Below are 70,822 nucleotides of genomic sequence, written 5' to 3'. Positions count from 1 at the left end.
CTCCTCTACCTTTATCTTCATCTCCTACATCACCTATACCATCACTGGTTCTCTACTTCCACACCACTTTCATGCTTCCACCACCAATGCGTTATCACCTTCACTATCACTTCCTCCAGCACAGTTATCATCACCCCCAATTTTACTTCCATGGAGTCCACTTCCTTCATCACCTCCAGGCTGCTCCATGATCTTTGCTACCACTTCCACCGTCGCTGCCTTCATCATCGTCACTCCCACTTCCGTGGCTTATTCTCACTCATCAACTCCGCCGTTATGACCACTGCTGTTATCTCTTTGACTTCTATCCTTAGCACCTCCTCCCCATTATTATCAGATTTTTCTTAATTGTCTCCATGTCCCTACCTTTGACACTGAACATAGAAATCTCCAATCTGACCCTTGCCCATAAATGATATCTGTGTAAAAATAAGCCTCATTCTGTTGAGATTAAGGAGAACTGTATAAAGAAAGTCAAGTCAGATTTTGCTCAGTCCCATGGACAAGGACATTCCCAGCTCTTCTTGGGCACTAGAGCTTGGCACATATGTGAGTAGTGGGGGGAAAGAACATATGTTCAGTTCAGAGGGTGGCGCCACATGCTCAGTAGCTCCCGCTCTGAGTCCCGTGCCCTGTCATTATCAGAACCAGGGTTCCCTGGGCTTGAGGTCAGGGATGCAGGGAGCAGGAGCGGCGCCAAGCCTGCTGGGATGAGTGGTCAGTCCAGCCCAACCCTCGGTCTGCCCTGTCTGCAGGCTTGCTGGGAAAGCATGCTGGTGCTCCAAGACTCCAACCTCAGGTGGTTAGGCATTAGTGCCAAACATCCCTAGCTTCCCTTAATAATCACTGTGACTCTCCCACCCCTGAAATTATCAAAACCCTCCTTGAACCAATTCTTGTTTGCCTCCCTGCCATCTCTAGGGTGGATTAATTCCAGATGTTTGCAGCTTCCTGGGCAAAGTACTGCTTCCTGTTTTTTTTTTTTTTCTTTCCCCCAGAGCATCCCTTCCCAAGCTTCTTGGGGATACGCACTGCTTCTACCATTTTGAAATGCTGAACCTTCTCCATATTTTTCACGACATGAACACTTTCTCTCTTCTTCTCGATGCTCCTGAGAATGAACCAGACAAATAAGTAAATCTATTTGCAGTCTAGGTTCCTGGATGCTCTGATAGGCTTAATCAATCTTTCCCCTTGTGTAATCATGCCTTTATTACTGCGAAATGGGAGTGCGTCGACCCTGGCTCCGTACCACGAAACTCATACTGTCAGGTACCCATCCAGTACCTGTGTATGTGCCTTCAGGGTAAATTCAGAAGAGGAGCAGGTTATAAAATTCTCTTTCAGATTTGTCCTCTGTCACCATCCTGCTTCCCTCTCTTAGCCCCCTGCCATCTGTTGAAAAATCACAGCTCTGTGCCTTTGCACTTGAAGCTTCTCCTCTTGGAAAGTCCTTCCTTCTCTTCCTCCTCTGGCTCAAGACCCAGCTCAGGCTCTGGGTCCCTAGAAGGCTTCCTTGATACTCTAGGGAGAGCCAGATGCCTTCCACTGGGCTCTCCAAGCCCCCTGCTCTCCCTCAATTAAAGCGTTCATCACACTCCACTGTAACTGTCAGGTTAGGTACCCCCATCAGGCTGCATTATCTTCCCCCTAAACTGAGATCTTCACAAGGGGGTGGGGCATGGCTCCATCTCTGACTTGAAATAGCTCATACTATTGGTTTGAGATCTCTCCTGTAAGAATTTCCTTGAATTCTGTTTGTGACCTATGAACCTTATTAAGTCAGCTCATAAAAGAGGCTTGAGGATGAGAGAATTCATCCTTCTACAGAAGAGAGGTTACCATTTAGAACAAACAGAGGAGGAATGCAGTTGGGGCTTGGATGGATCAGGACACAGTGCAGACATCGGGATACAGTGAGGTTCAGGACCGGCTGCCTCTCTCGGGTAGGGGGCTTCTGGGTTCCCGTGCTTCCTCAGACTCACTTCCTGTTTTTGAAAGCATGCTTTTTTGCTCTGCGATGATCTAAGTTTCACTAGCCCAGTCAGCATGCATGTGTGCTAAGTTGCTCAGTCACGTCCGACTCTCTGTGACCCTATGGACTATAGCCCTCCAGGCTCCTCTGTCCATGGGATTTTCCTGGCAAGAATCTTGGAGTGGGTTGCCATTTCCTCCTCCAGGGGATCTTCCCAACCCAGGGATCGAATCTGCGTCTCTTGCGTCTCCTGGATTGGCAGGCAGGTTCTTTACCATCAGCGCCACCTGGGAAGCCCCAGCCCAGCCAGACAGGTTCATTATTTAACAGCTGTTTTGAAGCCCTAGCTCACATCTTTCCTGGACTTTCAATATGACATTTTAAATAGTCTGTGGCTTCCTGTGGCCTATTTACTTTTAAAGTGAAAAATGTTCTATTTATTTCTATTTGTCGCTAACAATATTTTCCAATAGTTCCTCTTACTAAAAATGACAGATTTTTTTTTTTTTTGTTCTTCCCCTATCACCAAGAGGTAGAGTTTAATGAAGTGTGTGTGTTGAGGTGAGAGGTTTACCCAAATATTTCCTGTGTAAGAGCCGGGTGACTTAGGACCAAGCTCCGTGTGTGTCCTTTTCCTGCGGTCCTAAAGCTATAGTGTCTACCCCAGGAAATGCTTGCGAATCTCCTTGTCAAACATCTCTTCCATTCTGTGTTTGGATGAGATTATTTCTGCTTTCAGATAAGATGTCAGGTTGGGCGTGCACCATCACTGTGGGTCGATGGGTGTTCCTGGCCCAGGGGTTTCCAGGGTTCCCACCCTGGCAGGGTGTGTGGGAGGAGAGTAGCTGACCGGTGTAGATGGGCTTTGAGGTGGCTGAAGGTCCAGCTCTTGAGAAGCAAAATCAGCTTCACTGTGGGCTTGGGACAAGTGAACTTTATCTCAGTGTTCAAGAGTCTCACTGGGTGGTGGGTGCCTACTCATGACACATAAAAGGGAGACATTTCCCCTCAAAAGATTTCACTCGCCCTGGTCCTATCCTTTCCCACAGGGTACTAAAATTCTGTCTAAGCAAGGGCCAAGGTCAGGGATTCCCTGGTGACACAGTGGTAAAGAATCCACCAATGCAAGAGACAAGGGTTCAATCTCTGGGTTAGGGAGATCCCCTGGAGAAGGAAATGGCAACCCACTCCAGTGTTCTTGCCTGGAGAATCCCATGGACAGAGGAGCCTGGCCAGCTACAGTCCTTGGGGTCTCAAAGAGTCGAACACAACTTAACAACTAAGCAACAATGTCAGGGCACAGGTTGAGAGACTGTTGCTCTCAAACTCGTATACAGCTTGACAGGGCTCCCTTAGCTAGCTCAGATCAGGCCTGCCACCAGCCCCCCACCCCCCACCCCGCTTCCAGGTTTATCATCTAAGCAGAGTTCTTTTGGTACCGCGTGCTTTTATTCCCTTTTGTCATCGGTCTCTTCTCTGAACAAAGCAGTGCAGTGCAGTCTTCCACGTATTCCTTTCTGGTGCTCTGTGTCCTTTCAAACCTAAGGCTACGGACTTCCTTGCTGATCCAGTGCAGTGGTTAAAAATCGTCTCCCAATGCAGGAGACGTGGGTTCCATCCCTGATTGGGGAACTAAGATCCCACATGCAGCGGGGCAACTAGAAAGCCTTTGAGCTGCAACTACTGAGCCTGTGGGCTCTTGAGCCCATGTCCTGCAACTTGAGAAGCATGCATGCTTCAGCTAGAAGCCACAACAAAGACCCAGCACAACCAAAACAAAAAACAGAAATGCAAAACAAAACAAAAAACCCTAAGACTAAAGTCACTTAGAAGACATTTCTATTTTATACTTTAAAGTATGTTGGGTATTGTGAATAAATCTGCTGTAGACATTTTTTTTTTCATGTCTTTTTGGTGAACATTTGTACTGCTCTCTGTTGGTGGGATCACTGAGTCATAGAGTGCTATTCACCTTTAGTAGATTCTACCAAATGATTTTCGAAAGCAGCTGAGCCGACTTACTCTCCCACTAGCACTGCCTGAGTGTTATGCTTCTCCATGTGCTCCCCAACACTTGGAATTATCCATTTTTTAAATTTTAGTCTTCCTGGTGGGTATGTAGCAATGTCTCATTGGGTTATTGTTTACATTTCCCTGACAAGTAATGATGTTGGTTTGTTTTTTTCAAAGTAACCATTTTGGACATCTTTTTTCATAGTTTCTGTTCAAATATTTTCCCTATTTTTTAACTGAGTTGTTTCTCTCCTTATCACTGACTTGTGGAGTTTCAAAAGTAGACATTCTAAATAAGACTACTTTGTCAGTATATGTATTGCAAACGTCTCTCTGTTTTTGGCTTATCTATTTGCTTTCTTTTTTAAAAGATTTTTTTTTTTTTTTTTGATGTGGACCATTTTTTAACGTCTTTACTGAATTTGTTACAATATTGCTTCTGTTTTAGTTTTTTGGCCATGAGGCATGTGGGATGATAGTTCCCGGACCAAGGATCAAACCCACACCCCCTGCACTGGAAGGTGAAGTCTTAACCACTGGGCCACCAGGGAAGTTCCCTCTATTTGTTTTCTTAATAGTGTCTTTTGATGAACAGGTTATTAATTTTAATGAGTCCCAGAATGTGGGAACTCCTAGAGACCTAAATCATGTAGCTCTAGAAACAATCTTAGAACTCATTTGGCTGAGCCATCTCGTTTTATAGAAGAACCAATTAGAGCTGACAAGAAAGAGGACTGTAAAAATGAAAACTTGGATTAAACTCTCTATTCCTAAAAGCTAAAGGAGTTCTGGGCTTCCCAGGTGGTGCAGTGGTAAAGCCTCTGCCTGCCAGTGCAGGAGATGCTAGAGACGTAGGTTGGATCCTTGGGTTGGGACGATCCCCTCGAGTAGAAAGTGGCACCCGTCTCCAGTATTCTTGCCTGGAAAATTCCATGGGCAGAAGAGCCTGGCTGGCTACAGTCCATGGGGCTGCAAAGAGTCAGATATGACTAAGCATACACACACACACACACATACATACACACAAAGGAATTTTATAATCATCATTATTATCTTTGTCAACAAGGCTGCTAAGATTTCACAGACTTACTACATGGCAGGAACCATCTAATTACTCACCACGTAGGTGTATTTTCAGGGTCCCTGGTTAATTCATCCACTCAGCTGATCTTTCACCTGGTCTCTCATGCATATCATGCCTTCAGCAAGAAGCAAGCACATGCTGAAGTTGACGGTTGACAGAACATGCTCTCCTGCTCTAAGGCACAACCTCTGGGCTGGAGTAGAGAGAACTCTGGTGGGAAAGTTTTGCTGCTAATGAATGTATTTAATTCAAATCTGTATTCCTCTTTGTTGTTGTTTAGTTGCTAAGTTGTGTCCATCTCTTTGTGACCCCATGGACTCTAGGCCACCAGGCTCCTCTGTCCATGGGACTTCCCAGGCAAGAATACTGGAGTGGGTTACCATGTCCTTCTTCAGGGGATCTTCCTGATTCAGGGATGGAACCCGTGTCTCCTGTATTGGCAGCCAGATTCTTTACTGCTGAGCCACAAAGGAAGGCCTGTATTCCTCTAGGAAGGATGAAAATACAAACTCAAAAAAAAAAAAAAAAAAAAGCTAAGCCTGACCTAATTAATCCTCCCAACAAGCCTGTGAGGAGGTGGCTAGTGTTAGTGTGTGGGACAGATGAAGAGTGCAGAGCTGGAATGGGCCGAGGTCGCACAGCTGTATGTGCCTGACTCAGGGCTGCCCGAGGCTTCATAACCAGCCACTCTGTGCCCCTCCAGTGCTTCCATTTCTCAAACGTGATTTCTGTAGGCTTCAGTGCTCACATGGTCTTTCAGTGGACCTGGCCCTCTGTTCCAGGAGGGCATGGGTCCACACAGCATCTTGAGGGTCCACCCCAGTCTGCTGTGGTCCTGAGGCTACGACCATATAGGAGCTACCTCCACATGTGCAGATGTGAAGGGTCATCCCCAGAGTCTGTTCCCTTGTGTTCTCTCCAACTTTCTTTATCTCTGTCTGGGTCTCTGTCCTCTGTGTGGTGTTGGGCCAGTCCCTTTATGGATCCCAGCCATGAAGGGTGATGTGAGGCTGTGTTTTGTATGGACCCATGGAAGTCTTATGAGCAAGTGTGAAAACTGACTCACCTTCACATCAACCCACAGTTCTCTGCAACCCAGGGCCCCAGGAATCATGCCCCATATTTTCTCAATCTTTCCCTATGGAGTGGAGACTTTATAGTAGAAGTGACATACTGAGAAGAAACCCTAAAATGACTCGAGATTCTTTTTCCGCCCTGCAGACCATGAGACGACATTTGTAAGAGGCGTATGAGCCCACACACATAAGTCGATGGAGCCAGAGCCATGGGGCTCCAGGATTGGGGCTGCCTTTGACCATAGAGGATGATCTGTGTGGTGGGATTTAATGGGGGAGGGGGGCTGGGAACTCACTTTCTTCTTGACTCCCTTGGCCCATCCCCTGGTGTCTCCTTCCCTGGTGGGGAGAGGTCATTGCTCTGTGTTGGGGACAGACATCTGTTGGGAGTCCTTCCTCCTGCCTGCAACTGGGCTGTGTCTCCATGAGGTATAATCCCAGGGGGTCCCAAGCCAAGTGCAAGGGACTGTTATTCCCACAGAATGAGGAAGAGCTGGCAGGACAGCCCAGAAACAGGGACTTTGACCACCTTGCTCCCTGAAACCCTAGGCCAGAGGCAACCTTCAGCAGCCTCCTAACTACCTGGCTTTCCTAGGGGAGGGGAAGAGGAAAAAAAAAGGAGAGAAAAAAGAATGAGGAGGAAAAAGAGGAAAAAAATAAAGAGAAGGCTCCCTCTTTCTCTGTCTCAATGGTGTGCCCATGTTGTTTTCAGGGCCCTCCCTTGAGGAAAACATAGGGCTGGAGACCAGCAGATACCTCATCCCTAAAGAAGCGCTTGTGATTTTTCAGGGGCTGCTTCCAGACAGGGCCCCAGAAGGGGTCTGTTTTTAAATATAATCGTGGAGCTGACTTGAAATATTTGTTAAGTGCATTGGTGTCAAGAGTGAGGTCCTGTGCAGTCATAAATATAGGACACTGATTTATGTACTTGTTTGTTTCTCCAGCAAAGAAATGTCCCCTGCTGTGCTGGTCCCTGACACAACAGACAGCAGAGGAGTCATGAACCCTACTCTCAGGTCCAAGGCACTGGGGAGGATTTCCAGCAGAGGTAGGCAAAAATGGGTGACATTCAGGGAGTGGAAACTGATGAGCTGGAAGCGGGGGGCAGAGCCAGGAGACAGGTAAGGAGACAAGACTCTTGTAGACCCAGTGGAGGGACCCCTGTTCTGTGTAACAGTTCTTCATTTGCATATGGTCTGTGGCAGCAGTTAGGTAGTTGGCTTGGCTTCCTAAGAGCAAGAATGCTGTGATGCGCCTTATGGAGAAAATACACATACTAGATAAGCTTAGTTCAGGCATGAGTCATTGTACTGTTGACTGTGAATTCGACGCTGATGAACCAACTATATTATTAAATAAGATGCCCTTAAATAGAAACACACATAAAACAGAGCTATGAATTCATGGTTGATGAAAATGTGACCAGAGGCTGGCAGGAGCCTAACCCTATATTCCCCCAGAGGAGCAATGTTTCAGTGTTTGCTAATTCAGTGTTTGCAGTGACTTATAGAACATTACCGCGACTAAGGAGAATTTTCTGCAGATCAAATGGCAAGAAATAGACAATGTCTATTAGAATTGACCAAGAGAAGAGAGGGGAGCGTGGGATGGAGCAGAGGCAGGACGGACAGCGGGAAGTATCAAGGGGATGAGATTCTTGGGGCTGAATGAGGGGCCAGCAGCTGTGAGGCTGTGAGGAGGACAGCTGGGCCATCAGCACTTTCAGTCAGAGGTCACAGCAAGGAGGAGGGACCCATGTAGAGAAATGCCTGAGCCCTGCAGGGATGCAGTGGGAGATGGGTCTTAGCTGGGATGGGGGTGGGGCAGGGTGCAGGTACACCTGGAAGGGAATTCTTTGACCAGGAGAACACAACAAGGTGCAGTGGGGGGTTGGGCCTTGAAGATGAGGAGTCATCCCTCCCTCCATGGCTTGGGAGATGGAGTGGGCAGGACTTTCTGATCAGCACCGGGCTTCCTGAACTTCAGGCACAGGCTACATACCTCCAGAACAAGCCCAGAACTGTCCTTGGAGCAGGGGAGTCTGTCCTGGGCACCAAGCCCACCCTGTGGGCCAGCTGGCCAGAGATAAAGTCCGGAGCAGCAGGGCCTTAGCAGCCCAGGAAGAGGAGGTGGAATGTCAGGCTAAGACTAGGGACTTCAGGAGAGTGTCTGCCCTCTGCCCTGTGCTCCTAGGAGGGGCTGTGGACTGGAAGCCATAAAGATCCTTCCATTCAGAAGCCATCCGCCCCAGGAAGACAGGCTGTGGTCAGAACTGACTTAGTCCTTACAATTGATCTGAAAGTCACCCACTCACACCTCATTATGTCACCCAGGCACACCTCATTATGTCAATGTTCGTTTGCACACAAATAACCTTTTATTGACACTAAAACAAAACAAAACAAAACTATTAAGTCATAGGTTTTCAAACTGGAAAGTGCCTCCAGAAGTCCAGTTTCTTACTGGGAGCAAGTAAAATATTATTGTGCCCATGTGACCGTTTAGGAAGAGGGCACAGAGGCCCTTATAGACAATACAGAGCAGATGGAGACTAGAATGGGGCTTCCCAGGTGGCACCAGTGGTAAAGAACCCGCCTGCCAATGCACGAGAGTCAAGAGATGCGGGTTCGATCCCTGGGTCAGGAAATCCCCTGGAGGAGGGCATGGCAACCCACTCCAGTATTCTTGCCTGCAGAATCCCATGGACAGGGGAGCCCGGCAGGTTACAGTCCATAGGGCTGCACAGAGTTGGACATGACTGAAGCGACTTAGCATGCACGCATGGGGACTTGAATGCAGGTCCTGTCTCCCTAGCTTGACTCCCCGTCATGTGGTTTTGGGACTTGCCTTTCTCCATTAGATCCCTGTTTTCCTCCAACACATCTCAGTGTAAGGGAGCCATGTGCCTGCTGTGATGTGCACTCGCCTTTCTCTTCCTGTTCCTGATAACTTCGGCGCATCTGTCCCCCTTCCTGGCTCTCTGGTCCCAGGCCCTGACTCTCCCAGTCCTCTGCTCATCGGTTCACTCTGTGGCCCCAGAGAAAAGTGTCTGTGAGGGTGAAGACACGGGTGGGCTGCCTTGCACAGCAGGGTTCTGTGGCTCCTTAAAAAACAAGGTTTGCTCTGTGTGCTGTGCTGTGGAGGCCAGCTGCTGGGGGAGAGCAAAGGAAAGAAAATCTGTTTCAGAAAGCCCAGGTGAAGGGAGCCAAGACAAATACGCCCAGCCAAGGGAGTGGGAGGCTGGAAGATTCCAGATGCAGAGGCTTCACTACACCACCAGGACTTGACCAAGGAGCTGAAGAGGAGGGAGGGAGAAGAAGATGTCAGGCAGGCTGTCTACCTGCTGCCCCCGGAGCCCAAGCAGGAGACGTTTTCCTGGGGACCGGCCCTTCGTGGGTGGAGGAACTGAGCAGGGTTCAACCAACAGCGCAAGCGTCACTCGGAACCCCAAGGCCCCACAATGGGAAGCAGGGGAAGGGGTGTGTGGACCACGCCCGGCGTCATCCCAGGTGCTGACCAGCTAGGCCTTCTGCTTCCTGTCTCACTCATCCCGCCCCCCGCCTGCCTCCCTCTATGTCACATGGCTCTTCTGTCAACAATGGCTGGGCAAGAGGGGCTGAGGGGCCAAGAGGATGTATGGGTCCTTCCTTTAAGGCTGTTCTGGGAACCAAAGCTGGGCCTCATGGAAATGTACGCTCTGAAAGGACGGCCTCTGGTCTCCCAGCACGAGACGTTTACCCAGGGCGGGCCCCGGTGAGTCAGGGGGCCACGCGTCCCCAGAGAGAGTCACGCTGGCGGGTTGCAGGCCTGAACAGTGGGGCATTCTGCTGCCACCTGGCTCCTCACCCTCTCTTACTAGCACAGGGAAAGGCGAGCTGAACCAGCAGCAGACAACGTGGGCCCAAGGGGGAGGACCATGCTGGCTGGAGCCACTCCAAGGACCTGGCTGGGCAAATGGCCCTGGGGCTGGGCCACCAGGCAGAGGCGCTGGGATCTGCAAACGGTGCCCTGTCCCTGGAACCTGACACGTTCCAAGACACGTGTTGGCCTGATGTCAGACACATGGCTCAGAGGGGGCAGGGAGTGGGACAGAGGCCTCTATGACCAGCCTCACCATATGTCTGAGGCCTCCTGGCTAAGACCCAAGGGTCTTTTCTGAAATTTTGAAGAGCTGGTCTCTAGAAGAGAGTGATGCTGCTCTCTAGGGTCCCCTAAGGAAACTGGAGGGATGGATCAAAGAACCTGGTTGTTATTCGGTTGTTCAGTCCCTAAGTCAGGTCCGACTCTTTGCTTCTCCATGGACTGTAGCCTGCCAGGCTCCTCTGTCCATGGGATTCTCCAGACAGGAATACTGGAGTGGGTTGCCATTTCCTTCTCCAGCGGATCTTCCTGACCTGCGTCTCCTGCATTGGCAGGAGGGTTCTTTACTGCTGAACAACCAGAGAGGCCCCAAACCTGGACACATCCTCAAAATCAGGAAGAGCTTATCAGTAACTGTAAAGTCTCTCTCAGGACAGATGAGGTTTGGGATTAGCAGATGAAAACTAGTATATATAGGATGGATAAACAACAAGGTCCTCTTGTATAGCACAGGGAACTACATTCAGTGTCCTGTGATAAACCATAATGGAAAAGAATATGAAAAGGCATGTTTATATATATGCATAACTGAATCACTTTGCTGTACAGCAGCAGAAATTAACACACTGTCAATCAACTATACTTCAATAAAATAAATTAAGCAACAACAAAAAAAGAGATAATGAATTGTCTTTCATTGAATGTGTTCAAATAAAGGTACGGCAACCACTTTGGCTGGATGTCTGGAGGGGAAAGGTCCATCTAGTCAAGGCTATGGTTTTTCCAGTGGTCATGTATGGATGTGAGAGTTGGACTGTGAAGAAAGCTGAGCACCAAAGAATTGATGCTTTTGAAGTGTGGTTTTAGAGAAGACTCTTGAGAGTCCCTTGGACTGCAAGGAGATCCAACCAGTCCATTCTAAAGGAGATCAGCCCTGGATGTTCATTGGAAGGACTGATGCTGAAGCCAAAACTCCAATACTTTGGCCACCTGATGCGAAGAGTTGACTCATTGGAAAAGACCCTGCCACCTGATGCGAAGAGTTGACTCATTGGAAAAGACCCTGATGCTGGGAGGGGTTAGGGACAGGAGGAGAAGGGGATGACCGAGGATGAGATGGCTGGATGGCATCACCGACTCGATGGACATGAGTTTGAGTGAACTCCAGGAGTTGGTGATGGACAGGGAGGTCTGGCGTGCTGCTATTCATGGGGTGGCGAAGAGTCGGACACGACTGAGCGACTGAACTGAACTGAACTGGAGGGGAATCATGAACTGATGAGTGGTTGCAGGAGATTCTCTCAAGGATGTGTCCTATCCCAAAAACCTTTAGGTCCTAGGAATTGAGTCAGTGACATGCATGTTGGCAAGTGTTTTAATCTAACCAAACCTCAGTTTCCCCATCTGAAAAACAGTGTGTCTGGGTTGCATCATGATGAGGATCAAATGAGCTTTGACAGCCCAAGGCTATAGTGACATGTAAGATGTCACTAACATAGTTTCTCAGTAAATATGGGTGGCTATTAAATGATCAAAGTCAGTAGCTGACACCAGTGGCATTACCCCTATATCTACTGAAGTCTCGAGTGCCCAATCTTGCTTCACTGTTCCCTAAATCAACAGTCAGACTGGAACACACACACAAGCACTCACCTCCTCCCATTCTGAGGAAACTTTCAGTTTAGACAGCAGACCTGCTTCCTCCATCCGGCTAACTTTTACCTTTTTTAAGTGTGAACTCGAAGATCATCTCTTTTAAGTTCTTATGACCTACTTGCCCTGCTTGGGCTAGACTTTGCCTGAGCTAGCATCCCTATAGGTCTCTAATGGTCTGTTTTTTTGCTTGTCTTTCCCATCAGGCTGAGCTCCTAGGGGCCAGGGATGGTGTTTAGTGTATCCTCAGGGTAGAAGAGTTTAATGGTAAAGAAAAGACTGCGTGCTTTGATATTGAACACATCTGGGTGAGAGTCCTGGTCTGGTCTTAACTAAGGGCAGGAACTTGGTCTCCTTGCCAGTAATTTGAATCTCGGTTTTCTTATCTGTAAATGGGAATAAAGTGAGGGTAAAACACTCAGAGCTCTTGAGAGGATTAAATAAAGAAGGGATGTGGGAGTTTGGAAGAGAACCAGGTACACAGGAGGGCTTCCCTGATGTCTCTGCAGTGAAGAATTCACCTGGCAATGCAGGAGACTCGGGTTCTGTCTGTGAGTCGAAGATCCCATGGGGAAGGAAATGGCAACCCACTCCAGTATTCTTGCCTGGAGAATCCCGTGGGAAAGGGGCCTGGCAGGCTACAGTTCATGGGGTGGCAAAGCGTCAGACATGACTTAGCAACTGAGCATAGGTACACAGTAAACATCCAATAGATTTAGCTATTGTGGTTGTGATTATGGCTCATGTGTGCCCAACACAGCAGTAGCTTAGAGTGTGGGTGACTGAACGGACGGAGAAGAGACTGAACAAATAGACATTCGCCTGTCCCCTGGCTGGCTGGGCTGAACTCATCATGACCTTCTGTGGTGGGCCCCAGGTACTCTGTCTCCCTGCAGTGGAAAGTATACTGTATTAGGGGTCAAGGAGCAAGGCAAGCCCCTTAAGGGCAGGGAAGTGGGGTACCAAGGGGCCAAGACTTTATTGGGGTCCCACCAGCACTGCTCTGGAACACCGCACAGGAGGCCCAGGAGGGCGGTCCTTGTTGGGGAGCCCTGGCAGGTCTCGGGCACAGCCTGGGTCCCATCCGCTCTTGTGCAATCCTCACTCCCAGGGTGACTGTTGCTTCTGGAGTTTGTTTAAGGAAAGTGGCGGAGGGAGCATGAGCTTTGGAGCCGCTCGGCGGCCGCTGTGGCTGCGCAAGCAGATACACAACAAAGCAGCCCATTGAAGGCCAGAACCACCGAGTCCCATAAACAGCCTTCAGCAGGGACACCTTGTCCCACATTTACAGAAATGCACCCCGGGCTCTATTTAAAGACCTACACACTGGAATAAGCACGAGTCGGTTTATTTCTGATTGTCCACACGGCCCCCTGGGATTCTCCCTGAAGAATCACTGCACATCCCTATTGACCCTACCCATCCCCAGCCATTTCAGCTTCTCTGATTCTTTTCACTAAAATGAACAAACAATCTAGCCTATTCATTAAAAATTTTTTTTCTTTCTGAAACATAGTTTAGCCAGATCCCTCTTAGAGGGCTGAGCTTGGACCGAAGATAGATGTTTAATAATTTAGTTATTTTGATGTTACTGAGTAGCAGAAACCAGGCATTTTTTTTGGGGGGGGGTGGTGGTGGGGAGGGGCCTGGAGGAGGCACAGGGTATAAAATATAGGTCAACTGCAAACTCGGATCCCATGATGATTGTTCTCTGGGCAGAAAGAACTTTAAAAATGCAAACAGAAGACAAATGAGACCAAGGGCCCAGACTACCCCGCTTCTATCCAGCCACTCACAGGGAAGGTGCTGAGGATGGGAAGGGCACTGCCGGGTGTCAAGCTCTGAGCTTGGAGTGTGTGTGTTTCACACTCACCCTAGGTGTTACTACAGGGAGGGACGGGAGAGCTCTGGGGTCAGGCAGATGGAGGTTGAAATCCTGGCTCCACCAGGGAAGCTTCTTGCCTATCTGTGCCTCAGTTTCCTCACCTGTAAAAGAGGATAAGAAAAGAACCAACTCACAAGGTTGTGGCAAAGATGACATGAAGTGATATTTACAGAGCAGTTAGAATAGTAGTGCCTGGTCCATGTTAAATACCATTGACTTAAAAAATCGTCACAACCTAAAAGTTGAGAGTTATGTTTTATTCAGTGGGAGAAAACATCTCAAATGACCCTGGGAAAACTGCTCCAAGCAGGCAAGAGAAGGAGCCAGGTTGTATAAGACCTTACAACAAAGGGCAGGTGGTCTGAACATCAAAAGATTATTGTTAATTAAACAAAAGCTGGTATCCCAAGTTAAGGAATTCAGTGCCTTTTTATGCATGCAGAGATATAAGAATCTGGGCTCGTTGAAATCATTAGTTTCATATGCATCTCAGCTGTGGGGCCAGCTATCATATGCATCTCAGTTCCTCAGGGTTCACTGTAGGTAGAGGCTGTAGTCAGACGGCTGTCAGATCATACTTATTCTCCTTCCTGAGTGCCCTTACGGCTCAGGAAATCACATTTGGAGGGCTGGAGTTGCTGATGACTGTGACACCCTTTTTTACTGACATGGCAAGAAATACTCCATTTCTCAATACTCAATCATTATTATTCTCATATTAGAGACGAGGAGGGCTTCCCAGGTGGCACTAGTAGTAAAGAACCCCCCTGCCAATGCAGGAAATGCAAGAGATGCAGGTTCAATCCCTGGGTTGGGAAGATCCCCTGGAGATCAGGGCAACCCACTTCAGAGTTCTTGCCTGGAGAATCCCATGGACAGAGGAGCTTGGTGGGCTACAGTCCATAGCGTCGCAAAGAGTCGGACATGACTGAGTGACTTAGCATGCACAGAGACAAGGAATTAAGTCTTGCAGAGACCATACGAGTTGCTCAAGGTCATACAGCTAGCTGGTGGTGGAAACGGGTCTCAGGCCCTAATCAGCTTGATCCAGAGCTGGTGGACTTGCCCTCACCCTTCACTGCCAAGCAAAGGAAGGGGATTCCAGCTAAGTCTTGAGCTGAAGAGGCTGAGGGGCCCCTTGCCTACCCTTTCCCGTGCCCACAACCTATGGGGGCCCAGAGAAAGAAGGTTGAGTCCAGGATTCTAGGACATTTAAATACTGACATTTAGCCAGTGCTTCCTACTGCTTCTATTCAACACAAATACAGCTTTTGCCATGTGCCAGCTCTTTTCCAAGCACTTTACAGGTATTTTACTCTTTTAGTTCTTATAATTCTCCCCTATGAGGTGGCTGCTGTTAATAGCAGTAGTAGTATTTTTCAAAGAAAATAATTTATGATAAAACCATTGAAACTTTCCTTAAAATGTCAAGCTTGTAATCACTTGAATGGGACAGTTAAGAACAGTTGCCTCCACCCCCATCTTCATCCACATATTTCATGGTACAAACAAAACTGGATGGAGCTTCAGGCTCCTGACCTCCAGGTAAGCACTCCTGCAAGCAACGCCATTCCAGTCCTAGGTCCACCACCAGCAGTCATCTGGGTGAGGGATTCTGGACTGGCCCCAGCCTTAAATGAAGTGCCCCTAGGCCCAGGCAGAATTTAGCAGCCATCTAGTCCAGAGCTCTGGCTTCATTTCCAAGGATATGAAACTGGAAAGAATGAAGAGCATTGTAGCATACCTGTAAAAGGGCGGTCCAGTGCTGAAGATCAGGATTCCACATCCTAGGACCGTGTTGTTCACAAGTAAGATCCTGAACCTGAGCACTGAAGAACTGATGCTTTCGAACTGTGGTGCTGGAGAAGACTCCTGAGAGTCCTTTGGACAGCAAGGAGTTCAAACCTGTCAATCCTAAAGGAAATTAATCTTGAATATTCATTGGAAGGACTGTTGCTGAAGCTGAAGCTCCAAAACTTAGTCCACCTGATTCGAAGAGCTGGCTCATTGGAAAAGACTCTGATGCTGGGAAAGATTGAGGGCAAGAGGAGAAGGAGGTGACAGAGGATGAGATGGTCAGATAGCATCACCAACTCAATGGACATGAATTTGAGAATACTCCGGGAGATAGTGGAGGACAGAGGAGCCTAGCATGCTGCAATCCATGGGGTTGCAAAGATTCACAGCCTGGGATTTAAACCCAGGTCTGGCTCCAGAATCCATGCTCTTACTTATCATGTCAAATGCTTTATATTAAAAAACATTTAATACTGCAGCTTGCCCCTCACTCCAACTCTCAGCACCCCATTGCTTAATCCTTTACCATTTTTCCTTTCCCAATAGAACTTGTCCCCCTCTAACTTAACATATACTTTACTTAATTGATTATGGTTTATTAATGAATGAATGAATATAAGGACCACTAGGAATTTGTTTTGTGTGCTGATGTATGCCAGGCACTTAGAGCAGTGCTGACACATAGTAGGTACTCACTAAATGACAAATAAATCATTAAATAAAGAAACAAGGGATTCATGGGGGTCATGTTGTATTAGGTACATTAAGTAATTTGTTCAAGTACTCATTTGGCTGAATGGTGAGACAGGATTCAAACCCAGATCTGACTTCATAATGTTCTTCTTTTTTTTCTTTTTTAGTAAACTTGTGAATCTGATACATGATCATTATTTAAAACGTTTTATGTCTTTATTTTGTCGCATCGAGTCTCAGTTGTGGAACATAGGATCTTCGTTGCATCGTGGAGATCCTCCGTTGGGGGGGCACAGTCTCTCCGGTTGTGGCTTGGAGGCTCCAGAGTGCGCAAGCTTCAGTAGCTGTGACATGTGGGCTTAGTTGCCCTGCAGCATGTGGGATCTTCGTTCCCTGACCAGGGACTGAACCTGTGCCCCCTTATTGCAAGGTGGATTCTTAACCATGGGACCACCAGTGAAGTCCTTATAATGTTCTTCTTAATTATGGGTTTTTTCTTAAGAAATTATGTGTTTAGCCATTTTATAATATATATATATATATATATATATATATATATATACATTTTTTAAAATCAACAAAGCTCTGAGAGACTTTGAAAGCTGCTTTGGACCTAGAAGAATATGCCCCATATGAAAGTCACACTAAATCAATAGGAGTGTAAATGAGACCAACAAAATTGTGGCTTTGCCTCTAATAGGGACTAGGATGCTTTTTAAAGAAAAATCAAAATTCCTGCAATACAGGAAATCTGGGTTCTATTCTTGGGCCAGGAAGATGGCTTGGAGAAGGAAATAGCAACTCATTCTAGTATTCTTGCGTGGAGAATCCCATGGACAGAGGAGCCTGGCAGGCTACAGTCCATGGGGTCGCAAGAATCATATACGACTTAATGACTAAACCACAAAACTCCAAGTTTTTTCAGAAAAATCCCGTGTGTGTGTGTCCCTGCTGCACTGGTGCAGTGACAGACTGAGCTGGGCAATGGGAAAGCACGGTTCCTGCCCTTGGGGAACTTAGTCTGGTGGAGGCACTGAAAAGTCGTGCTGAGTGACTGTGGTGCGTGGTGTATAGAAGCTTAAGGATGAGATACTTGGGAACACAAAGATTTGAGAGCTCACAGAAAGCTTCAGGGAAGTCACCCAGAAGAGGGAAGGGGCCAGTAGAACCAGTTCCTCTTGTGTCCAAAGTCCTTGTGTGTGTGTGTGTGTCTGTACATGCATACATACTCAGTTGTGTCTGACTCTTTGTGACTCCATGGACCGTAGCTCGCCAGACTCCTCTGTCCATGGGATTTCACAGGCAAGAATATTGGAGTGGATTTCCATTTCTTTCTCCAGGGGATCTTTCCCGACCCAGGGATCGAACTCATGTCTCCTGTATTGACAGGCAGATTCTTTACCACTGAGCCACCTGGGAAGCCCACTCACCCCCCCATAGGAATGCATTAAAGACAACTATCTTTCCCTAAGTAGGGATTTCTGGAGACATGATGCTAAGGCAAAGATGATCAGTTCAGTGATGAAGTGAGCAGGGCCTGTTTCAACATCTCCAAAGCTGACTTAAACCTTCGGACTAGAGCTCCTTCTTCAGGACCTCTAACCCTCCTGCGCTGGTCTCCCTGTCCTCTCGCCATCTGTCCTCCTGGAGCCACGTAAGCTCCGGGGGCAGCATCAGGGCTGAGCACCCTGCTCCCTGCCAGCTCCGAGGGGAGCCACCTATTTGACCAGATTGCACCTTGGGATTAGCTCCTGCTGCTTCACATATCAGGCTTCCAGGGACCACGGCGCAGAGCTTAAGCACTTCCTTTTTCAAAACTGGAAGATTTCTGGCAACCTTGGGGTAGGATTTTTCTATTTTGTCTCCTATTTTTCTTTAATAGCAAAGGGCTGAAAAATGCAGAAAACCCTGTGCTCAGCAAAAACCTCCCTCTATAAGGAAATAGCAGGAAACCGCGTTCCAGGATGAACACCAGTTTAGGTGTTTTTTGGAGGCTCTGGCTTGGTTACATAATGCCTGATGGCCCAGCCCAGGCAAGCTGGCACCCCTGAAGTTTGGCAAAGCCCACCTTTGCTTTGTGAGCCCCTTGCCCTGAGCTGCTCAGGTCCTTGGGAAAGCACACACTCTCTCTGTGATTAACAGTTCTCTGTTTAATGCTGACTCCTCCCGTGCCCCCTTCTCCTCTGCCCTCCTGGCTCAGTTTTCATGGAAAAAACAACAGTTTCCATGATGAGCTCAGAGTACAGGCAGGAACTGAACCTGTCTGGGCTTTTTGCTTCCTCACTGGAGGGGTGCGGATTAAGTGACCTGTGGTTTTTGCTTGGAGCCAACATTCCATGATTCTATGGTTTTTCTCGCAGAGAAAAGCTTCTCCCTATTCTTGAGTCTGCAGACCGTGACTGAGGGGGAAGGCTTCCAGGCAGAGCCATGGAGTTCCCTCCTCCTTGGCTGTGACTAATCCTGTCCTCTCCCCACCCAGCAACAACACACAGATACACACAGGGTCTTAAGCAAGCATGCATCTTGTGGACTGCCTTCTTTCTTTCATTCATCTGCCCACCCATTCATCCCTCCATCCATACATTTATTTGCTTATTCATTCATTTGTTCCATGACTGCTCATTAAGTGCCCACTGTGTCCGGTAGACACAGAGGTAATCAGATCCCCTCCTTGCCTTTGAAGTCACAGACTGGTAGGGGAGGGGCGGCATGTAGACCAGTCAGGTCATGTTTAGTGAAAGGCTGAGTGCAGGGGTTGGATGAGGGGGCTGTGAGGAGAAGTGCCCACAAGCGTCCTGGTCATATCACTTCCTCCTCAATTTATGCTTGCTCACACTGGACCCAGAGTGTATACATATAACCGTGAAGTGCCCTAAACACTTTAGAGATGATATCTCCATCCTGTGCTTAGGAGAGCTGGCCAAGGTTCAGGACGTGCATGCAAGTGGGGAAGTCGGAATCAAACTCAGGACCCCCTGAGTGTTGTTAAGTTGATGATTCTTATCTTAATGACAGCTAGCAAGGTTCAGGACTCTGAAATAAGACAGGGTGGAAAAAAGCATTCAGGCTTCACTGTAGAATTCCAGAGCCAAGAATTGTCATCTACTTCAGCCTCCTCTTGGCAGGCGAGGAAACTGAGGCATAGATTGGACAAGTCATCCATCCATTGTCCGCAGCTTGGAAGAGGCTGAGCTGGGAGAATGCCCAGGTCTCCTGACTCCAAGCTGTTCTCCAGTGGCCCTGGTTCAGCCCACTGCTGTAACTGCTTACACCCCCGCTTCCTAGAACTTTTGCTGGGAGGTCCTGCATCAGACTGGCTGGCCACAGCAAATGCTGCTGTGCTAGCAAACAGGGGTGAGCTCATCCCCTGGGGTGGTGTGGCAGGATGGTGGTGGTAGCCTGGGCCTCGGCTGCCATCTGAAATCATGGATGAAAATAGCTCGCCTGCGGTCTATTGATACCCAATACTCTATCATCAGATTGGGGAAGTCAATTAAAAGTGTCTGGTTTCCCTCCTCGGGGGCCTGGGAATTGCACAAAGGCCAGAGACCAGTGGCCAAGGGGAAGAGAGCCTTAACCCTCCTTATTCAACACTAGAGCCAGAGGCCGCACCTAGTTGGTCTGCAGGAAGCATCAGGCAGCTCCCAGGGACTGGCAAAGAGGAACCAGCTCTCCAGCCTGAAGAAAGGCTCAGACTCAGGTTGCATGAACATCTGGCCCTCCTGGAAAATACACAGGAAACAGCTCAGGATGGGAGGGCCCTGGGATCGCCCTGGAACTTCCTGTGGCCAGTAGAGTCAAGGCCAGGAGACCAGGCTGGTATGAGATGGGAGCGACTGTGGCTGATTCCAAATGGGACCTCAGGGATCCTGGTTAATGTTCAGACCAGGGCAGAGGTATGAGTGTCCAGGAGAATGCAAGCTCCTCTCCTGTCACCCATGAAACACAGAAATGTGGACCTCCTTCTCTCCAGCTTGATGCTGACCTGGACCAGCCAACATGAGACAGAAGCCAGGCTTGCCAAGCCCTACTCTGGCTAAAGTCAAGCCATGCACCTTCCCCAAGACAGCTTGGCCTCTGTGGGTTATACTTTGGTATAGTTCTGTCTCATTACCCAGCCAGCTCCTCTTCCATCTTTGTCCCCATTCTGCTTCCTCTTTTCAAGCCCCCAGGTTACAACTTTCCTTGGGTGGATGATGAAAACTAGGATACCATGCTGGACCATTAGTTGTCCAAGTTGAAGATCCAATATCCAAATCACCTTCGAGGGCTTCTTAAAAATAATGTTGGGTCCCTTCCCCAGAGTTTCTCACTCACTAGGTCTGAGATGGATCCTGAGAACATGCATTTTGAACAAATTCCTGAGTGATGCTATGGGTCCTGGGACCACACTTAGGGTCATACAGTACTAAGTAATGACGAGATGAGGAAGGGAGCAACCTTAGCTGACACAACCAGGGAAGACCTCCCTGAGGACGTGACATGGACTTGGAACTTGAAGGACAAGGAAGAGCCAGATGTGCAAAGGTCTGTTTTTCAGTCACTCAGTTGTGTCCAACTCTTTGCAACCCCATGGACTGCAGCATGCCAGGCTTCCCTGTCCTTCACTATGTCCCAGGGTTTATTCAAGTTCATGTCCATTGAGTCGGTGATGCCATCTAAACGTCTCATCTTCTGCTGCCCTCTTCTCCTTTTGCCTTCGATCTTTCCTAGCATCAGAATCTTTTCCAATGACTCGGCTCTTCACATCAGGTGGCCAAAGTATTGGAGCTTCAGTTTTGGCATCAGTTCTTCCGGTGAACATTCAAGTTAATTTCCTTTAGGAATGAGTGGTTTGATCTCCTTGCAGTCCAAGGGACTCTCTTGAGTCTTCTTCAGGACCACAATTCAAAGGCATCAGTTCTTCAGTGTTCAGTCTTCTTTATGATCCAACTCTCACATCTGTACATGACTACTGGAAAAACCATAACTTTGACTATATGAACCTTTGTAGGCAAAGTACTGTCTTTGCTTTTTAATATACTGTCTAGGTTTGTCATAGCTTTTCTTCCAAGGAACAAGCGTCTTTTAATTTCTTTTAATTTCACTGCAGTCACCGTCCGCAGTGATTTTGGAGCCCAGGAATATAAAACCTGTCACTGCTTTCACTTTTCCCCCTTCTGTTTGCCAGGAGGTGATGGGACTGGATGCCATGATCTTAGTTTTTTGAATGTTGAGTTTTAAGCCAGCTTTTTGACTCTCCTTTTTCATCCTCATTAAGAGGCTCTTTAGTTCCTCTTCACTTTCTGCCTTTCTGCAAAGGTCTAGGGGTTTCTAAACTCTTCTGTGCCACAGGTGCTGGGACAGTCTGGTGAAGCCGATGGACCCCTTCCCCAAATGATGTTTTTAGACACATAAAACAATATACACAGAGTTACAGAGGAAAACAATTAAACTGAAATTGGCCTCAATCCACAGACTCTTCTGATTAAGAACCCTTAAAGAAGGAGTGTTTGGGAGAAGAGGGAACAGCAAGTTCAAAGACCCTGCGGTCCCTGAGGTGTAAATGAGCTTGGCAAGTTGAAGCCCAGGCCAAGGGACTGAACACAGGGGTCTGAGGAGTAAACCCAGGGGCCTGGGGTTGTGGGGGCGGGAGTGGAGGTGTGGGGATGTGGTAGGTTTTCATCCATATTCCCCCCTGTGCTGGAAGACATCAGGGCTTAAAACAGAGTGGTGATCAGATTCATGTTCTACAAGATCACTTTGGCTGCTGGATGGAGGATGGTATGTTGAGGAGACAAGAAGGCAGGCAGGAGACCTGTGAAGGCTGTTGCCAGCCCCCAGGTAGTGCACAGAGAGGGTACCGGGTGGGGGGCTCGGGGGCGGGGGGCGGGGGACAGCTTGGGGAGTCGAGGGGGATTGGGGAGGCACACTTGAGTGAAACGTTTGTATGTTGGCCACCGGGCAGAGGCAAGGCAGGACAGGGAGTGGGGGTTTGAGCCTAGTGCTGACTGTTCCTAATTCACCACGCGGTCTTAGGCCAGTTGCTTCCCCTCCCCGTCCTCAGGCCCTAGTGGGGAAGGGGGAGGATGGACCAAACTCTAGTGCCCGTCTATAAGGGTTGAGTGCAGGACTGGCGAACCCTCCGGCTAAGAAGTGCTGTTTGCCCGGGGAGGGTGATGCCCGCGGTGGCGGCGCCCCGGTGGCTGCCCAGCCTGGCCTGCGGGCTGCTCTCCGGGCGGAGGGGGCGGCGCGGCGGCGGGGAAGGCGGCAGCCAGGTGGCGGAGCGACGAGGCGGCGAGGCGCCTCCGTCTGGCTGCCAGCGGCGGCTCGCGCGGTCCAGCAGCGCCCGCCCAGGGCAGCGAGGCCCCGAGGGAGGCTCCCGCGGCCGCGCGGGGGCGAGACCAGCGCCCTCCTCCTCAGTCTCTGCCGCCGCCGCCTTCTTCTACTTCTCCTCCTGCTCCTCTGGGCAGAGCCTTTGGAAAAAAGGGACGGGCAGAGCGGCAGACGGCAGCTGGCCGGCTCCGCGCCGCCCACCCGGGCAGCGAGCACTCAAGAGGAAAAACTACCACTTCTCAGCCCTGGCTCCCACCCACCCCCATCCCTCCTCGCTAGGTCCCGGGCCCCATGCCTGGAGGAGGGGGCTCCCCCCACCCGCTAGATGCCCGAAAGGGAAATGTTCCTCCAATTTCACTGCCACAGCCCATCATTTCCTCCCTCAGATCTTTGAATTGCAGTCTGGAGATTGCTTCTGGGAGACTCGGTCCTTTAGTCAATCAACAAACTTTATTGAAAAAACCAATCCTTGTTGGCCCAGAGCTGGGCTCTGTTTGCTACAGAAAGTAAGATCCAGGCACTGCCCTGGAAGGGCACCGGTCTAACGGTGGAGACAGAAATGCCTGCTAACGTGAATTGAGCACCTATTTATTGTTTGCCAGGTTTTGAAGGTAGGTGGTCGTATCCTCATTTACAGATAAGAAGACAGATACCAACGGTACAGGATAGACTAAGATAATGGGTAAAATTACATCTACAATACAGTATATAACCCCAAAGAAGTGAATCTCTTAGGATATACAAACCTCGCTTACGAAACCCACTGGAGTGGCTACAATTAAAAAGACTGAAAATTGTCAGGGGTGAGGAACAACTTGAATTTTCAAACGCCATTGGTAGGAGGTCAGTTGGAACAAACATTTTAGAAAATGCTTGGCGGCGTCCGTTAAAGCTAAACCTGATGCAGCAATCCCACTCCCAACTGCACCTGGTACGTATGTCCACCCAAAGCGTGTTCAAGAATATTTCTAGAAGTTTTATTCACAGGACTTCACTGGTGGTCCAGTGGTTGCGAATCCATCTTGCAGTGTAGGGGGCTTGGGTTCTATCCGTGGTCAGGGACCTGGGATCCCACATGCCTCAGAGCACCTAGGCCCCTGAGGCACAACTAGAGAATCTGTGTACTGAAGTGAAAGATTCTGTGTGCCACAACTAAGACCTGAAACAGCCAAATAAATAAATAGAAGCTTTATTCATATACAATAGCTCCAAACTGGAAATAACCCAAATGTCCAGCAACAAGAAGAAGGGTGAATTCATTGTGGTATAGGCACATGATGGAATATTATGCAGCAATGAAAAAGAATGACCTAATGCTGCAGACTGCAACACAGATGGGTCTCACAGATAATAGTTGGTGAAAAAAGCATACTGTTAATTCCATTTACATGAAGTTTCAGGGCTAATTTAAGGTGATAAAGGTCAGAATAGTGGCTACCTTAAGAGGTTACTGACTAGAGGGACACAAGGAACTTTGTGAGTGCCGGACATGCTCTAAATCTTGATCTGGACAATGGTTACACCAGTGTAAACATGTGTAGAAACTAACCAAGTTCCACACTAAATATCTGTGCACTTTACTTTTTGGAAGTTATTGTTGTTCAGTCAGTTAGTCATGTCTGACTGCAACCCCATGGACTGCAGCACGTCAGACTTCCTTGTCCTTCACTATCTCCCAGAGCATCCATTGAGTCAGCGAGGCCATTCAACCATCTTGTCCTCTGTCATCCCCTTCTCCTCCTGCCCTCAGTCTTTCCCAGCATCATGGTCTTTTCCAGTGTGCTGGCTCTTCGCATCAGGTGGCCAAAATATTGGAGCTTCAGCTTCAGCATCAGTCTTTCCAATGAATATTCAGGACTGATTTCCTTTAGGATTGACTAGTTGGAACTCCTTGCAGTCCAAGGAACTCTCAAGAGTCTTCTCCAACACCACAGTTCAAAAGCACTAATTCTTTGTTGCTCAGCCTTCTTTATGGTCCAACTCATACCCATACATGACTACTGAAAAAATCATAGCTTTGACTATATGGACCTTTGTTGGCAAAGTAATGTCTCTGCTTTTTAATATGCTGTCATATCTCAATACAAACAAAGCAAAACAAAGAACTCCTGCCTATCAGGAAGGAAAAGCTAGGAAGTACAAAGTTTGATAGGCAAAGAATGCAAATTGGTAATTCACGGAATAAGAAATCCTAAGAGCTAACAAGTAATTGAACAGATGCTCTGGAATTCCCTGGCAGTCCAGTGGCTAAGACTTCACCTTCCAATGCAGAGGGTAAAGTTCAATTCCTGGCTGGGGAGCTAATATCCCACATTCTTTGCCGCCAAAAAATCAAAACATAAAGCAGAAGCAATATTGTGGCAAATTCAATAAAATCTTTTAAAAATGGTTCATATTAAAAAAAATCTTAAAAAGGAAAAGATGCTCAGTCTCAGTAATAAGATGAATATACATTGAAACATGATATCACTTGACACCCATCAGAATGGCAAAGATCAGCAAAGCAAATAGGTATTCAGCACTGGCCAGGATGTGGGGAGATGCGGGCTGGAGCACTGCTGAAGGGCAGGCAGGTAACTAGTTGGCTCAGGTGGTGAGAAAATAGTCAAGCCAGCAGAGCTGAGTGATATAAAGTAAGTGCACGCCTTGGGACCCAGATATCCAACTCAGTGCTTGTACGGATCAGCGAGGGAACTGGAAGGATGACATATTGCCTGTGGCAGCATTTATGGGAGGGCTGGATTGGAGTTGATCAAAGGGAGGGATAGGGACCTCCCTGGTGATCTAGTGGGTAAAACTCTGAGCTCCCAATGCAGGGGGGCTGAGTTCGATCCCTGACTGGGGAACTAGAGCCCGCATACCACAACTGAGAGCCCGAATGCAGCAATCAAGATCGGTGTGCTGCTTCTGAGACCCAGTGCAGCCAAATAAATATTTCTTTTAAAGGGAAGGATAAGTAAAGTGATGGGGACACACTATGAATGCTGCTCAGTAATTAGAAATAGCAAACTTCTCATTGAAGAGTATCCATAGTGGAGCTCCCAAAATAAGATCAAGTGAAAAGGTAAGAAACAACTAGACTTACAGCAAGGTACATGAGCTAATGCCCCACTGCCCACCACATACACAACAGCTCTGCTCATTTGATGAGAATTTGTTCATAGTTAAGGGAATATGCTAAATATCAGAGTGGGTGCTTATGGGGGAGGGAGAGTAAAGGTTGGGAATGAAGAAGAAAAATAAAATATGACCCAGTCATTCTACTTCGAGAGAGAAATGAAAGTATATGTTCACATCAAGTTTTCTACATACATGTTCACGTTATTTGTAATAGACCCAAACTGGGAACCACTCCAATGTCCATCAACAGATACATGGTTGAGCAAATTGTACTATAACTACAATAGACTGCTTCCCAACAATTAAAGAGGAGCAACCACGATACACACAACGGTATGAATGACTTGCAAAATAATTACGCAGAATGAAAGAGTCCAGACAGTATGATTCTATTTATATACATTTCTAGAAAACACAAACTAATCTGTAGGAACAGAAAGCTGATGAGTGGTTGCCCCCAGAGTGGGGGATAGGAGGAGGGGAGTGGTGGTGGGAGAGATGACCAGAGGGCACGAAGAAACTCGTAGAGGTGATGGATTTGTTCACTACCTGGGTTATGGTGGTGGGTTCTTCAAGTGTATGAACATGCCCAAACTCATCAAATTGCGCACTTTAAATATTATTCTATGTCAACTGAAGCTATAAAAAGAAACAAGAAAGAGCTTTGCACTAACTAATGGTGATCATATATTTTCAGCTAAAGGATATTGTTAACCACCTTGCAGTGCTTGAAATTAAAAGCTAAAACAACAACAAATGCAAATAAAGCAAAAAAAAAAAAGAAAAAAGAAAAGCTTAGATGGTTGAAATGGCCCAGGCCTAACAGCTGGGATGCTGACTGCAAGACTGTAACCATTAGTCTCTGTGGCTCAGGGCTTGCACTAGTTCAAGGTGCTCTACAAGCAACTGTATTGGTGAGGAAAGTAGAGGCAACCACATTCACCCAACCTTTAGGGGTCATCTCTGGGAAGGAACCCAGGCACTCAGAGATGGAGTGCAAGGCCATGACCTCTAGGCCCTCCCCATCAAGTCAGAGAGAGATTCTTAGACAGATGATCTCAATGCTGAGTGAAGTCAGGGAAAGCTTCCTGTAAGAGGTGATGCTTGAGTTCCAAAAAGTGTTTGGCCCAGAGTCAACATTCAGCAAATATTATTTATTTGTTTTTCACTATTCCCCGTGATTTTAGAGAGAGTAGAGTAGGGAGGAAGATGGCATTCCAAACAGAGGGAAGTACACCATCCAGGGGAGGTAAGCATGTTGGGGATTCATAGATGATTTGGTTTGGCTGTGACTGGGCAGTGGGGAAAAGTACCAGAGAAGTCTTCTTGGGGCTGGTTGACATCCCTCTGAAAGCAAGCCCCTACCTGGACATGGGGGCATGGGATAGCTCAGAATGGGTGTGATGGAGGGGTTAACGAGCATTTGGTGCTCCCCCCAGCTATGCAGTTTGGCCTGGAGCTTTGCACGGCTGATCAGGAATCTTAAGAGTAATCTTGGCGGCTGCCCCCAGCCGTGCCCAGTGCCGTCTAATCTGCAGATGGCTTTAATACATCCAGAAGTGGTTTCTTCATTGAGTCCCTCACTTTCCTGACACTTAGTAGAAAATCAATAAGCGTTGGGTCCTGTCTCCTTCCTTTCTCCAAATTCTTGCAGACTGTGCCCAATACCTACCCAGGAGGCCACTTGACCAGAAAGTAGAAAGACAAGCCTGGGTTGGGCCAGGTGGACCCTGAGTCTAGAAAGTGTTAGTCGCTCAGAGGTGTCCAGCTCTTTGTGACCCCATCGACTGTAGCTTGCCAGGCTCCTCTGTCCATGGGATTCTCCAGGCAAGAATACTGGAATGGGTAACCATTCCCTTTTCCAGAGGATCTTCCTTACCCAGGGTTTGAACCTGGATCTCCTGTATTGTAGGCAAATTCTTTACCGTTTGAGCCATTAGGGAACCCTGGCTAGTCTAGAGAGGGTCAGGCAAAGGCTATAGGGACCAGTAGCCTGTCAGCCGGGTGGAGAGAGAGAGGGCCGTTTCTGATTCTCTGCCGTGAAAAAGCCCCATTGTGGGGTCTTCGGGGGAGAATATATTTATTTTGTTTCCTGAGCTGTGTGAACAGGGCACTGTGCTGCCTGGGTTGAGAGGCTTCTGTGTGGCTGGGGAGGGATCACACCCCCCTCCTGGGTGGTGTGCTATGAAAAGGCTTCATTCAGCCGGGCCTGGCGGCCCACCGGCAGCCCAGGCTCCTGCACTGTCCCTGGGGGCGGCCTGGCTTCCCTCCCTCTCTCCCTGAGGTACGGGCTTGGGGTTGGGTGTGGGTGTGGAGCTGCCAGGTCAGGCCCAGTCCCCACGGGGGCCCGTCACCCTCAGGTTTGGTCCCTCAACTGCACACCTCGGTGTGGAGCTGACCGAAGGAGAGGGCCTGGGACCCAAGAGCCATTTGGTCTCTGTCTCGACTTGAGATGTAACTCACGTTGAGAGAAGTTTCACACATGCAGTCATAGAGAGTTGCTGAGGCCGACCTTCACCATACAACTTTAAATCCTTGTTCACTGCTAGGCCATGTTGCCAAGTTGGGGGTTGGGGGGGGGGGCGGGCTCTGAATGTTTATATAATTTCTATGATTATTTTGTGAATAGCATGATTATGTTGCTTTATGTTGGGTGTGTGTGTGTGTGTGTGTGTGTGTGTGTGTGTGTGTGTGTGAAGAGTGTTAATTTGTTCACAGGAAATGCTTTAAACACACCTCAATTTTTGGAGCCCTGTTTGGCATCTTTCTATTTTTCGGTACACTGGGAGACTCAGTCCCTGGAAGTGGATCAAGATCGTCTGGACCTCTGAGGGCCCTTGGCAAAGACAGCCTGCCTCCTGAGCACGTCTGGATGCGAGGGGTGAGGTGAGCGGGCAGGATGCCCGAGTCCTGGGCAGCCACGGGAGCTGTGGGTGGAAGGACTGCCTCCTGGCCAGCCGTCCCTGTGAGCGGGCAGAGAGGCCAGGGAGAGGTCCTTCTGAGAAACTGACTGGCTTCCCAGGTGATCAGGCTCCTGGCGGGGAAGAGGGAGTTCAAGTCCTTGTGGGGCTGTTCTCTGTCTGCCTCTCCCACTGTGCTAGGCTCCCAGGCCAAGCATGGGCTCTCTCTCACTGGACATGCTCCCCACCCAGCTCAGACCCCCACCCCAGTTCTCTACTGCCATTCTGGGCTCACACCACCCGCCTGGCTCCACCAGCAGAAGCTATCTTACTCAAAGTTTGAGGAGGAGAACCCAGAACCCCCAGCTGCCGTGGGGTCTAGCTCAGTGAGTGGGTGGCTCGCTGTCACTATCCTGCCTGTCACACTGGCCCTCTGTCTTCTAGTTCCAGCTCTGTCTCTGCCTCACTGAATGAGCATGGGAGGTCACCGAGCCTTGGTCTTCTCATCTGCACAGGGGAAGGATTGCATTGGTTGGTTGCTGAGGGCCCTCAAAGCTCCAATTTTCTGACAGTCTGGAAATCTGGATGCAGGTATACTGCAATCAGAGTGGAAGTATCTTTACATGAGTACATGGGAGGTCATGCCTGGATGCTAGCCACTCCGCATGCCGCAACACTCCCCAGAGGGGTTTTCTCCTGGACATTTGCCTCCATGTTAAAGATGTTTGACTGGGGCTTCCCTGGTGGCTCAGTGGATAAGAATCCAGCTGCCAATGCAGGAGACATGGGTTCGATCCCTGATCCAGGAAGATCCCACATGCCACAGAGCAGGTAAGCCCATGTACCACAACTATTGAGTCTTATTTTAGAGCCCGGGAACTGCAACTGCTGAGCCCCGGTGCTGCAACCACTGAGGCCCGTGTGCCTAAAGCCTGTTCTCCACAACAAGAGAAGCCATCGCAATGAGAAGCCCACGCATCCAACTAGAGAGTAGCCCATGCTCACTGCAAGTAGAGAAAAACCCTCGCAGCAACGAAGACCCAGCACAGCCAAAAATAAACAAATAAAATGAAACTATAAACAAAGATGTCTAGCTAATATACAGCCCCCCTCATCCCTCCCTCTTTTTGCAGACAATCATAGAGAATGGCTGGATGCTGGTGTCAGGAGCGGAAGTTGGGGAGAGAGGCAATGAGGTCAAGGAGGGAGGGAGTTGGGAGTGGGCTGCACTGGAGGGGTGACTGCTCAGCCCCGGGGAGCCCTGAACTCTCAGCTGCCTGATCTAAACAGGGTCTAATTTCAGGTTATGGCCCATTGAGCCCCTGGAGAGGTTCCCTTCCCAGAGGAGCAGGAGGACTGTTGGCTCTCCCGCAAGACTTCTGATGGGGAGGCATCTCTGTGGCCCTGCACATGCTCTCAGTCTTGGACTTGTACTCAAGGGTGAAAAGAAGGTGAGGGAAGCATCTGGCTGGGCATGGCTCAAACGCCTGAGGGATCCATATACCAGCAACTCCAGCTGAGATGTGACATCACCCTGAACTTGCCGGAGTGGGATCTGGCTTATCTGACACACGACGTAGTCATCCCAGAGGAAGCTGGGATGTTCTCAAAGGATGAAGGATGGATTCACAGATAGATGGATGGATAACATTAAGCTTAGCTGAGAGAAATCTCTAATGACTTTATTTGGATGACTCGTTTATTTAAGAGAGGAAAACTGAATTTCATCTCAATGTTTTGAGCCTGATAGACTAAGAGAATGAGTCTGAAAGGGAGGGCTGCTGGTCAGGGTTGTGGAAAAGAGATGGATATTCAGCTTGCAGAGTGGGGATCAGGCTTGATCAGAGATCTATTGGGTTTGAAGCAGCAGAACAAGAGCCAAGTGGAACAAGGGGTTCTTGTCAAGGTGGGAATGTAGATTTGGAAATTTCATACATAGAGATGATAGCCGATAGTTTGTGAATGAGTCAGTCCTCAAAAGAGAGACATTATGGCAAAATGTAAAGAATGGGGAACCCTCGGAAGCTTGAATTAATATCCTTTGGTTTATAAATGTGCAAACTGGGCTCCAGAATTTGTCATTCATTCACCTAGCAATCCATCCATCTATCCATCCAACCATCCATCCACTCAACAAATATATTTATCCAGAAGCTATAATGTATAAGGTAATATTCCTGATAATGTTCATGGTTAAGGGCCTGACAAGGGATAGTGTCAGCAAGTGGGCAGCAGAGACAGAAGGATATGAAAACCAAGGAAGGTTTTCTTGAAAACCTTCATATGAAAGCCAATAGCATCCAATCTCATGGATGCTATCTCATCCTATCTCATTCTATCTCTTTCTTCCTCAAAGAGCAGGAAAGTTAAAGAAAACAAGTTGGACTTGCTCTCTGGTGGATCCTGGGAGAGAGTTTTGGTAAACTGTTGGCAAGGAGGAGTCACGAATGAAGGAGTTAAGGAGAGACTGTCTATGCTTCTGGAAGATGGACGGAAATGATGTTTATCTTCTGCATCGTGCTTTTCAGTGGTGAAGCACTACATCTGTGCAACCAGCACATTCCCCCATTACAGATGTATTGTCTGAAATGTCTAAATAGGATTCCATCGGGACAGGGTTCCCTGATATAGAGCAGATGCTCTATTGCCTACCAACAGTCATTTACTAGCGAAAGTATGTGCTTTGGAAAAGCCCTGTGCCAGACAGCAGAAGACCAGGTTTTGAGTCCTGGCTTTGATGCCTGTCAACCAACCAGATTATGTTGGCCAGATCATTCAATATGAGCTTTTTATCCATACACCAACGAAGTTACTTCCTACCCCTTATCTGGTATTGCTGTTCACTTTGGACTCTCCCCAGATGTATTACTTGCAAATTGTGGCTGCTAAATAAATACATTTGTTGTGTCGATGGATGGGAGGATAGATGGCCAGGTGGATGAGTTACAAATTCTGGAGCTCAGTTTGCACGTTTAGAAACCAAGGGACATCAATTCAAGCTTTCTGAGAGTCCTTCCATCTCCAATCATCTATGATCATCTATGATTATGCTTTTTATTAAAATCACAAGCAGAATTCTTCCAAAGTTGTTTAGAGCTAGCACACGTTAAGCCAGTTAATGTTGTAGTTAAGCTGCCAGTTAAGCTGCTGTAGATTATCCCAGTGAATCTCCTTGAGGCCAGAGACTGGACCATCTATTATCATGCTCCAAAGCCTTGCATCTATATCAGAGATAGAATCTTAGAAGATCTATACTAAGCGTTCACTGAAGGAAAAAGGAATCACTTCCAACTATACTCTAATTCTCTAGAGACACTCAAGGATACGTAGCATGTGGTTGGGGCCTCCCTCGTGGCTCAGATGGTAAAGAATCTGTCTGCAACGCAGGAGACCTGGGTTTGATCCGTGGGTTGGGAAGATTTCCCTGTAGGAGGGCAACTCACTCCAGTATTCTTGCCTGGAGAACCTACGTGGATTCCTGGGCAGGCTACAGTCCATGGGGTTGCAAAGAGTCAGACACTACTGAGTGACTAACACTTTCACTTCAGCATGTGGTTCTCATGGTAGACAACACGCCATAGTGTTTGCAAGCAACTCAAAGATGTCCTTTCATGACAACACATGTCCCTGTAGCCCGTTTCTGGTGAACCACCCATATGTGGCTTCGCAGCTTCAGGTTTGAGCTTGTCTCTTTCCTGATAGCTCAGTTGGTAAAGAATCCACCTGCGATGCAGGAGACCCTGGTTTGATTCCTGGGTTGGGAAGATCTGCTGGAGAAGGGATAGGCTATCCACTCCAGTATTCTTGGGCTTCCCTTGTGGCTTTGCTGGTAAAGAATCCGCCTGCAAGGTGGGAGACCTGGGTTCGATCCCTGGGTTGGGAAGTTTCCCCTGGAGAAGGGAAAGGCTATCCACTCCAGTATCCTGGCCTGGAGAATTCCATGGACTGTATAGTCCGTGGGGTCGCAAAGAGTCGGGCATGACTGAGTGACTTTCACTTTCTACATCCGTCAGTCCATCAACTCAGAATCCAGATCATCATCACAGAATTCCAGTCACAGCGTGAAAGGGAAGCTGATGGTTTGGAAAGCATCCAGAGGCAGGTGGCCAGGAGGGTGAAGGGTCTGGAAATGCCTGAAAATGAGGAGCGATGAAAAGAACTAAGGGTATTCATCCAGAAGAGAAGATGACATGGCACCCTCGGCCAACAGCGCTGTCCAAGCTCACTGGGACTAGAGTTTGTACTTTTTTCTCTGCATGGGCCTCCTGAGAACAAATCTGAGACTGGTGAATGGGAGTAACAGGGAGGCTGATTTCAGCTCATTCTAAGAACCTCAGGAGGTTTTTTTCAGCCAGTTTATAAGAACATAGAATTGACTGCCCAGGGAAGCAGAGTTGGCTGACAATTGCCAAGGACGGAGGAACACAGCCTGCCGTAACCTGGGTGGTTACATCAGGTGACTTCTCAGACTTCTTTCAGTGTGGAGATTCCAGGATCCCAAAGAATTTCAAAGTGGAGTAAAGAGAAATCTCTTTGCTTTGTCGATTTAGAAATCGTCTGCTGGTCTTAGCTGTGGTTCCTCTCATACCTGGCTCATCTCCTCTAAACACATTTCTCTACTCAGCAGTTCGGGTCTCCCAGCTGAAATGATGATAAACCTCTTTTCTCTCTCTCTCTCTTTTTTTAAAGGATCTTTTTCTTTTCTAAATAAAGAACTTAGGAAGTCTCAGGAAGACTGGACCTACGTGGAGAAATTCCACAAGAAATAATTAACCAAACAAACAGTAAACCTCCAAGCCATAATTATATAGCAGAGAAGTGCACACCTCCCAAATTCAGGTTGTCCGGCTGTCCAGAGCACAGAACTTTTGTCTGTCTTTAATATCTGGTGGATTTGCCTGACCCAAGATTGGACTTCTTAAATTTGGTTCTGCGCATGGGTAGGTGGGAAACCCCTCTGAAGCTTACACCTCCTGAAGATCGATAGAGAGGGAGAAACTTGGTTTCTATGGCAACTAGGGGGTCCCAATCATAAGTCCCAATCATAAACAACCATTTTTTCTGCCTGGAGCCAAGTCTTTGAAAAGTGACTCAGCCTGAGGTTTGCACATTGGGGACCTCCTATCTGGTGGTTGGTGATGTCAGTGGAGAGATTTTCATGGAATTATTCAGAGTATGTCCCACAAAATAGAAATTAACCTATCAGCTGCAGGGCCTAAAATAAAAACTGATTTGCAACCACTTTGTGACAACACCATTGCCAACCAGAAGTAGCCTTTGGCTCCCCGACCCAGGGCTCAGTTGGAATTTTTTTCACAGTAGCATAAACTCTCAGAGCCAGCATGGCTCTTCGGGATTGTCCAACCCCCTCATTTTACAGATGAGGTTTGGTTTGAAGCTAAGTTCCAAGCAGGATTTGCATCCAACAGGAAAGCATTAACATTTTCCAGAAGCCGCCCTTGCCTCTCTGGTGAAGGCTACTTTAGCACAAAAGTCCACGTCTTGTTTCAATTAGCTTGCATGCTCTGGGCACAATTACTGGAAAATGGGGAGCTGGGCGGAGGAAGTGATGTCACTGGAGACCCCGGTAAAAACCTGGTGATGTGTTGACAGTCACTGAGGCCCTCACTAATGTGATTGGTGATGGAGACAGGAGTGAGGCTGCTGTTCCTGGAGAAGCTGGTTCTGGGTGGCAGCTACTGGTCCTCAGGGGCCATTATGGGAGAGGCACCTGAGTGTCAGGCCTCAGGTAGGGGAGGGAGTGTGTCCACCGTGCTGAGTACCAGATACAAGAGCGCCACCTACTGTCTGAGGAGATCAAGTGGATCTCTGCATCCACTGTGGGCAAAGGTGTAGTTAAATATGCTGGGCGGCTTCTCCAGGGCTCTGAACTGTTTGAGGAGGACCCTTTTCTCCAGCTGTTTTCCCCAACACCCTCCCTCTCTGCCAACCTTGGTTCCTCCACCTGCTGCATCTCGCAGGGGAGCTGGGTTTCACCACACTGACCAGGGCTCACAGAGGATGGGGCTCCAGTTCCCTGGATCATGGGCTTTCTATGAACTCACAGAAGCCCCTGCCTCATGGGTTTCTCTTCTGAGCATGTGTGTGTGTGTGTGTGTGTGTGTGTGTGGTGTGTCTTGGGGAAGGGAGGGTGGAATGAGGGAGTTGGTGCTGTTGTGCTGACAATGCAAGTCTGTTCTGCAGCCCGGAGGAAAAAATTAGTACAAACTAGAAGAAAGAAAATTTTGGCGTTTCCAAGAATACTTAAATAATTGCTGCTGTTCTGGCCCTGAGATTGTTGGTTTGTTTGAGTAATAGCCCTGGCCTGAGTCCTTAACACCACTCTGGCTCCCAGAGGCCAGGCTGGCTCTGTCACGCCGGCAAGGATTTCCCCAGAATGTGCGACGCTCAGAGGGACTCCGTGGTGACACGAAGGAGCCAAACACCGGGCTATAAGGAGAGATGGTGAAGATGACATGTCACTGTCCAGGGACACTTCTCGGGGCTCACAGTTCATAGCATTTCAGACATGTTGAGGCTTTCATGGGGCTTCTTCAGTTCCACTCCAGGCCCCTCCTCCATGGGAAGGTTGGCTCCATGCCTGCATCCCTTCTGGGTCAGAGGACACCTACTGGGTGTCTCAGGGTCCCTGGGACCCTGGGACCCCCCTAGTCATCTCCACTCTGCCCCCTGCCCACCCCAGTCCCGGGAGCATCCTCAGGGCTGTCTCCTCCCAGGGGTCCTGCAGGGGCCTCCTCTTTCAGCTTTTGCCTTTAAAAAGGGGCTGATCATCCATCCATCCCCACCCACTCCCCGGGATGCCCTGAAAGGGTCCATTCAGCATCAGACACAGCATCCCTGTTCATTTCCAATCCCTTGGTTCCCAGCTTGGAAGCTGCGAACCAGTCTCCCAGGCCAGGAAAATCCTGCTCAGGTAGGACTACTCCTAGATCTTTCCAGACTTCCACCTGGATGGCAGCTTTGGAGCTCAAGAGCCAGACATGTTAATTTATTCTATGGTTCCTCCATGATCCTCTACCTTGGAGTCGTGCTGGATTGGGGTCTCCCTCCCCAATGTGCAAGAGTCACATGTTAAGCTAAAACTCGGGGGAGGGGATTCAGAATAGTCCCTACTTCCCATGTCATCTCGTCCCTGTGGCCTTGCTCTCACTCCATGGCTCCTCCCTGTTCACCCCTGAAGCTGCCCTCCTCCGGGTGGGGTTGTGTCCCTTCAGATGGCAGCTCTTTCTAGTGATGGCTGCAGGGAGGAAAGGCCGGGACCCGTATGTCTTCAGGTTGCTGTGGAAGGAGGCCGTGGCCTTGAAAGTGTATCCTGGGTCCCAGAGCCTTGAGCTTTGGTCCTGAGCTCCCACCCATGGGCCCTTTTGACATGTCAGCTATAGAGCAAAGCCTTCAAACCCGCAGCTTTGGCACTGTTATTTGGGTTCCCATTTCCTAGTCATGCACGCTTAGTAGGCGAGCGTGCTCAGTCGTGTCCGACTCTTGGCAGCCCCATGGACTATATCTTACCAGGCCTTTGTCCATGGGATTTTCCAGGCAAGAATATTGGAGTGGGCTGCCATTTCTTTCTCCAGTGCCACCTTAGGAAAGGACTTAATTCCCCCAACTTTAGTTTTCTTGTCTGTAAAAGGGGGTTAGCAGTACAATCCACAGTCCCTTTTCTGAAACCCTGTGGGTCAGATATGCTCCAGGACTCCGAATTTTTCAGCTTCATTTATGTAACATGGTGCATCTATCCTACATGACATAATACCCCACTGGGGTCTGAAATACCTTGTAATCAAACACATTAGTGTTTCTGCAACTGAATTTTGAACATTCACACTACATGAAATAAAGACCATAAATGGTCTGTGTCTGTTCAGTTCAAATTTTGTTACCAAACAATTAAAAAAAAAAATTCTTGTCCAATTTTCAGAACTTTGAAAGGTTGGGGTTGCAGATAAGGGTCAGGCTACCCTGTGTCTCCATAGATAATGGCATACAGCAGAAAGAGGTGAAGAAATAAATGTTCATGATCTGATGCCAGACCCAACCCAGCTGTGAGCTTTGGGATAAGACAAGTCTCGTGACAAGGTCAAGGGGGATGGGTGAAGGAGAACCATTCGGGAGTGCTGTGCTTCTGCCCGAGTGTCTGAGCCATTGAGTCCAACTCCACAGATCCTGAGCCTCAGCCATCACAGGGCCCTGAGCCTTTTCCTGGCATCTGACTTAATCCACCTCCAGGGCTGGACCTTTCTCGGGTGGATCCTCAGCGAAGACCTCTGCCATACCGGTGACCAGTAGGACCAGAACGACTACCACATGATCGTCCTGAGGCCCTGGGCTCCCCGACCATTATGGGCTGCTGCCTGCGACAGCTGCAGCTGTTCTCCACCTGCATGGCCTTCTCGCTGGGGGCCAGCGTGGGCACCTGGAAGGGGGCCATAGGTAACTGGTCCATGTTCATCTGGTGCTTCTGCTTCGTCCTGACCCTCCTCATCCTCATAGTTGAGTTATGCGGGCTGGAGGGCCACTTCCCCTTCTCCTGGGACAACTTTCTCACCACCTGCAACTGCTACTCCGCCCTCCTCTGCCTCTCGGCCTCCATCATCTACCCCGTCATCTACATTCAGTTCTTGTCCAACAGCCATGACTGGGACCGCCCCATCATCTCCACTGCATTCTCCTGCATCGCCTTTGTGGCTTATGCCATGGACGTGACCTGGACTAGGGCCCAGCCCAACATGATCACAGGCTATATGGCCACCGTGCCAGGCCTGCTTAAGGGGCTGGAGACCATCGTGGCCTGTGTCATCTTTGTCTTCCTCAGCAACACCTCCCTGTACCTGCACCAGCCGGCCCTGGAGTGGTGCGTGGCCGTGTACTCCATCTGCTTCGTCTTGTCATCCGTGGCCATCCTGGTGAACCTGGGCAAATGCGACAACAGGCTGCCCATCCCCTTCTCCATTTTCCAGGTTGTGCTGACCCTGCTCTCCGTCCTCCTCTACACCACTGCTCTGCTCCTCTGGCCGCTCTACCAGTTCAACGAGGAGTTGGGCAGGCCGCTCCAGCGGTCCAGTGACGTGAACTGCAGCAGTGGAGTCCCCACCTCTGTGTGCATCTGGGACCAACAACTGGCTGTGGTTAGTTTGACAGCCATCAACCTGCTGATTTATGTGACTGACCTGGTGTTCTCTGCCCACCTGAATTTTAACAGAGGCTGAGGCTTTGCGCAAGGGCTCCCAATTCCTCCCTTGTCTCACCTCAAGTTCATTACCAAGCTCTGGTGTCCTCTTTCTGGCTCTCCTCTCTCCCTTCTCACATCCTTCTGCACTCATCTCACTCCCTTTCCCATTTCCTTCCCACCTTCTGCTCTATCTCCTTCCTGTTTTCTTTGGTTGCCCACATCCTGTTTTGCCTTTTACTCCTGCAGCTCTCTTATCTTTTCTATATTTTATGCTTTTTGCTCCTTTTCTGGTCATCCTTGGTTTTCCCGTCTCCTGTGTCCTGACCACCTCTACCCATTTTCCTTCTTCTGATCCATCAGGACCTGAGACTCCTTCCTTCTCTGCCCACCACCCGTCCTGCCTCCTAAGGTGCTGACTCCACAGCACACAGCCCTCTGTGCAGCTGTTCACACCCTGGGCCTCCGGAGGGGCCTTGTTGCCAAAGCAAGTCTGTCCCTCTTGTATATGTGTGATGGGTTTGGGAATGGGGGTGTGTAGCTAGGCATTGGGTCCTCTTTCTTTGTGTACAGTGTGTCTCCCATTTAAGTTAAAAAAAAAAAAAAATCTCTGGAAGTCAGTAATTTCCAGTGGGAGGAGTCTTGAAGCAGAGACCCTGGTCCCTAGGCCCCAGCTGGTGGTTGGCCCCATCTGACATTGGCTCCAGAATTTTTCTAAGCTTACTGAAAACCCACTGTCTGCAGAGGCCATCTTAAAGGAAACAAAGGCTGAATGTCTCCCCATCCCAACTACTCTCTGGGGAATTGAAGCAGGAGCTGGTGAAGAACCCCAGAGTCTTGAAGATAGCTGTCTGCAGTGTTGGTGAGGGGCAGCGATGTGGCCCTCCTACCTCAGTGATCAAAACAGCAGGTCCTGCCTCTGCAGCATGGCCCTGCCAGCCTTAAAGCTGATGTTAGCCTGCCTGGGACTTTTTGTTTTCTTTTTCTGACAGGACCTGTTCTTACAGGTGAAATTTCGTTTCTATTTTTCTGGGGAAGGTGGGTTGACTGAGTGGGGATTTCAGCTGCTGTAGTCAAGTGAATTGCAGTACTTGAGTGTGTGTGCACACACGTCAGTGGCTTTTTGCCACTGCGTTCTGCTTTTCTGAGACTCAGGCATAAAGTGACCTATATAAATGTAGAAAAAAATATGTATGGTTTCTTTTAATTACCTGGAGTATCCAATCCCCATCAGCCCCTGCTGTCAACCATAGAGAGAAATCTTGTCCTTTCTTCCACATCCACAATGTTCTTTTTCAAAAACCTCTAGGATAAAATAAACAAAATGAAAATGAAACCAACAAAATCCACAGGTCCTAATTGCCCAAATTTGACTAGAAATCAGAAAGAGCCTAGGTCTTAAAGGGGCCTTGCCAGTCCTTGGATGACTCTCTTTAAAGGTGTGTTCTTTGTGCATACTGACTGTGTGGTTGTGTGTGTGTGTGTGTGAGTGGGCAGGCATACATTAAGACCAGCAGCCCTTTAAATAACTGGCAAAGTCATCTCAAGCCTTCTTCCTCTCCTGTTCACGGCCACAAAGCCTCAGAGCCCAGCATCCTGGAGTCACCAGGGCCAGAGGAGCCAGGCAAGCAGAGCTCTCGGAGAGGGGAGGGGAAGGACCCCCTCTGCTGCCCCTCACTCCTGTACTGGGATGAAGCGTGTGATCTTCACCCAAAGGCAGGTTGGATGGAGGGGAAGGGCTCCCAGGAGGTGGTCCTCGTGGCAGGAAAATCTTAAGAAGCAGTAAAATAAAATTCTTATTTTAAAACCAGAAAAATTTATTTGGCCAAATACACTTAAAGCTGGGTTAAAAAGTTAAACAGATTTCTTTTTTGCAGGACTTCTTAGGACTAAAAGAGATCTATAGCAGTAAGTGATTCCCAGACTTATGTGATCAGGGAGCTGTTTTTTTCCATGCAACATCATGGACTAGTATTCCATGGGATACTCTTTGGGAACCATCAGTCACATCCCCCTCCCCTCAGACTGGTTCACCAGCTTGACCAGAAAGGCTCGCACCTCACCTCCCACAGCGGGCCATCTTACTTTCCAGCAGCTTTCATTCCTTAGGGGGTGCGAAGTCCACTTGCCCTGCTCTCTGGACTTGCCCAGGGAATTTCAGTCTCTGCTCAGCTGGAGAGTTCTCTGAAAAGCCCTCAAGAGTCCTTGGCTCTCCTCTGCTCACCTGCTCTATACAGAATGTCTTTGCATTGATTCGGGTGCTTGTTCAGGGCAGGAATTGGGTTTTGCTGTGGGATCTGCAGTGCCTGGCACACAGTGAACATGCAGTAAATAGTTGTTTAGAAGAGAGAGGCATAGAGCCTCCCTGGATGGCTCACACAACCACAACAGTGCCTCCATCTCCAGAACTTCCACATTCCTGTCTGCTTCGTTGTCAAGCCATGGCCTTTCCTAGGGTTTATTATTAGCAAAGGAGACAGGGGCCCTGATGGCAGGAAGCTGGCTGGGGCTCAGGGTGCTGGCCCTTCCGCCCTGGGGGCCTCTCAGCAAATAGTCCCTTGGAAACAGGGCAACTGTCCCTGAGGAGGGGGCGGGCTGGGAGGGGCCTCACTCCCCCCACACTGGACGCTGGAGGAGCCCCTGTGTGAGCAGGATTGCAGCCCTGGCTGGCGGGACTGTCTTGGGCAGGTGACCTGGGCAATTCCATGGTCTCCAAGGTCCCTGCCACTCTGGCCACGTGTCCCTGTCACAGCCCTGAAGCCCGTTCAGGCCCCTGTTCTCCTGTCTCAGTTCCAGTCCAGGCCCCTCCTCCATGGGAAGGTTGGCTCCATGCCTGCATCCTTTCTGGGTCAAAAGACCCCTACTGGGCTGCCTCAGGGCCCCTGGGACCCTGGAATCCCTGCCCCCCCTGCCCCACTGTCATCTCCACTCTGACCACCCAACCCAGTCCCGGGAGCATTCTCAGGACTGTCTCCTCCCAGGGGTCCTGCAGGGGCCTCCTCTTTCAGCTCCTGCCCTTAAACGGGAGCCGATCATCTGTCCATCCCCACCCCCTCCCTGGATGCCCTGAAAGGCCCCCATTAGCATCAGACACAGCATCCTTGTTCATTTCCAATCCCTTGGTTCCCAGCTTGGAAGCTGCGAACCAGTCTCCCAGGCCAGGAAAATCCTCACTCAGGAAGGACTACTTTCTAGACTTTTCTGGCCTCTTACCTGGATGGCAGCTTTGAAGCGAAAAAAATCAAACATGATGTCGTCAGCTTATTCTGTGGTTCCTCATGATACCATCCCAGAGTCATGCTGGGTGAGGGTCTCCTTTCCCCAGTGGGGAAGAGTCACAAGTTAAGGCAAAATGATGGTGGTGGGGGATTCAGAACACTTCCTACTTCCCATGTTATCTGGTCCCCATGGCCTTGCTCTCACCCCATGGCTCCTCCCTGTTCACCCCTGGAGCTTCTCTCCTCCGGGGGGGCTGTGTCCCTCAGACGGCAGCTCCTGCTAGTGATGCTGCATGGAGGACAGGCCGGGACACGCGTGTCTTCAGGTTGCTGTGGAAGGAGGCCGAGGGCCGTGAGGGTGGATCCTGGGTCCCAGAGCCCCAAGCCTTGGTCCTGGCCTCCAACCCATGGACCCCGCTGACATGTGGGCTGTAGAGCAAAGTGCTCAAACCCACAGCTTTAGCTGTGTTTTCTGATTCCCTCTTCCTGGTCATGCATGGATCAAATGAAAGCATTTGATTCCTTGAGCCTTAGTTTTCTCATCTATAAAATGGGGTTAGCAGTATAATCCACAGTCTCTTTTCTGAAACCCTTGGGTCAGATATGCTCCAGAATTCAGAATTTTTCAGTTTCAGACAAGTGACATGGAGCATCTATTCTATATGACACAATATCCCCCTAGGGTCTCGAAGTTCCTTGTAATCAAATACATTAGTGTTTCTACACTTGCACTTTTGAGCACTCAATAATACATAAAATAAATGAAGATCATAAATTATCCCAGATCTGTTCAGGTCAAATTTTGCTACCGAATGAATTTTTAAAAATTCTTGTTCAGTTTTCAGAGGATTGAAGGTTTGGGGTTGCAGATAAGGATCATCCTAACTTGTGTCTCTATAGATAATGGGACACAGCACAAACAGATGTAAAAAATGTTCATGGTTGAGGCCTGACCCAGCCCAACTGTGAGGTTTGGGATAAGACAAGTCTCCTGACAAGGCCAAGGGCGATGGGTGGAGAGAACCATTTGGAGCGGCTGTTCTGTTACCCAAGTGTCTGAGCCTTCCAACTCCACAGATCCTGAGCCTCAGCCCTCACGGGGCCGTGAGCCTTTTCCAGGCATCTGACACAATCCACCTCCAGAACTGGATCTTTCTCTGGTGGGTCCTCAGGGAAGACCACTGCTTTACTGGTGACCGTGACCTGCCTGACCATCACAGCCTCATGTCCACCCGGTGGACATCCCCAGATGGTGATGCCGTGTTTGGCGTGTGCTGCTGCCTCCACCTGCCGCAGCTCTTCTCCACCTGCATGGCCTTCTCGCTTGTGGCTGACATGGGCTTTGGGAGAGGGGCCATAGGTAACTGGGCCATGTCCTTCTGGTGCGTCTGTTTCGCCATGACCTTCATCATTACCGTAGTTGAGTATTGCAGGCGCTGGTCCAGCTTTCCTTTCTTCTGGCACAACATCTCTGTCACCTACGCCTGCTACGCTGCCCTCATCTGCCTCTCGGCCTCCATCATCTACTCCATCACCTATGTCCAGTTCATGCCTTACGGTCCTTACCGGGACCGGGCAATCGCCGCCACTGCTTTCTCCTGCATCGCGTCTGTGCTGTATGTCATAGAAGTGACCGGGATGTGGTACTGGTATGATCTCGAGCAGATCTTCTTCTATAAGAATACCATGTCAGCCCTGCTGAAGGTGCTGGAGACCTCCGTGGCTGGTGTCATCTTCGCCTTCCTCAGCAGCACCTCCCTGTACCTGCACCAGCCGGCCCTGGAGTGGTGTGTGGCCGTGTACTCCATCTGCTTCATCCTGGCAGCTGTGGTCCTCCTGCTGGGCCTGGCTGAATGGAAATACATGCTGCCCAGGCCCTTCTCCATTTTCCAGCTAGTGCTCACCCTGCTCTCCGTCCTCCTCTACATCAGCGCTCTGGTCCTCTGGCCACTCTACCAGTTCAGCGAGGAGTTCGGCGGGCAGCCCCAGAGGCCCAGCGATGGGGACTGCGAGGACGAGCTCACCTACGACATGTGCGCCTGGGACCAGCGTCTGGCTGTGGCCGTCCTGACAGCCATCAACCTGCTGGTTTATGTGGCCGACCTGGTGTACTGGGTCCGCCAGGTCTCTGTAGGGACTGAGGACCAGCCTGGGGACTCCTGATCCTCTGCTCATAGGAGGTATCCTCACTGAGCTCTGACGTCCTCTGATGCCCTCTTCCTGGCTCCCCTCTCCCTCCTCACATCCTTTCCCATGCATCTCACTCTCTTTTCTGCTCCCTCCTGCTGCTCTGTCTCCTTCCTGGTTTCTTTGATGGTTCATTTTCTGTTATGTCTCTTTCTCTTGCTTCTTTCATCTTTCCTTCATTTTCTGCTTTTTGGCCCTTTTCTGATTGTCCTTAGTTTTCTCGTCTCCTATGTCCTGACCACCTCTCCCCATTTTCCTTCTTCTGATCCATCAGGACCTCAGACTCCTTCCTTCTCTGCCCACAGCCTCCTCCCACCTCCTAAGGTGCTGACTCCACAGCACACAGCCCTCTGTGCAGCTGTTTACATGCTGGGCCTCCGGAGGGGCCTCACTGCCAAAGCGTGTCTGTTCCCCTGGCAGTGCCTTACTGGTGTGGTTGGGGGAGTTTACGGGGTGTGGGCAGGTGGGAAGGGATTGAGCTTTGTTTCTCCCAGGGGAGCAACTGTATAGTGCACTTCCCCTTTAAGTTAAAAAAAAGATCTCTGAAGGTCAATAATCTCTAGTGGGCAAGATTCTTGCATGAGATACTCTGGGTTCCTGGACCCCACTTGGTGCTCAGTCCTCCAAGACATTGGCTCCAGAATTTTTGCAGGCTCACTAAACATCTGTTGCTTAGAGGGCATCTTAGAGGAGGCCAGGGGTAAAATGCCTTCCATTCCAAATACTCTCTGGGGAATCGAAAAAAAAGAAAGAGCTGGTGAGGAAACCCAGGGTCTTGAAGACACCTGTCTGCAGTATTTGAGGGGCAGCGATGTGGTCCCCCTGACTCAGTGATCAAAACAGCAGGTCCTGCCTCTGCAGGGAGAAGAGCATGAACGCTGCCAACCTTAATGCTGTAGTTTGTCTGGGTGTTTTGTTTTGTTTTTCCTTTTTTTCCTGCTGGTATAGGGGCCAAAAATTACTGACTGACTCTGTTCTTCAAGAGAAAGTTTCAAATTTTCTTGGGTGGATGGTTTGTAGGGGATGGGGGTTGCTGCTTCCATTGTCAAAGGAACTGTATTGTTGGGTGTGTGGGGACACATACACGTGTTTTTCTGTGTCAGTTGCTTTTTGATGTTGATTCCTGCTGCTCTGGGACTCAGGCATAATTTGAACTATATAAATGTGCACAATTAAAACAAGTTTTTCTGGAGCTTCTTATTCCTATCAGCACTGCTATCAATCATAGAGAATGGTTTTTTCTATCTTCCCATGTCCAAAATAACCTTTTCAACTTCAATAGAAACATGAAAGAAAAGAAAGAAAACAAAACAAAATCCTCATACTCTACTTGCTGCAAATTTGCCTAGAGCTCAGAGGAGTCCCAGTCAATTCCCACCCTCACCCAAACGTAGGTCTCTGGGCGCCCCTCCCACTGATTCCACACCCAGGCCTGGACTAGAGCCTGGGGGTGTGGCCCGGCCTGTGCCACTAGATATTGGGCCCCACCCCAGTGCCCAGTATCCTGTCCCCTAGCTCTTAAAGGGGCCGTGACAGCATCTGGATGCCTCGCTATAAAGGTGTGTGCTTGTGTGCATGCTCAGTGCACATGTGTGTACATGTGTGTGCCCTTGTGCTCCCTTGTATTGAGATCAGCAGGCCTTCACAGTGACTGGTGGCTGTGAAGTCCCCTCAATCTCCTGTCCTCAATTACAAAGTCTCAGAGCCCAGCATCCTGGTGTCACCAGGACCAGAGGGGCTGGCAAGCAGAGCTGCGGGGGAGGGGAGGGGAAGGACCCCCTCTGCTGCCACTCACTCCTGTCCTGGGATGAAGCGTGTGATCTTCACCCATTGTTAGGGGGTGGAGGGGGAGGGCTTCCAGAAGGTCATCCTAATGCAGGCAAATCTTAAGAAGGAATGAAGTAAAATCCATATTTTAAGGCAAGAGAAGAAAAATTTGCAATTAAAATGTTTTTCTGTCCATTGGGGCCTCTTCCTTCCTTGCTAGTGTGCATTGTGCATTAATCTGACCTCCTAAAGAGCAGAAATATCTGCTCCACCATAGAGATCAATTTTTCTAGCTGGAGCCATGGAACTTCTTAGAAGATAACACTGCTTACTTACTCATGACCTTAGTGGGGTCACTAGATGTATTGCTTTTGTTCTGTCTATTTTACAAGATTCTTATTTCTTGAGTCAATGATGAAAAAAAATAAGATAACTAGGCTACTTGAACCCACCTGCAATGCAGGAGACCCTGGTTCGATTCCTATGGCGGGAAGGCCCCCTGGAGGAGGGCATGGCAACCCACTCCAGTAGTCTTGCCTGGAGAATCCCCATGGACAGAGGAGCCTGGAGGGCTGCAGTCCATGAGGTCTCAAAGAGTTGGATACAACTGAGCGACTAAGCATACATAAGCACAGGCTACTTGAAATGAAATATAATATATAGTTCTCTAAGATCCATGATTGTAGTAGTGTGATTCTAGATATGAGAAGAAGAAACAAGTGGAAACCATCTCCTGGAACTGAGAGACTTGTAAGACTTGTAAGACAGGTGGTCCAGAGTCTTTCAGCTACTGTTGCCAGGACAGGGTGAGTAATAGCATGTGAGTGGCCTATCAGTGAAATCCCCAGCTGACCTGGGAATGAGCATTCCTAGCACCCTGGGACAAATTGGTGAAAAATGTCTCCTAAACCTTGGTTGAAATTAAGACAGAAATAGAGGGAGTTGTGTGATAAAGAACGTTGCCGACCACCCAGGTCTACAAGAATCAAGCCAGGACTTCCTTGGTGGTCCAGTGCCTAAGACTCTGCACACCCAACTCAGGGGCCCAGGGTTTGATCCCTGGTTGGGCAACTAGATCCCACATACTGCAACTAGGATCCAGCCTAGCCACATACATAAATAAAAATATATGCTTTTGAAAAAAGAAACAAGTTGTTAGCCACTGTAGTCGCTGATCTACAATCCACCCTGGAAGGAATTCAGGGTGAAAATCACGATAAAGTACTTTGTGCTCTGGGACAAGTGTGAGAACCAGACTTCAGATAGTTAGATATTTTCAGGAGAATTTTTTTTTGAGCCCAGTTTCTTGCATCTTCCCATATTCAGAAAAGCACTAAAACCACTACCCAAGGTATCTGGTCCTCATGAAGAGCAATAACCTATACCAAGCTGTGTGTCCCCAAATCACATACATCCTGCCCTCCTTCTTACTTCTCCAGGACAGGCCTCAGAGCTTCCTGAGAGACTGTCTCCCCAGTTATACTCATCAGGTTGGCTCCAATAAAACTTCTATTTCATTCTTAAGTTGACTATTGACTAATTTTTCATTGATAAACACATGGACACACCCAAGTTTTTGTGCAGGAGTATCATATATCATATAACTATCTTATATTTCCTGAATCAAAAGGAACACAGCCCTGGGACCTCACTTCCTAGGAGGATGGAAATGCCTGTATGCGTTAGTAAAAGAACTGCCCAGGGTGGGCTCACCTGGGGGGCTCACTGTCCAAGACTGGTTGTTATCAGGGTGGCTGCTCCATCCCACCTGTTGGGAGTTAAGTGTCATTTGTCACAATTCCAAGGCTGGTCCAGTCCCCTCACTGTGGAGCTCAAAAGAGAGTGTAAAGCTCCTTTGCTTAGTCCAACCCTCTCGTCATAGAGGAGGAGCAGCTGGACCCCAGGGAGGGCAGCACTTGTCCAGAGTCACCCTGTGTGTGGCAGAGTCAGAGTCAGGACCCAGGTGTCCTGTCCCCAGGCCGGCTGTCTGTCCACGGCCCCACGCTGCCTGTGACAAGTTGTGGCGGCAGCATCCTCCAGGCTGGGATTCTGTCCCGTCCACCCTCCTTCTGCACAAACCTGCCCCGTCCCCTGAGGAGGGCACTCACTGCTGCTGAGTCAGTTTCCTCATCTGCTAGAGGAGGGAGGGGTGCCAGAGACCCTGGTCCTTCCCAACACTGCCTTTCCCTGATCTTTCCTGCTGGGAGTACAACGGGACTGATCCCAAATGGTAGGAGAGGAAATGGAAACCCAGGGTGAGAAAGAGGTAGATCGGGGTCCACAGCTGGGTCCACGGTCACATGTGGTCCTGCCTCCAGGCAAGTGGCCCCAGAGCCCCGGTCTGGTCTCCCTGGAGATGAACCATGAGTTGCATGGAGAGCAGAGCCCAAGAGATCTGGTTTACGGTTTCAGTTCTGCCACAGGATAACTCATGAGCATGGGTGAATCTTGTCACTGATCTGAGCTCCAGTTTCCAGTTTATAAATAGGAAAATTAGGCTAAAATAATGGTTTTTAAGCTATGTCCTCTGGAAACCTTGGTTTCTTGTGAGATGGTGGGGTTGCAAGTAGAGTGTTGGCCCACCCCGCATTTTCTCTAACCAGAGCAATCTGGCTTGAATCAAACTCCCACTCAAGATCTCATTTGAAAATAAGATTGGAAAGATTGGAAGTGATTCATATGCTCATCTTTAGGGTGGTGGTTAATAAACTATGGTGTAGACAGAAGAAGGAATACTAAACAGCTGGGAAAAAATGAGGATGCTCTCAAATAATGATAAGGAAATATCTCCAGTGTATACAGAGTAAAAACAGTAAGATATACAGTATGCTATTTTAAAATATATAATAGGGAGAGAAATACAATAAAAATAAAAATATCTATAGATGATTGGTTTGCTTCAAGAAACACAGAAAGGACCGCCATGAGTTCAGTGGAGCAGATGCCTGGTCTTAATCAGGAAGAGGAACTGAAGAGAGAGTAGATGGAGCCACAGGTAGAAGTGAGGTTTCTCAATCATGGCTTTTAAAAGAATATTTTTATTTTGAACCATATAAATATATTACCTTTTCAAGAAAATAAAATTTAAGTTTGAAAAATATACCAACTGGAGAAGAAGGGTCAGGGAGGGGTGGTTGGCAGATGGTTTCCATGTTCCCTGCAACTTTGATGGACAGGCTGGGGGAGGAGCTGAGAGATGCCCGCACAAGCCTGTCTCTAAAGGCAGAGGGAAGGGAGGTGCCTTGGGTCCAGGGGCTGGGGAGGGGGAGCTGTGGCCCCCAAGCCCACCTGCTGTGACCAGGACTTTCCCAGCCCCTTTGCACACACAGATGATGGAGAAGACCCCCGGTTCCCTTGCTCCCTGCCTGGCCTGGGCTCCTTGTCTCCTGGGACAGCTGTTAGAGGCTCCTTCCTCAGTTGGCCTGCCAGAGCCTCCTCCAGGCAGGGTGACTCTAGCTAATGCCCCCACCCACCAAGACTGTGGCCTGAGCCGTATCCAGAACAGACCTGGGGCACAGATGTACTCATTCTCTGGCTCTGCAGCAGCTTCTTGGAATAATCATGGAGATAGCCTTCCCGAATTTACCTTTGAGTGGAGAGAAGAGGATTTCTTCTCTCCTGGGGCATCAGGCACCTGGTTATCTGCCCTGGGAACCAGTGCAGGATGCCAATCCTGGCTCTTGTCTGTGTGTTTGTCTCCTGTCTCAAGGTGGCTGTAGGGAGGCAGATGAGCTGAGGAGAAGGCAGTGTCTAAGGTCTCCACGCTCTCTCTGGCATTTTCTGGCTGGCTTGTCAACAGGAAGTGGTCTGGCTGAGATGAGGGCACTGCTGCAGGACCTCTGGTTGGGGCACTGCAGTTAGACCAGGACAGACAGGAGCCCAGAGATTATTCCTGGGCCCAAAAGAAGAGGGAAGGGGCTCAGCCTTTCCTGAGGTTCTAGTACCTGCTGAGTTTTGCAGGAAGCCAGACTTGAATTCCAGGCTCTGACAAGGAGAAACTGTGTAACCTTGAGCAAAAGATATAATGTGGTTTTGGGGCCTCAGTTCAAGATCAATAAAATGGGGATGACAATAACTATATCTCTGAAGATGAAAGAGAAATAAGTCACCTAGTCAGATTGTTGTTGCTGAAGAAATGGCTACTCCATTCCTCTTGGATCTAAGGTACGATGCCAAATCCAGGGAGAGTTTAAGATCTTGAACCAAGTATCTAGGTTCAAATCCCAGCTCTGCCACTTCCTCTCTGTGTGATCTTGGCCAGTTGACCTCTCTGTGCCTGTGAAAATGGGGACACTGAGTGCACAGTTCAGGGGCTGCTGGGAGGAACAAATGAATCCACAGCAGAGCTTGACCTGCAGTGAGCACGGCACGTGTGACCTCTTGTAACTCTTGTGTCCACGCAGCCCCGCTGCAGCCCAAGTCCTCAGGGCCCCTTTCTCAGCTGACAGAACCTGTGAGCTGTAACCTGAGGTCTCTTGTGGAGCCAGGCTGGGAGGGTGAGATTCTTTCCTGAATCTGCTTCTGACCAGGGGTTGGGAGGTGATGACGGGAGCTCTGTTCAAGCCCGTCTCCTCACCCCCACTCCAACCAACATCTGTTTCCATAAATCCCTCCAGCACTTTGTCTGGAAGAAGAGTGAGGCTTCCTCAGGCAACAGAGTTCTCAGAAACCATCCATCTGGGCAGCTCACGGGGTGGGGCTCCCTCTGGGCCTCCTCCCCTCCCTGCATTGGCCCTGACAAACCTTAGGACAAATAACACCCTCTCAGCACTACAGCCAAGGGAAGGCAGTCCCCTGGTCCCAGCTGCAGCCCGCCTGCCCCTTGGGCTCCCAGCTGCACTCCATCCCTCAGGCCACCAGGTGACTGCAGTGGTCCACGTCCCTGCTGAGCCAGGGCCAGCTGCCCATCAGCCCAGACCACCGCCCCCAGTAACACTCTCATTGCTAGTCTGGGACCACTCCTAATGCTAATCCCAAGAAGAAAGAGCTTGTGTTTCTTTCTGGGGCTTCAGGAGGAAGGAAGGATTCCAGAATATTCTGTTCCTGGACCCTGCAGAAGCTGGCACAGACCCAGTTCCCTCCATCATCTCAACCTCTTCCCCCAACCACAGGACCCTGGCACCCCTGCTTTCTCCTCTTCCTGCTCCACAAACTTGTTTTAAGCTTTGTTCTTGGTGTCAAGAAGTTGCTCCGTATAGGCAGGTAAGGAAACAGTATTCTGCATCATCAAGCAAATAGGGGGACAGAGTCCCTAGTCCATTTGTAGGAAGCTGTTTTTTTTTGTTGAAACAGGCCTAATATGTTACGTGTATACTATTATGACCTATTGTAAAATAGAATGCAAAACTCTACATTCAGCTTCAAGTAAACCATGAGGCTTCAAACATAAATACTACAATATAGATGCACCAGGTAGAGCATTTGCCTCTTTCACTCATGAGTATATTCCCAGCACTGAACTGGGCTGACACAAGCAGGTATTTGTTGAATGAATATGACTTCATACTATAGCCTTATGAATATTACTTTACAGCCTCACAATCCAGGTTGAATCTCCTGACCAGGTTACATTCTGTTCTTTCTGTCTTTAGTGGAATGTTACAGAATCACTGGGTTTTGCGTTATCTCATTTAATCTCCTAACAACATCATGGTCGTGTATAATGGACATCTCTGTGAAGGAGAATCACTGAGAATGGGAACTCCCCCCATATTTAGTCTTGGGGGGAGACTGGGCCGGAACTTCAATAAGAAACATAAAAGGGCAGGTAAATAATTAACCTGACACAACTGGGCTTGGACACACACCTAAGGAGCAGGAGACAAACAGACACAGGTCAGATCATCTCCTTCTGCGGGGCCTGCAGTAGCATCCAGTGTGCTTCCAATGGCCACAGTGCCTGGACCAGCTGCCCTTGGCTGTGCCCTGGCTGCCCAGCTCCTGCCTTCCTGGTCTGAGCCTATGTCTGAGCCTGGTCCCACCCAAATAATTCTGAAAGCTAACCAGCAGCTCTCTAGTACAGTTGTTCTCTGCTTAAGTTGCCAGAGATGTTCTCTGCAGGTCTAATCAAGAGCCCATCATGTCTAAAAGCAGGTGCTAATTATCTTCATTTTCTGGATGCTGCTGCTGCTGCTAAGTCGCTTCAGTCATGTCCGACTCTGTGGGACCCCATAGATGGCAGCCCACCAGGCTCCCCCGTCCCTGGGATTCTCCAGGCAAGAACACTGGAGTGGGTTGCCATTCCCTTCTCCAATGCATGAAAGTGAAAAGTGAAAGTGAAGTCACTCAGTCCTGTCCGACTCCTAGCGACCCCATGGACTGTAGCCTACCAGGCTCCTCTGTCCATGGGATTTTCCAGGCAAGAGTACTGGAGTGGGGTGCCATTGCCTTCTCCGTCTGGATGATGAAACTGAGGCTTTGAGTGGCATTGACTGAGCACAGGACTGCTATGTGCCAGGCTGAGCTCTGGTCTCAGTTCAGGGTTGGGAGTCATGTAGACATATCAGTGGGAAGGCCCTGAGATGACCAAGAAGAATTGGGAGTTCTCAGTGGCTGGAGGGAGGGAGGCAAAGAGGCAGGAGAGGTAGAAAGGGGTGTGAGCTTGCAGGGCTTTGGAAGTGATATTTTGGGATGTGTGTTTCATCCTGAGGGAGCAGAGAGAAGCCTGACAAAATTTCTTAGTTAAGTTCACTCCAAAGCAGACATTGAGGTAAAGAATGGAAACAGAGTGGTTAGCAGGAAGCTTATGGCAGAGCAGGTAAGGGGATGGATGGATCTGGACCAGGTGGTGACTCTAGAGATGAAGAAGAGAGGATGGATTCACAAGTATTTTGTGAAGAGCGTCTGTGAAGGTGCAGCCATTGACTGAATGAGAAAGATGAGGAAGGATCAGCGTGTTTTGGGGCCGGGAGGTTCAAGAGGTGGGATTGGACATGTTGAGTGTGAGGTGCCATGCATGATTCAGAGAGAGCACTCAGGAGGTAGCTGGATAAGACTCTAGCACTCAGCAGAGATCAGCTCTGGAGGCAGGAATTGCAGAGTTGCCATCATTCAGCCTATTTACTTCATTCAGCATCTTCTTAAATGTCACATCCACGGAGCAGTCTTAGCCACTCCCCACATTCCAATAACTGCCTCTTCACCTGTTTTCCCCTTGTCATTATATTTATTACCAGATAATATGCTATTATGGATTGGTTTGCATATTATCCATCTAGGTAAGTAGGATTCGTGAGGGAAGAAACTATAGGTTCCGTTCTCTGCTCTCTGTCCAGGGCCTAGAACACTTAAAGCCATCTGACTGGATAAGGACTAGAAGGTGCCCGGAGAAGAGGTGGTCGAGCCTGGAGTCCTGAGGACCTGAGACCCTAGGACAATGGGAGAGGAGGAGGAGGAGGGAGAAAAGGAGGGATGGGAGGCTGAGGAGCAGGGGGACCATCACTCCAGAGAACAGGTCCTGACGCAGGTGAATTGTGGAGAGAGATCCATTTCTTAATGAACTTCCTCCCTCTAGAAGCGCACGAGCCGGGCCTCAGGTGCAGGTGGAGGAATAGCACGTGTACCTGGAGGGGCCTCAAGGAAACGAGGAGGCAGGAGCCCAGGCCGCCTCCCTGAGCTCCGGCTGGCTCCCCCTTTCTTAGCCTCCCTTCCCAGAGCCCTGAGTGGGTGGTGCCCAGAGGGAGGGGCGGGGCGCAGGGAGCACCTGGGACAGAGCCTGAGATGTCAAGGGAGCAGAAGGGAGAGGTGAGGTTACAGCTGCCCCTGGGGCATCGAGTGTCAGTAATCATGGTCCCTCCCCTCATCAAGACCAGCTGAATGTTTGCTCTCAAATATTTCATAAATCTGCCCCTGCCCTCCACCCCTGAAGCATCTTTTCTCAAGGTCCATCATCACATACTTGGACTGTGGAATCAACCTCCAAACTGGCCACCCAGCTTCTTGGCCAGCTGCCATTCCATTTTCCTCCTACAGCCAGAGTGTCCGTTCCAGAGTGGGCCTCTGATGGATCAGTCCCTCCTTAGAGAATGTCAGTGAGGCCTCATCACTTGCAGCTAAGATCCTACTTGTGTCTCTGGTGTCCAGGTCCACCTACACTGAGCCCTGTCTGCTGCTCCTGCAACACCTCACTTCCTCCCACCTCACCTGTTGTGCTCACTTGACACCCAGGAGCTGCCCACGTCAGATTACTTCACAGAAGTGTCACTCTGGAAGCAATCGGAGATCGAGTTGGTGGAATCAAGGAAGACCTCCTGGAGGAGGTGATAAGAGAAAGGACGCAGAGACTTAAACACACAGAGTTGAGAGAAGATGAGCACATGAAGACAGATGGAATTAAGCGGGGGCTACAAGACAAGGGGCCTCCAGAAGCTAAAGGAGGCAAGGACGGACCCTCTTATCCTTGTCACTCTGGTGTCCATCTTCCCTCTTCCTTCTCTGTCCTTCTGGCACCTCCTCCTTCCTTCCTCTGTCCCGGCCATGACCTTCCCGGCTCCCTGTCTTCCAGTCCACACTCCTGGCTGCTGGGCAGGCAGGGCTCAGCCACATCCAGGCTGTGATCTCTCTGGGGCACCATGTCCAGGCTCACAGATGAGAGTGGAGGAGGGGCTGCTGGGAGACTCAGGTAAAGCTGCTGCTTTCCAGGTGGGGGAACAGAGGCCCAGAGAGGGCACAGGCCTGACCCAGGGTCACACAGCAGGAACCTCATCCTCTCCTTCCCCAAGTCCTCCCTCTGTGCTATTAAATGGATCTAAAGAGATGGGAATACCAGACAACCTGACCTGCCTCTTGAGAAACCTATATGCAAGTCAGGAAACAACAGTTAGAACTGGACATGGAACAACAGACTGGTTCCAAATAGGAAAAGGAGTACGTCAAGGCTGTATATTGTCACCCTGCTTATTTAACCTCTATGCAGAGTACATCATGAGAAATGCTGGGCTGGAAGAAGCACAAGCTGGAATCAAGATTGCCGGGAGAAATATCAATAACCTCAGATATGCAGATGACACCACCCTTATGGCAGAAAGTGAAGAGGAGCTAAAAAGCCTCTTGATGAAAGTGAAAGAGGAGAGTGAAAAAGTTGGCTTGAAGCTCAACATTCAGAAAACCAAGATCATGGCATCTGGGCCCATCACTTCATGGGAAATAGATAGGGAAACAGTGGAAACAGTGTCAGACTTTATTTTTTGGGGGCTCCAAAATTACTGCAGATGGTGATTATAGCCATGAAATTAAAAGACGCTTACTCCTTGGAAGGAAAGTTATGACCAACCTAGATAGCATATTCAAAAGCAGAGACATTACTTTGCCAACAAAGGTCCGTCTAGTCAAGGCTATGGTTTTTCCAGTGGTCATGTATGGATGTGAGAGTTGAACTGTAAAGAAAGCTGAGTGCCGAAGAATTGATGCTTTTGAATTTTGGTGTTGGAGAAGACTCTTGAGAGTCCCTTGGACTGCAAGGAGATCCAACCAGTCCATTCTAAAAGAGATCAGCCTGGCATTTCTTTGGAAGGAATGATGCTGAAGCTGAAACTCCAATACTTTGGGCACCTCATGCCAAGAGTTGACTCATTGGAAAAGACTCTGATGCTGGGAGGGATTGGGGGCAGGAGGAGAAGGGGATGACAGAAGATGAGATGGCTGGATGGCATCACCGACTCGATGGACATGAGTTTGAGTGAACTCCGGGAGTTGGTGATGGACAGGGAGGCCTGGCGTGCTGCGATTCATGGGGTCGCGAAGGGTCGGACACAACTGAGTGACTGAACTGAACTTAAAGTTGTCTTTTAGCCTTAGATATAAATTGCAGGGTCATTTTGTTGAGGTAAGTTGGGAACAGCTTTGGGGACAGATACCCCCTCCCTCCCTCACAGCAGTGCCCCTCTCCACCCTGGCAGTGCCCACTGAGAGGCCCGCAGGCTCCAGGGCTCCACTGGCAACTGGGGGTCAAGGAGCTTTGTGATGCCAGGGAGGTTCTCAGGTTTGCTCTGTGTTTCTCTTTCAGCCTCAGCTTGTCCCAGGGTCTATTATCAGCAAAGGTGGTATAATAATCCCCTGATGGCAGGAAGCTGGCTTGGGCTCAGGGTGCTGGCCCTTCAGCCCTGGGGGCCTCTCAGCAAATAGTCCCTTGGAAGCAGGGCAACTGTCCCTGAGGAGGGGACGGGCTGGGATGGGCCTCACTCCCCCCACACTGGACCCTGGAGGAGCCCCTGTGTGAACAGGACTGCAGCCCTGGCTGGCGGGACTGTCTTGGGCAGGTGACCTGGGCAATTCCATGGTCTCCAGGGTCCCTGCCACTCTGGCCACGTGTCCCCATCACAGCCCTGAAACCCCTTCAGGGCCCTGTTCTCCTGTCTCAGTTCCAGTCCAGGCCCCTCCTCCATGGGAAGCTTGGCTCCATGCCTGCATCTCTTCTGGGTCAGAAGACCCCTACTGGGCTGCCTCAGGGCCCCTGGGACCCTGGAATCTGCACCACCCACCCAGTCATCTCCAGTCTGTCACCCCAGCCCCCACTCCAGTCCTGGTTGCCTTCTCAGGGCTGTCTCCTCCTAGGGTCCAGCAGGTGCCTCTTCTTTCAGCTCCTGCCCTTAAAAGCGGGCCAGTCATCCGTCCATCCCCACCCCCTCCCTGGGATGCCCTGAAAGACTTCACATCAGAATCAGATATCGCATCCTTGTTCATTTCCAATCCCTTCTTCCCAGCTTGGAAGCTGCTAAGCAATCTCCCAGGCCAGGAGAATCCTCACTCAGGTAGGACTGCTGCTGCTGCTGCTAAGCTGTTTCAGTTGTGTCCGACTCTGTGCGACCCCATAGATGGCAGCTCACCAGGCTTCCCTGTCCCTGGGATTCTCCAGGCAAGAACACTGGAGTGGGTTACTTCTAGATATTTCCAGACTCACATCTGGATGACAGTTTTGGAGCTTAAAAGCTAAACATTATGTTAGTTTATTCTGTGCTTCCTCCAGGACGCTCCACCTTGGAGTCATGCTGGGTTGGCGTCTCCCTGCCCCACTGGGGAAGAGTCACATGGGAAGGCAACATGCGGGGGAGGGGACTCAGAGCGGTTCCTGTTTTCCATGTCATCTTGTCCCCACATCCCCAGGGCCTTGCTCTCACCCCATGGCTCCTCCCTGTTAAGCTCTGAAGCTGCCCTCGTCTGGGTGGAGCTGTGTCCCCTCGATGGCAACTCTTTCTAGTGATGGCTCCTGGGAGGACAGGCCAGGACACATGTGTCTCCAGGTTGCTGTGGAAGGAGGCCATGGCCCAGAAGGTGTGTCCTAGGTCTCAGAGCCACGAGCTTTGGTCCTGGGCTCCCACCCACGGCCTGGCTGACCTGCTGAACTGTAGAGCAAAGCACTCAAACCTACAGCTTTGGCATTTTCATCTGGATTCCCACTCCTATCTACGGGGCAACCTCAGGGAAATACTTAACCACCCAGCTTCAGTTTTGTCATCTGTAAAATGTGGTTAGCGGTACAATCCAATATCCCATTTCTGAAACCTTTGGGTCTGCTCCGGAATTCAGAATTTTTCAGCTCCAGATAGGTGACATGGTGCATCTACTGTGTATGATGTCACACTCACTGGGGTCTGAAAGCACCTTGTAATCAGATACATTAGTGTTTCTGCAACTGAACTTCTGAACATAAATTGTCTCATGTTTGTTCAGGTCAAAATTTGTTACCAAATCAATTTTTTCAAAATTCTTTTTTCAATTTTCATAGCCTTGAAGGGTTGGGATTGCAGATAAGGACCAGCCTAACTTCTGTCTCCCTAGATAAAGGTACATAGCTCAGAGAGATAAAATATTCATGGTTTGAGGCCAGACCAAACATGGCTATAAGGTTTGGGATAGGACAAGTCTCCTGACAAGGCCAAGGCTGATGGGTGGGGAGAAACATTCTGGAGCGGCTGTGCTGTTACCCGAGTGTCTGGGCCATTGGTTCCAACTCCACAGATCCTGAGCCTCAGCCCTCAGAGGGCCCTGAGCCTTTTCCAGGCGTCTTGACTCCAGAGCTGGATCTTTTTCTGGTGGGTGTCAGCAAAGACCACTGCCATATCGATGACCTAGGCCTGCACAACCATCAGGAGCTCCACATGACCATCCCCAGGCATGGGCTCTCTGACCATCATCATGGGCTACTTTCTCCGCCTGCTGCAGCTGCTCTCCACCTGCGTGGCCTTCTCCCTGGTGGCTGGTGTGAGCACTTTGCAGGCGGCTGCAGGTAACTGGTCCATATTTATCTGGTGCTTCTGCTTCATCGTGACCCTCATCATCCTCATAGTCGAGTTGTGTGGGCTTCAGTCCCGCCTCCACCTCTCCTGGGACGGCTTTCTCATCACCAGCGCCTCCTGTGCCACCTCCTTATGCCTCTCAGGCTCCATCGTCTTTGCCACCGCCTGCATCCAGTTGCTGCCTCACAGCCCCTTTGGCGACCACGCCATTGCGGTCACTACCTTTTCCAGCCTTGCATCTGTGGCTTATGCCACTGAAGTGGTCTGGACCTGTGCCCGGTCTGGAGAGTTCTCCTGCTCTGTGCTCACCTTGCCAGGCCTGCTTCACAGGCTGGAGATCTTCGTGGCCTGCGTCATCTTCGCCTTCATCAGCAGCCCCCACCTGTACATGCACCAGCTGGCCCTGGAGTGGTGCGTGGCTGTGTACTCCATCTGCTTCCTCCTGTCAGCCGTGACCCTCCTGCTGAACTGGTACAACTGGGACAACAGGCTGCCCGTCTCCGTCCCCCTTGTGCATTTGGGGCTGACCCTGCTCTCGGCCCTCCTCTATGCCTCTGCTATGGTCCTCTGGCCACTCTACCAGTTCAACAGGGAGTTCGGCGGGCAGCCCCAGAGGTCCAGTGACGTGAGCTGCCATGACAAACTCACCTCCTATATATGCACCTGGGACCAGCGACTGGCTGTGGCTGTCCTGACTGCCATCAACCTGCTGATTTATGTGGTTGACCTGGTGGACTTGGCCCGCCGCTTTTTTTATCAGCTTCTGAGGCTCTGCGCCAGGTCCCCCGATTCCCTATTATTGTTAGTGGAGGCATCTTCACCAAGCTCAGTCGTCCTCTGATGTTCTCTTCCTGGCTCCCTCTCTCCGTTCTCACATCCTTTCCCACTCATCTTGCTCTTTCCTGTTCCCTTCCCTCCTTCTTCTCTGTCTCCGTTCTGTCTCGTGTGGTTGCCCATAATTCTGTTTTGCCTGTTTCTTGTGTTGTTCCGTCTTTTCTGCATTTTCTGCTTTTTGTCCCTTTTCTGGTCATCCTTGTTTTCTCATCTCCTATGTGCTGATCACCTCTCTCAATCTTCCTTCTTCTGATCCATCAGGACCTGAGACTCCTTCCTCCTCTGCCCACTGCCCCTTCCCGCCTCCTAAGGTGCTGACTCCACAGCACACAGCCCTCTGTGCAGCTGTTCACACCCTGGGCCTTGGGAGGCTCTGGTTGTCTGTCGCCCTGGCTGTGTCTTAGTTGGAACAGATATGCAGAGTGGGGTGAGTGCAGGTAGCTAGGGATTGGACCCCAATTTCCCAGTGGAGGGGGTTGTAGAGTATTATTGTTGTTCAGTCTCTCAGTTGTGTCCGACTCTTTGCGACCCCCGTGGACTGCAGCACACCATGCTTCCCTGTCCTTCACCATCTCCCAGAGCTTGCTCAAATGCATGTCTATTAAGTCAGTGATGCCATCTAACCATCTCATCCGCTAACCCTTCTCCTCCTGCCTTCAATCTTTCCCATCATCAGGGTCTTTTCTAATGAGTTGGCTTCTTTTTAAGTTAAAACAAAATCTCTGGAGGTTAATAATTCCCAGTGGGTGGGAGTCTTGAAGCAGAGACCTTGGGTCCCTGGGCCCCATCTGGTGCTCAGCCCCACCTGAGATTGGCTCCAGAATTTTTGCAGGTTCACTAAACACCCACAGCCTAGAGGGCTTCTTAGAGGAAGTTGTGATGAATTTCATCCCAATTACTTTCTGGACTTTGAAGTAGGGGCTGGCAGAGAACCCCAGGGTCTTGAAGACACCTGTCTGCAGTGTTGGTGAGGGGCAGCGATGTGGCTCTCCTGCCTCAGCGATCAAAACAGCAGATCCTGCCTCTGCAGGGAGAAGAGTGTGGCCCCTGCAGCCTTAAAGGTGATGTTAGCCTGGATTTTTTTTTTTTTTTTCCTGATCAGGAAGGCAAAAATTAGTGAATATCCTTATTCCTAAAGGGGAAGTTTCTTTTCATTCTTTTTCCCAGCGGGGTTACTTCAGAAGGTGGCAATTGCTTCTGCCGTAGTAAAAGGAATTGCATCCCTGACTGATGCTCACAGAAGTATGATTCTATGTGTCAGTGGCTTTCTCTGCTGCTTCCTGCTTCTCTGGGAGTCATGAATAAGATGGTCTATATGAATGTATAAGTATGTATATCTTATTCCCAGGAGCTTCTGGTTCCCATCAACCCCCTGCTGTCAATCATGGAGAAAATCTCGTCCCTTCTCCACAATCACAATGTACTTTTTTAACCTCAATGTTAAGATAAAGGAAAACAAAACAAAACAATGCCTCCTCCCCTCCTCACCAATCAAGAGACCCTAATTAACCCAAATTTATCTAGAGCTCAGAAGAGGCCTAGAAGATTTCCCTTCTCACCCACCCAGCCCTGGGTGGGGTCCCTGGTGGGGTCCCTCCCACTGTCTTCCCACCCTCACCTGACCTAGACCTTAGGGAGTGGACCATCCCTAGAAAACTAGTTTGAGCCCCACCCCAGTGACCAATATCCCATCAGATAACTCTTAAAAGGCTCCTGCCAGCTCCTCTTTAATAGTTTATGCCAGGGACTTCCCTGGTGGTCCGCTTGTTGAGACTCCTGGCTTCCCCTGCAGGGGGAGTGGGTTCTATAGTTGGTCCGCGCACTAAGGTCCCACCTGCCATTCAGCGCAGGCAAAAACATTTTTTTAAAAAAAGTTGTGTGCCTGTGTGCATGCGCAGCGTGTTTCCCTGGGTATGAGCATGCGTGTCCGTGTGCAGGCTGGCATTGGCACCAGCCGCCCTTTGTATAACTGTGGTGAGGAAGTCACCCCAAACCTTCTTCCTCTCCTATTCTCAGCCACAAAGCCTCAGAGCCCAGCACAGTAGCTTCACCAGGGCCAGAGGGGCCAGGCAAGCAGAGCTGTGGAGGAGGGGAGGGGAAGGACGCCCACTGCTGCCCCTCACTCCTGTACTGGGATGAAGTCATGTGATCTTCATCCAGGGGCAGGTGGGATGAATGGGGAGGGCTCCCAGGAGGTGGTCCCTATGGTGGGGAAATCTTAAGAAGGACTAAAAATAGTTCATATTTAAGGCAAGATGAAAAATTTCAGGATAAAATTGTTCTCTGTCCATTTGAGCCTCCTCCCTCCCCTCTAGAGTGCACTGAGTATCTGCAGTATGTGTTAACCAACCTCTCTGCTCAGCCATAAAGGTGAATTTTCCTTCTTCTGGCCCCAGTCATATAACTCTTTAGACGATTAACACAACTTATGACCTTATTGGAGAAGACGATGGCACCCCACTCCAGTACGCTCGCCTGGAAAATTCCATGGATGGAGGAGCCTGGTGGGCTGCAGCCCATGGGGTCGCTAAGAGTCGGACACGACTGAGCGACTTCACTTTCGCTTTTCCCTTTCATGCATTGGAGAAGGCAATGGCAACCCACTCCAGCGTTCTTGCCTGGAGAATCCCAGGGACGGGGGAGCCTGGTGGGCTGCCATCTATGGGGTCACATGGAGTTGGACACGACTGAAGTGACTTATCAGTAGCAGCAGCATGACCTTATTAATGTCACAGCTGTATTATTTGTATTCTGCCTATTTTACAAGATTATTGTTTCTTGCATCGCCAAATGTGTGATTGAGCCTCTGGTAAAATATAACGTTGACTTGAAATGATTGACCTGATGTATGGTCTATAAGATCCTTGAATGTAATAGTGTGACTCTAGATATGGGAAGAAGCAACAGGAAGGAACCATTTCCTGGAGCTGACACTCTTGTAAGACAGGTGGTCCAGAGGATTAAGGCTACTGTTACCAGGACTAGGTGAGTAATAGCACTTGAGCGACCAGGAATAGACATTCCTAGTGACCTGTGACAAAATGGTCATAAAATGTTTCCTAAATCCTGGTCAAAATTAAGATAAAAAGGGAGAGGACTGTGAAATAAAAAATGTCGCCCACTGTTCAGTTCTACAAGAATCAAGTAATTAGCCACCATAGTCCCTGGCTTACAATCCACCCTGGAAGGAATTTAGGTCGAACATCAGGATGAGACACTGTGATCTATAAAACTGGACCTCAGATAGCAAGAGTTTTTCAAGAGAAATTTTTATGAACAGTTTCTTGCATCTTCCCATACTTAGAAAAGCACTAAAACCGTTAACTAAGGGATCTATTCCTCATGAAGAGCAGTAACATTCTACCACAACTATGTGCTTGGTTGCATGTACCCCTTCTCTGAAATCACATACATACTGGCCTCCTCCCTTACCTCTTCAGAACAGTTTTCATAGCTTCCAGAAAGAGTCTTGCTCAGGTCATATTCCTCGTTGTTGCTGTTTAGTCGCAGAGTCATATCCGACTTTTTCGACCCCATGAACTTTGGCCCTCCAAGTTCCTCTGTTCATGGGATTTTCCAGGTGAGAATACTGAAGTGGGTTGCCATTTCCTTCTCTAGGGGATCTTCCCAACCCCGGGATGGAACCTGCGCCTTCTGCATTGGCAGGTGGATTCTTTACCGCTGAGCTTAAATAAAAAACTCCATTTCTTTCTTAGATTGACTAATGATTCATTTTTCATCAAGAAAAGCAAGCATGCATAGACCTCCCCAGGCTTCCCTGATGGCTTAGTGGAATCCCAGAGTAAGAGAGAGGAGCAGATCTGGGGTCCACGTTTGGGTTCACAGTCACATGTCGTCCTGCCTCCAGTCCAGTGGCCCCACTTCTGGCTGTGGTCTGGTCCCCTTAGGGATGAACCATGAGGAGTATGGAGAGCAGAACCCAAGAAATCTGGTTTCTAGTTCTAGTTCTGCCACCATGTAACAGATGAGTCTTGTCCCTGATCTGAGTTTCAGTTTCCCATTTATAAGATGAGCAGTTTGGGCTAAAATCATTGTTTTTGAGCTGTGCTCTCCACAGCCCTTGGTTTCTGGTGAGGTGGTGGGGGTTGAAAATAGAGTGTTTTTCTCACTCACCACTTTCTCTAAACCAGAGCAGCCTGGTGAGAATCAAGTTTCCACTGAAGATCTCACTTGAAAATAAGATTGGAAAGATTGGAAACAACTCACAGGGTCATGTTGAAGATGCTGGTTAATAAACCAAGGTGTAGACAGAAGAGGGAATACTATACAGCTGGAAAAAACAAGGATGCTCTCAAAATAATGATAAAGAAAAATTTCCAGGATACCCTAAGTGAAAATAGTACAGAAAATGCTTTATGTTCTTTTTTAATGTCAAGAGAGTGGGAGAAATAGAAAATATATCTGCATGGACTTGCTCTGTATCTTGGAGCACTGGAAGGGCTCCCATGAGTGCAGTGGAGCAGTCGCGACCTGGCACCGATGAGAGAGGGCAGCGGAGGGGAGAGGGCGTAGACCACACGTGGAAGCGAGGTTTCTCAATATGGGGCTTTTTGGAGCATTTCGATTTTGAAACATGTAAGTAAATTACCTTGAAGAAAACAAAATTTCAGTTTGAAAAATAGACCAAGTGGAGAAGAGTCAGAGGAGGGATGGTTGGCAAATGGTCTGCATGTTCCCTGCAGCCTTGATGGACAGGCTGGGGGAGGAGAGATGCCTGCATGGGCCTGTGTCCAAAGGCAGAGGGGAGGGAGGTGCCTTGGGTCCAGGGGTCTGGGGAGGGGGAGCTATGTCCCTGAGGCCCACGTGTTGGTCCCCAGGGCCTGCCCCAGCCCTTTAGCAGAAACAGTTGATGGAGAAGCCCTCTGGTGCCCTAGCCTCAGGCCCTTCTCTTGCTCCTTGCCTGGCCTGGGCTCCCTGTTTCCCGGGACAGCAGCCCTACCAGCCTCCTCTACGCAGGGTTTCCCAGCTGACGCTCCCCCAGACTGTGGTCTGAGCCACATCCAGAACAGAGCCTCGTGGCACAGATGTTCCCATTCTCTGGCTCTGACCAGGTTCTTGGAAAAATCACAGAGTCAGCATTTCTCAATTCTCCTATGAGTGGAGAGAAGAGGGACCCCTCTCTCCTGCAGTCTCAGGCACCTGGCTGTCCACCCTGGTTGGGGTGGCAGTACTGGCTGCCAATGCATGTGGCCCTTGTCTGTGTGTCTGTCTCCTCTCAAAGGTCCCCGTAGAGAGGCTGGTGGGTGGAAAGAGGATAGTTATGTTCCATTAGCCCCTGCCTAGAATCTCCACACTTTCTCTGGCATTTTCTGGCTGGCTTTCCAACAGAAAATGGTCTGGTTGTTGCAGAACCTCTGGTGGGTCCAGCCAGAGCAGGACACACAAGAGCCAGGAAATGATTCCTGGACCTGAGAAAAGTGGGAAGGGGCTCTGCATTTCCTGAGGTTCTATTACCTGCTGAGCTTTGCGGGGAGACAGACCTGTATTCAAATCCAGGCTCTGTCAGGGAGTAACTGTGACTTTGTTTAAATTACATAACATACTCTCTGAGCCTCAGTTCCATCATCTATAAAATGGGGATGACAATAATAATCTCCCTGAAGATAAAATGAATAAATGTAACAAGTCACCAAACCAAATGGTTAGTATGAAAAAATATCGGTTACTCCCTTCCTTTGGGTATAAATTGCAAGGTGAATGCCAAGCAGAATTTAAGATCCTAAACCCCCATGACTGGGCTCAAATCCCAGCTCTGCCACTTAAACCTGTGTGATCTTGGCCAGTTGACCTTTCTGTGCCTGTGAAAATGGGGAGAGTGAGGACACAGTTCATTGGCTGCTGGGAGGAACAAATGAATCAGAGCAGAGCTTGACCTGCAGTGAGCATGGCACGTGTGACCTCTTGTAACTGCTGTGTCCTCAGCAGCCCCGCTGCAGCCCAAGGCCTCGGGGCCCCTTTCTTAGCAGACAGAACCTATGAGCTGTAACCTGAGGTCTTTTCTGGAACCAGACTGGGAGGGTGAGGATTCATCGCAGTTGGTCTTTTCAGGGTCTGCATCTAACCAAGGGTGGGGAGGTGGGGTGGGGAGCTCAATTCAAGCCCATGCTCTCACCTCCACTCCAACCAGTGTGTGTTTCCATAGATCCCCCCGATGTTTTGTCTGGAGGAAGAGTAAGCTTCCTCAGGCCACAAAGCTCTCCAAAACAATCCATCTGGACAACCAGGCTGCTCATGGGGTGGGGGTCCCTCAGGGCTCCTCCCCTCCCTACATTGACCCCAACAAGCCTTAGGGCCAATGACATGCTCTTAGCACGACTGCCAAGGGAAGTCACTCCCCTGGTCCCAGCTGCAGCCCGCCTGCCCCTCGGGCTTCTGGCTGTCCACTGCTGCCAGCAGCATGCCATCCCTCAGGCCACCAGGTGACTGCAGTGGTCCATGTCCATGCTGAGCCGGGGCCAGCTGCCCGTCAGCCCAGACCACTGCCCCCAGTTACACTCTTGAGACTAGTCTGGGACCACTCCTTATGCAAATCCCTTAAAACAAAAAGAGCTTGTTCTTTCTGGTGCTTTGGGCAGAAAGAAGCACTACCAGAATATTCTATTCCTTGAATCTGTCAGAGGCCAACACAGTCCGAGATCCTTCCATCATCTCTTATTCTCTGCCCCCCTCCCACAGGGCCCTGATACCCCAGCTTTCTCCTCCACCCACCCCAAATTCAGTTAAAGCTTTGTTCTAATGTAAACCAGACTTTCTCAAATACAGGCACATAAACACACCGTTTTCTGTATCTTTAAGCAAATGGGGCAGCACAAGCACCAGTCCTTTCGTAGGAAGTTATAACTTTGTATTGAAACATGACTGACATGTTATGGGTAGATTATTATGGCTCTGTTTGGATGGATGGATCACAGGTGAGTCTTCCTTCAAGGCTGCCTTTCATCAGGCCCCTCTCTGTGCCCAGCCCCTGACATCATTGTCTCTGAGCCTCACACTAACCTGGAAGGGTTATTATTATCCCTTGTCTACACATCAGACTGGTTCCAAATAGGAAAAGGAGTATATCAAGGCTGTATATTGTCACCCTGCTTATTTAACTTCTGTGCAGAGTACATCATGAGAAACGCTGGGCTGGAAGAAACACAAGCTGGAATCAAGATTGCCGGGAGAAATATCGATAACCTCAGATATGCAAATAACACCACCCTTATGGCAGAAGGTGAAGAGGAGCTAAAAAGCCTCTTGATGAAAGTGAAAGAGGAGAGTGAAAAAGTTGGCTTAGAGCTCAACATTCAGAAAACGAAGATCATGGCATCTGGTCCCATCACTTAATGGGAAATAGATGGGGAAACAGTTGAAACAGTGTCAGACTTTATTTTGGGGGGCTCCAAAATCACTGGAGATGGTGACTGCAGCCATGAAATTAAAAGACGCTTTCTCCTTGGAAGAAAAGTTATGACCAACCGAGATAGCATATTCAAAAGCAGAGACATTACTTTGCCGACTAAGGTCCGTCTAGTCAAGGCTATGGTTTTTCCTGTGGTCATGTATGTATGTGAGAGCTGAACTGTGAAGAAGGCTGAGCGACGAAGAATTGATGCTTTTGAACTGTGGTGTTGGAGAAGACTCTTGAGAGTCCCTTGGACTGCAAGGAGATCCAACCAGTCCATTGTACAGTAGATCAATCCTGGGTGTTCTTTGGAAGGAATGACGCTAAAGCTGAAACTCCAGTACTTTGGCCACCTTATGCGAAGAGTTGACTCATTGGAAAAGACTCTGATGCTGGGAGGGATTGGGGGCAGGAGGAGAAAGGGATGACCGAGGATGAGATGTCTGGATGGCATCACGGACTCGATGGACATGAGTCTGAATGAATTCTGGGAGATGGTGATGAACAGGGAGGCCTGGCGTGCTGCGATTCATGGGGTCCCAAAGAGTCGGACACGGCTGAGCGACTGAACTGAACTGAACACATCAGGAACAAGAGCGTCAGTGGGGCTAGAGCCCAGGACCTCCCAGCCCGGGAACCACTGAGGGGGCCTGGCCTCCAGCCTCTGCCAGCCAGGTCCTGCCCTTCCTGTGGCTGCACCTCGGACCAGGCTACTGTGGCTTCCAAACAGCAGGGGAGCCTCAGCCTGGTCGCTGTCTTCCAGCCTTTCCTTCCCTTACAGGACAGATGCTAACTCACATAGAGAGGATTCTTATTGCAAATCCACCCCTCATTCCATAGACTCCAGTGAGTCCTGGTGCAGTTAGACCGAACCACTAGGTCCTACCGGCTTTCCTGTGGCCTGAGCTCTTCCTCCAGACGGCGGGTCCTGGGTGGGGGTCCGTCAGGCAGAATAATTCCAGCCTCCACTGAGGACCCCACGGAGGGCAGAGCTGGGACTGACTGGCAGGGCAGAATCTGTACCCCTCTCCCTCTGTCCCAGCCCCAAATCTCAGGGGATGGGAATCCTGGCTCCTCTCCTTTCAAGGAAGCCTGATCCTTTGGAAGGAACTTGGGCTGGGAGTCAGGGAGCCTGGGGTCACCTTCCAGGCCAGGCTGCACCACTGCTCTGGCTGCCCTAAGCCTCAGCTCACGGTGAGTGAGGGCATCTAGAGGGTCCTGGAGCTAGCCCTCACATCTGCTAGAGTGACTCTCAGGCTGATTCCACCTGCAAGTCAGCCTTAGAGAGATGGTTCAAGGGCTCTACCTGGTGGCCACTCACAGCCAGACAGGCAGCCCCACCCAGCAGTTTCCAACGTTCATAAAAATCTTAACTGAGGAGGTCAGGACCCTGACTCTGGGAGAAGTGCAGGAGAGAACCCTGAGAATTCAGTCTGCCCGCCCTCTCACACCTGGTTCCCGGGTGTCAGTGGTGGGAATGGGAGCCGCTGTCAGTGTAAAATTGTCTGAGAAGCACTGGCATTGCTGTCAGATGGGACTAGATTCCAATCCCTTGAGTTCTTCACTCAGCCCTGTAGTGGGCTGCTTAGGACTCGTCCTGCAGGGCTGTGTCCTCTCTCTGCATGAATAGGCAGCTAAGGTAGATGGGGGTGAGGCTGGACCAGTGAGAAGAGCCCCCTGGTGGTGCTCAGCCCTTAGGCCAATGGCTCATCCGTGGCTGCACATCTCAATGGCCTGATGTGGGCAGTGCTTCTCAAAGTGTGGTCCCTGGACCAGCAGCAAGGCATCAACAGGAAATTTTGGGGAATGCAGATTCCTAGGTTCCCCCACCAAGACCTGCTGAATTAGAAACTGGATGGGCCCAGCAGCCCCCAGGTGATGCTGAACCTGGTGCAGTGAGAGAACGCCGTGCTGTGCTCACGTACCAGGGGATGCTGAGAAGACACCTTATGCGATTTGAATGTCATATGCATCGGAATCACCTCTGGAGGTCAAAACACTAACCAGGGCCTGCCACACCCCCACTCCCCCACCCCAGTGATTCTTGACCTTGTAGCAGAGGGCAGCGGCTCTCCTAGACTGGCCTGTGGTCTACAGAATAGTCATCAGTTATTGTCACTTGGTGGTTGCTTGAGCTATGACAGGCATGGTGCTGTGGGCTCTGTATGGATCATCTCACAAGAACCCTGTGAGTTGTTAGATTCTCTTGCTTCACAAATGGAGAAACTGAGGCACAGAGAGGTTGAGTAACTCAGCCTAGGTTACACAGCTACTACATGGCAGGTTTCCAAACTGGTTACCTCAGACTCCAGAGTCCACCACCTTTTCTTCCTCATTTTACAAATGAGAGGGATGAGGTGCTGAAGGTCACCAGGGGGCACCCATCACTCCTCTCGCACCTTTGCCTGAAAGCTCCCCAGTGCTGGGACACCCATATCAAGATGGGCTGAATCGACCTCTGAGCTGGGGGTCGCCCCCAGGAAATAATGCCTCCCTCCTGGGCATGGACACAGCTGGAAAAGGGAGGGGGAGCCAGGGGTATTAATGAAGTCACCAGGGCTACTCCTGGACCCACAGGATTCAAGGTGTTAAGGAAATTGACACTCACCCCCATCCCAACTCAATTGTTCATTGCCCTCTCAGTGCTGGGCAGTGTCCAGTGACATCCAGCTCAGAGAGAAGAAATGAAAAGACAAGAGGAGGATCTGGAGAAGTAGAGAGCATATGTGGAGGTGGTTTAGTTGCTAAGTCGTGTTCTACTCTTGCAACCCCATGGACTGTAGCCTGCCAGGCTCCTCTGTCCATGGGATTCTCCAGGCAAGAATACTGGAGTGGGTTGCCATTTCCTCCTCCAGAAGATCTTCCTGACCCAGGAATCAAACCCGGGTCTCCTGCCTTGAAGGCAGATTCTTTACCAACTGAGCTACAAGGGAAGTTGAGAGCATATGGAGCCATTTTAATGCTAAAAATGCACTTTTCAAAAGCAAGAGAGTTGCTGTCCTGAAAAGACAAAGGCCTCAAGTCCTTGGGGAGGTGCTGCACTCCACCAGGCAGGCAGTCCTCACTGCTACTGAATTCTCCTGGAGATTCAGTAGAGCTCCATGGTTGCTCTGGCGTCTTCTGCTGAGTTATCCTGTAGACACAGGACTGAGAGGGGACAGGGGGCTGAATCCCGGCCCATGCGACCCGGGCCTTCCCTGCTCACATCTTGAGTCCAGGGCTGAAGTGGGTCAGGGGTGAGTCTCCCAGGCCCCTGAGACCCTGGACTCGGCAGGTGTGTGGAGCAGGGCAGGCTTCACCCATGAGCCCAGGGCCCAGGCATGGCCAGGCAAGGAATCCAGGTCCTGAGGCCAGGTGTGCCCTCCAGGGGCTCCCATCTGCTGGGTGGGGGCGGGGCGCTGCAGACTTGGCCTCAGACCCAGAGGGGCTGGATTAGGTCTCACAGGAGCCCAGGGGCTAGGCAATGGGGACAGAGATGTTTCTAGAGTGCTCCTTGCTCAGCACATTGAGAACAGGGCTCTTCAGTGAATCCAGGAGCTAATACTTTGTCCTGGGTCCCTGGTGCCACAAGCCCTGCATAGGGACCTCTGGTATTTGGGAGATACACAAACTCAGGTCCATCCCCTGCCTCCTGCACATGCTGGCTTCCCAGACAAGCCCCCCAACTCCTCAGACAGGGGCTTGGGCTCTCCCCTCCCCAGGCCCCCTTCTTCACTAAGACACACCTACATCCTCCACTCAGATCTGGTGTCCTGTCTGCCCCGCCCTCCATCCCTGCTCAGGACACCTGCACTCCCCTCTGTGGACACTCCCCCCAGATGTGCTAATGGTCAGGTCATGGGCCTCCTCCTCTTCATCCAAGAGTTTCTCAAGGATGAACCGGACCTTGTTTACCTGGATCCTCAGCCTCTGATCTAGAGCAGATGATTCATAAACATCCACTGAACTGGAAGGGCCTACATGTGGCTATATCTCCTAATGTCCAGCCTGCCTCCCTGGGCCCTTCCATCCAAATGAGCTCCCAGCTACCAGCACACACTTGCCCCCACCTGGGGCTTTGAGGGCCTGCTTATCCAATGACTCTGAACTCAAGATCCCTCCCTCTCTTTTTGGAATGCCCCTGGTTGCATACTGCAACTTTCCTACCTGGGGGGACATCCCAGAGGCTTCTCTGTGAGTAAATGTTAGTTCTCTGGTTACATCTCATCAGTACTTTCCCATTGAGTCCCAAATATTCAATGTGGTGCCCAAGGCTGTGAATGCCTGTCCCTGCCAGATTCTGCACCACCTTCCGCCCCCCACCCACTCACGTCTCTCTATCTTTCTCTCCCATAAGCATTGCTCAGACTGCTTGCATCTGACAGGATCCAGACTGTGTGCTTTTTATGAGAATCTAATGCCTGATTATCCGAAGTGGAGCTGAGGTAGTGATGCTAACACTGGAGAGTGGCTGTCACCGCCTCCCATCACCCCCAGTGGCACTGTCTATTCGTAAGAAAACAAGCTCAGGGCTCCCACTGCTTCTGCATTATGCTGAGTTGTATAATTATTTCTCTATGTATCACAATGCAATAATTATAGAAAGAAAGTGCGCAATAAACGCAATGTACTTCAATCATCCCGAAACCACCGCCTTCCCTCCTGTATGTGGAAAAATCATCTTCCACATAACAGGTCGCTGGTGCCAAAAAGTTTAGGGACTGATGCTCCAGAGGACTCTCTTCTCTATCTGGGGACCTCTGGCATTTGGGAGATCCATAAGGGGAGCCCTGCATATGAGCCCAGGACTCTGCTCATCCACACGTGAGGGAAAGGTGGTGCAGGAATAACCTGACTTACTCCTCCAAGGCCACTTTCTGCCCTGAGCTCTGTGGATCCACTGATGTCCTGGGATGGGTCAGGAGGTCTATAGAGCCCTGATAGTGAGTGAAACATTTCCAGGGTGTGTGGATGCATATTTCTGGGATAGTCATATTCTCAAAGAGATTTTTGTGTCAGAAAAGGTTAAGAGTTTTCAAGGGGCTCTATCATACCTTCCAGAGAAGTAGAGTGGATGTGAGAGTTGGACTGTGAAGAAGGCTGAGCGCCAAAGAACTGATGCTTTTGAACTGTGGTGTTGGAGAAGACTCTTGAGAGTCCCTTGGACTGCAAGGAGATCCAATGAGTCCATTCTAAAGGAGATCAACCCTGGGATTTCTTTGGAAGGAATGATGCTAAAGCTGAAACTCCAGTACTTTGGCCACCTCATGTGAATAGTTGACTCATTGGAAAAGTCTTTGATGCTGGGAGGGATTGGGGGCAGGAGGAGAAGGGGACGACAGAGGATGAGATGGCTGGATGGCATCACTGACTCGATGGACGCGAGTCTGAGTGAACTCCGGGAGTTGGTGATGGACA

At 49.7% G+C, this 70,822-nt stretch overlaps 3 protein-coding genes across 3 annotated transcripts; all 3 read left to right on the top strand.

The window, feature by feature from the left end:
* Positions 1 to 36,887: 36,887 nt before the first annotated feature.
* On the top strand, positions 36,888 to 37,818 carry LOC128066603 (myeloid-associated differentiation marker-like). The gene has a single exon (XM_052659656.1). The coding sequence runs from the start codon at positions 36,952 to 36,954 to the stop codon at positions 37,816 to 37,818; it is 867 nt and encodes a 288-aa protein (XP_052515616.1). The 5' UTR covers positions 36,888 to 36,951.
* A 4,402-nt stretch (positions 37,819 to 42,220) lies between these two features.
* Positions 42,221 to 43,159, top strand: LOC128066597 (myeloid-associated differentiation marker-like). The gene has a single exon (XM_052659649.1). It carries the CDS (start codon positions 42,221 to 42,223, stop codon positions 43,157 to 43,159), a length of 939 nt encoding a protein of 312 aa, XP_052515609.1.
* Positions 43,160 to 57,064: 13,905 nt separating this feature from the next.
* LOC128066995 (myeloid-associated differentiation marker-like) lies at positions 57,065 to 58,024 on the top strand. The gene has a single exon (XM_052660120.1). It carries the CDS (start codon positions 57,083 to 57,085, stop codon positions 58,022 to 58,024), a length of 942 nt encoding a protein of 313 aa, XP_052516080.1. The 5' UTR covers positions 57,065 to 57,082.
* The last annotated feature ends 12,798 nt before the right edge of the window (positions 58,025 to 70,822 follow it).

The sequence above is a fragment of the Budorcas taxicolor genome, chromosome 21 (assembly GCF_023091745.1).
Source record: "Budorcas taxicolor isolate Tak-1 chromosome 21, Takin1.1, whole genome shotgun sequence".
NCBI classification, from domain to species: domain Eukaryota; kingdom Metazoa; phylum Chordata; class Mammalia; order Artiodactyla; family Bovidae; genus Budorcas; species Budorcas taxicolor.
The sequence above is the reverse complement of the archived record's forward strand: the minus strand, read 5'-3'. Positions and strand labels throughout refer to the sequence as shown.

Coding starts and splice junctions, on each gene's coding strand:
- LOC128066995 (XM_052660120.1), top strand. CDS start 57,083: ATGGGCTACTTTCTCCGCCTGCTGCAGCTGCTCTCCACCTGCGTGGCC.
- LOC128066597 (XM_052659649.1), top strand. CDS start 42,221: ATGTCCACCCGGTGGACATCCCCAGATGGTGATGCCGTGTTTGGCGTG.
- LOC128066603 (XM_052659656.1), top strand. CDS start 36,952: ATGGGCTGCTGCCTGCGACAGCTGCAGCTGTTCTCCACCTGCATGGCC.